The sequence below is a fragment of the Engystomops pustulosus genome, chromosome 9, assembly GCF_040894005.1.
Source record: "Engystomops pustulosus chromosome 9, aEngPut4.maternal, whole genome shotgun sequence".
Lineage (NCBI taxonomy): Eukaryota > Metazoa > Chordata > Amphibia > Anura > Leptodactylidae > Engystomops > Engystomops pustulosus.
Genome location: NC_092419.1, coordinates 12,956,307 through 13,028,395, shown reverse-complemented (window position 1 = coordinate 13,028,395; position 72,089 = coordinate 12,956,307).

Below are 72,089 nucleotides of genomic sequence, written 5' to 3'. Positions count from 1 at the left end.
GCCTTAAATAATGCAGAATTCACGAGAGAGGTAATGCTATAATAGCGCGGGTCTCACAAAGATACATTTGGATTGAGAAGTGGAAGAACTCATTGACCATACACAATTGATATTATTGAGGCCCATCTCATTCTCACAGCCAAATGTATGCGCCTCCATTCACATGTAGACCCCCGGGGGCCCCCGTCTGTGCCGCTATGTTCTTCCAAGGTAATGTGTAGTTCATGACTCCTTCAAACCATCTCTAATACTCAGCAGAGAGGTTTTTTTTTTTTTCTTCCCAAATTCTTTACATCCAAATTGGATAGACTCATTTGCCGTAATGTCGGAGCCACTGAAAATAGCCATGTGCCCGGGGGGGCTCCTGCTCTATTCTCCTCTCAAACAATCCCAATCTCTCCGGTCTTTCATGTCTGACCAATCAGTCAGATTCCATTATGTCGTGTTCTCGTTCCGTGTGCAGGACATGCCACAGTAAGACTGAGCCGAACAATCATCACCCTACCTCAAGGGCAGATTCAATGTGTCTCCGGCCCCCTCCCTGGTGTAACACAGAAACATTTAGACATGTTACACAAGAAACGGCCTTCTCATCGATGTCAATCACCGACCCGACGTGAAGAAATGTAGAACAGTTATTGGAATTAATGTAAGACGTAAACACTTGCCAGAGGTAGACGCCGGAGAAGGAAGGGACAAGGTTTTCCTTCACATGAGGTTAGTGCAGACACTCTTCACTTCCACGTCTGTGTGTCGGTGAATGGAAAGGAACCTATCGACCCCTGGTCGTGTGAAAGCGATATTTATGGTCTTGTCGGTGAAGAATTTTGCAAACTAATCATGTGTTTTTGGAGAGGCCGCAAAGTCAGACGCACCCTCTCTTGTCCTGTTTGACAGGGGGAGCAGGGCACTGTCCGTCATGGTAGGTGTTGGGGTGGTGACTTAAGGTTTGAGAGGGTGAAATGGACAACTAAGACCCTCAAAGATTTGGATCCCCATTGTCACAAAGCCCCTATAGGAGCAGAGTACAACCATCATCCATTCACATCTGGCACTGATATATATCTTTGAAGACCAATAGAAGTGAATTGAACCATCGTCAAGCTGGTCCATTCATATGTAGAACTCGGGAACACTTGTTGACCACTGACTAGACATAAACTCATAACCATGACCTCTGGTGACCTCTCTAGATGCTTTACTTTACTCCAAGACTGCAATGATCAGCTGTAAGGTTTCTGTAATGAAGTTTTATTGATAATCCTTGGTCCCATTCCAGCAAAAAAATTTGAAAATCCAATTGTCACTCGGAAAAAAAAAATTTTGTCCGAGCTACAATTATTAAATATACAGTTCCGACTTACATACAAATTCAACTTAAGTACAAACCCAAGGAATCTATCTTTTGCGTAACCCGGGGACTGCCTTTATATAATTTGCTTTTATGACAGAGGCCTATGGGTCAATGAGAAAGTTGGCGCCAAATGGTGGCAAAAGTTGGTGGAAAACATGAATAGTTGGAAGTATCAGACCCAGAACTGACCATCCTGGGATCAGGTATCAGTAATTTTATGGATGCTCCAAAAAGATTGATGATTTATAATATAATACCTCCTATTCCATATAGAAGAAGGGTCAAGGGCATCAGCCAAGGGCACAATCAGAACTTGAAGATGAAGCTCAAGGACTTGCAATACCATGGTAAGAAAAGCAGACGTCATCAGGAGGACCATCACTAGACAACAAGGACCAATACTCAGTTTTGTTCTACGAAACATAGAAGTTGTGGGCTCGTTACCCCCCCACATCACGTCAATGCCAATCCCGTTGATCTACTTACCACAAATTACCCAAGGACTTTTCTAACTCGACTTCTTATTTTCATGTCCCTTTTCCCCTGTAAAACTGCTCTTACATATCAAAGGTCCCCATAGTACTCATTGTCTCATTAACTCCAGCGAGGAGAGATGTCCTCATCATGTCTCTATGTATTAATGTCTTGGAGGAATCATCGGCGCTCGCTCTCTCCACTCCAGCCATAATTAGAGAAGTTCTTTGTGGGGGGGAAAAAAAAAAAAGGACAGAAATAAAAAATGAACAATGTTTGAAAACTCTAATTAAAAGCAAAAGTTTCAGAGATGTAAAAAAACATAGAAGGAAAATGGAAATCCAGGACAGGAGCAGGATTTTTTTTTTAATTTTTTGTCTATGATGTCATTTCATACATGAATAGGGGAGGCTCTACGGTTAAAGAGGACCCCCCCCCCCCCAAATAAGTTCTGTACCATGTTCTTATGACCCAACTTCTTTGAGAATGAGCCATATAGTTATCCTGTTCTATGGCAAAGTAGAATTATGGGATTTCGCCAGTCACAACTAAGGAAAATTTTTAGGACCTACTCTACCCAAAACTCACCCATTGGTGCTACAGAGATCCACTTCCTCCATGAAGACTACATGAAATGGTCCCTGGAAGCATGTTCTCCCTCTTCCCTATAGGAACGTTCTTAGACACTTCTTGAGATTCTTAAGATCCTCTGATCCTCTGATCGCCTATGCTGCTGTGATCACAGGATCTTAAGAATTTCGAAAAATCTTCAGACTAATCAATCACTCGCAATTTTCAAAAACATCAACCAACATGGAGATATATGAATGGCAGGTCATGACAAAAATATTTATGTATCACATGTTAATCCTACAGTAGTAGCCAGGACATACTGCAGGTGTTGACACTACATTTGAGCAGTAGATGCCGGGAAAGTATAGCAACTATTACTTGAGCACCCATACAAATAATAGGGGGCACGGACACAATGGGGCAGATTTACTTACCCGGGCCCATTCGCGATCCAGCGGAGCGTTCTCTGCGGTGGATTCAGGTCTTCCGGCGATTCACTAAGCTAGTTCCTCCGATGTCCACCAGGTGTCGCTGCTGCGCTGAAGTTCCCCGAGGCCCGCCGGAATGCCCTGAAGTTCACGATCCTATTCCTGGTGAAGGTAAGCGTGAGTCCCGCGACACTTTATTTTTTTAAAATGCGGCGGTTTTTCCGAATCCATCGGGTTTTCGTTCGGCCACGTCCCCAATTTCCGTCGTGTGCATGCCAGCGCCAATGCGCCACAATCCGATCGCGTGCGCCAAAATCCCGGGGCAATAAAGGGAAAATCGGCGCAAATCGGAAATATTCGGGTAACACATCGGGAAAACACGAATCGGGCCCTTAGTAAAGGACCCCCAATGAGGCACTTTTACTTACCCATCCTGCGCGATCCCCAAAAGTGCATTGTCCAGCGATTCACTAAGATAGTGCGCCCGATATCATGCATGTGTCGCTACCCCGTTCACCATCTTCTTCCCGGTGCATGTAAGTGCATTGTCTTGCGACACAAATTGAATCTAAAATCCCGCGCTCAGTCGGAACGTCCAACGGCCCGCCCCCCGATTTCTGTCACATGAAAGCAGCGCAGCTGCGCCACAATCCGATCACGTGCCACAAAATCCCTAGTTAAATACCTGTCACAGCGGCACAAATCCCGAAAATTTAGAAAATACGACGAAAGTGCTTTCCACGGACCCTTAGTAAATAAGCCCCAAATTACCCCCACTAGATGAAATTGATTGATCCCAAAATCTAATAACACCACAAAAAGGGAAACAATAATCAAATTGTATAAAGCATAAAATAACACTTAATTAAATTAAAATAAATCCAAAAAACACCATACACAGAAAAAAAGTCCACCAATGGTCAAAATAACTAAATATACACAATAAATAGATCACAGTGACCTGTATAGAGGTATTGAAGGGTATGATACCCCTAAAGAAGGCGAAACACGTGTCCCTTGGTCTGTAAATATGTGTCCCTTGTCCTCTGTTATTCTTCTGGGTAATGTACAATACTTGTTTGTAAGCAAATACCTAGACGTGTTCTGAGGACAATACCTTCTACTATTACTTGTCAAACCAAGGGAACCCCAGGTGGCATGGGAGGCCTGATCAAATCCTCTCCAGCCAACCAGTAAACTAATCGGAGCTAAATTTTGTGATGAACCATCCAGCGGGACATTACACAACCTCGGACCTGTATTATACTGTAAAGATCAGAGTGAAGTAGCCATGAAATGCTGACACCTTGGGTGCGTTGAGTTGACTGATTACCTATATACTACTGTGCTACCAGCAGGGAGAGAGAGTAAAGGGCTACAATAATTTTAGAGTCTCATGTGTAGTGAGAGTCACTATACTTTCATGTATTTTACCTCACCCCAAACTTCCTGGCAGGGTCGGATTAAAGGAGGGGCTCATGGGGATCAAGCCCCAGGGCCCCCACCACTTTCTCTTTTTAAGGGGCCCCCACCACTTTCCGACAGTCAGCAACTCAGCTCAGCTGAGTCGCTGACTGTCTCTGTGTGCAATGCGCAGCGGCCCGTGGCCACCCGCAACACACATAGGGGTCTAGGATGACAGCTGTGTCAGTGAGACACAGCTGCCTTCGCTGGGGGAGATCGCTGAGATCGCCATTTTCTACAGGGGACTGGCGGCTAAAGTTTACAGGGGGCTGGTGGCTGTATACTACAGGGGTCTGGCAGGCTGTATACTACAGGGGTCTGGCAGGCTACATACTACAGGGGGCTGGCAGGCTATATACTACAGGGGGGTGGCAGGCTATATACCTCCAAAAACATTGTTGGAAGGGCCCCCACCAGTTTGCGCCCAGGGGCCCCCACCACCCTTTATCCGGCCCTGCTTCCTGGACCCTAAAAAACTTAAAACAGGGGTTCATCTCACAACCTGAGCTCTACTCCATAACTCCAGTGATTCTCCTCAGTGCGGAAACTATTTTTTCGGATATTTGTACAGCCAGGAAAGTGCTCAAGTTCCAGACTTTTCATTTAGAGAGGTCTGTGCCGAGTCAAGTCCCAAATTTGCATTAAGAATTGCAGTGCGCCATCGCCCTCATCATGCGCTGACGGGTGAAGAGGAGGATAATGATGCATCTTCCAGCGCCGGCATCTTACTCTTTTTTTTGTGCCGATGTGTTTTTTTCCAGATGAGGTATTTCATTATCCAATGAGTTTATCTCGGAGAGGGCACGATGCCGCACATTCTGTCAGACACAAGTGTACGTAACGGAGCGGGCAGAGAGACAAGCTTGATTAAATCGCCATGCCCATCTACGTGCACCGGCACTTACGCCCCTGATCTTAATTAGACCATTTCCTTCTGAATTTTTAGTATTCCTACTATGCACATAACACAAAAGCTGCAAGTACTTGCCACCATTTCCAGAACCTCGTTGAGGAAAACATAAAAATGTCTGCAGAGAAAAAACAAATATTCTCGGCCAACTGAACAAAATGGCCGCCTGCTTCATTACGATGGGAGGTCAGGGATGTGATGTGGTGCATTAGTACCCAAGACAATAATTTGAGCCGGTCCTGGAACATATTAATAATCTGGCAAAGTCCGAGAAGCTTTCACTGGAGGATACGAGGCTAGAAATAGTACATCATGATGCTTCAACCTTCTCTGGAGCAGCGAGAATCAATGGACCCCAGGAGGAACGGTGAGATGAAGCCAAGTAAAAACAGCGGGACTGTCTGAAGGAACTGGAGGCGGATAAGAGTTCATTGACACGACTATATTACAGCTTCACACAGGCTGGAAATTGTACGGAGCTGGGATATGGCACCCATAGATTTCTATAGGGGACTTCTCCATGCCTCCGATGTTGTATGGAGGCCTACAGAGGATTTCTCCATCACATTTCATATGAATCATGTACAAACAAATTACACCGAGCTCTCTCATACTCTGATTAGGATTCCAGGGGCTGTTTATTATAATGTGTTATCCCACCACCCACATAAAACACACTGCGGGAGAGTTTCCAATTCTGGTTGGGAGCGATGGAGGTCCTCCATCTAGATGGCAACTCTATAAGTCACTCAGTTCTTGACCGTGTCAGACCAGTGAACCAGAGGATGTGCTGGGGCTCCAACCATATGTTAGACCACATAGATACCGAACAAGACAACCTGGAGGGTCAACCCCTGAGAATAACTTTATCTGGTGGTCCCAAAGAACCTTAGTCGGGCACTGATTAGGGATGGTCTATCCATGTATCTTGATGATTAGGTGTCGTGGGGATAGACCTTCCAAGAATCTTTGGGTTCCATAAAATTGCTTGTTGAGTGAGACAGACATAAAGAGAACAAAAACAGTAAATTCTTTGAGGGGAGGCAACCAACTAGATAGTTACTGAGTTTTACGTGAGCTTCATGGTTATAGTGACACATGTAAAGTAGCTTTGAGGTTTTAGAGTTTCTCAATAAGGTAACAACAAACAGGAACTGAACGCAGTCCTTGCATTGACTCTTGAAGGACACAGACGTTCTGTAGAACTTAACTTCAGTGGGCTGTTGCCCTTAGACTGCTTGGATAAAGACGGTGGATCTTCTGTGGACAGTTGTGACCACCAGTGGAGGCATGCCCTTGATGATGACCACTCGACAGGATGGCTCCAATAAAATTGCCAAAATCTTCATTATTGGAAGAGACAACATCTGTTCTTTGGGTGACACAACCATGACGCACGTCACGTTGACCACCCGCCCCCTTATCCTCCATTCCGACATACAAATTGCCATTGATAGACCTTCACATATTATGACGACTCCAATCTCACAGCTAATCAGTCTCACTCATTGACGATAATCTCCTCAAATTCTGACATTTAGGAGTAAAAATTGCATCCTGGGAAATCTTTTTATTCCATTTGTACATTTCAGTAGATACAATCGACAGGATTTCATTAGGATACATGCTCCGGATGATTGTAGGATATCTACAAAGCTTCCAACATCTTGGTGTCCATGTACTTCTGAAGCATATGGTGAACATCCCAGGCTTTGACGATCACTTATCACTTCGCTGCTTGCCTAGCGGTAAAGACGTTGCCTGAAGCTTCAGGTAATCTAAAAATCACATTTTTAAATAAAAAAAATATTTTACGCATTCACTGATACTTGCAAAAGTCTTTGTACCCTGTGAATGCTGTAATGGGCACATTGAGGTAGAGGGTTTGAGGTTTCGTATCGGAAGTATAGAAGCTATGGATGGATGAATGTATTCAGAAACATGATAACAGGAATACGCACCCTCTCCGATCCCCCCATTATGATTGTTGAGACAATTATACGTTTTTCGCTGGTCCAGCTGCTTAGCCAATTGAATGATCACAGTGGTGTCTCAGGCACTTCCTGCTCACACTTCCTGTTGCTGACACACTTCCTGTTCCTGTGCACACTTCCTGTTCCTGTGCACACTTCCTGTTGCTGACACACTTCCTGTTCCTGTGCACACTTCCTGTTGCTGACACACTTCCAGTTCCTGTGCACACTTCCTGTTGCTAACACACTTCCTGTTCCTGTGCACACTTCCTGTTGCTGACACACTTCCTGTTCCTGTGCACACTTCCTGTTGCTAACACACTTCCAGTTCCTGTGCACACTTCCTGTTGCTAACACACTTCTTGTGTGTCAGGAATAACACAGGGAAACTTTCTCGTAGGAGCACTAAGATCTGGCGGGGGATTGATGGGAGAAGCCGGCCTTTCAAGAAACCCGGAAGTGGCCAGTGCCAATCAGCGGCGCGTTGGCACTTTAGATCTGCGAGTTCCGGTGGGCGCGCGTCCTAGGTAGCGGGGACGCGAGTGCTGGCCAGCCTGGATGGGAGCAGGAACGCACAGAGGTGAGTGAGCTCGGGGGGGCGGGGCGCCGCCAAGGAGAGGGGCATGGGTGTCCCTGCAATCCGATAAGTGGATCGCAGGGACACCCGTGACAATCTCATTTATTACCTATGCAGTATGTGCCACCACTGGACCCTACCATTGATATGACCCTTCTTATCGTCTCTGAGTTTGATGACCCCATCAGTCTTGGTCTTGGGTGGTCTCTTAGTCTTGGTGCATAAAACGGCAGTAGTGAGTCTTGATATTTTGAGGTCTGTTCCCTCGATGATGTGATATCATTAGAGTAAGGACTCTTATATCATGTACATGATATGTCGCCTCCCCAGGGGGTAGGGTTGTTCCATGTGGTAGAAGTAGTTGCAGTTTGTTGTACAAATACATTTACTCTTCCACTCCACTTCAAATAACTTTGTTTCCTTTGTTTTCTACTGACATCAACACCATTAACACAGAGCTAAGCAAACAGCGCGGCGGCTTACACACACCGCCGAGGAGACGCAACAGAATAATATAAAAACTTAATGAACTGGAGAAGAAAATACATTTTCTACAAGGAGATATAGAAACTTCACCTGAAGACTGAAGATTTCTCCCTGAGTGATTCCGCTTGTCTACAGCGAAAGCGCAAGATCCAAATGAGCTGTAAACTTTTGTTGCTCAGGAGTCTGGGCCGACCCTGATGGATGAGGCTTTCTAAAAATGAACATAGTGGTACAAAGCCGAGAAAAAAAATGCATCTACTTTGGATAAAGACCAAAAAAATATATATTGTTTTAACCCCATCAGAACCAAGTTTTTTCATTTTTTTTGCATTTCTGTTTTTCACTCCTTCCACAAGGCAGATTTACTTACCTGGTCCTGTCGCGATCCCGCGGTGCATTGTCCGACGAGGATTCGGCTCTGCCGCGATTCACTAAGATCGTGCGCCCGAGTTCCTGCATCCGTCGCTTCTGCACCGAGTTCCGCCGGAGTTCACCTTCTTCTTCCCGGTGCATGTGAGTGCTTGATCTTGCAACACATTTCTAAATATTAAATCCCGCGGATTGTCCGAATCCGTCGGGTTGTCTAATGGCTACGCCCGCGATTTCTGTTGCGTGCAAGCCGGCGCCGATGCGCCAAAATCCGATTGCGTGTGCCAAAATCCCGGGGCAATTCGGTGCAAAACGGAAATCGTAGGGAAACATGACGAAAATGCGCTCCGCTGACCCTTAGTAAATGAGCCCCTATATGTTGGTTTGTTATATAGGAGATGCATTTTACTTTCTACTGGCCCCATTTAGTATTCTGTGCCATGTACTGGGAAGCTGGAAAAAAATTCTAAAGGTGGTAGAAATGGCAAATATACACAGGTATGGAAATGACACCTCTCCGTTATTCTTTGGATCAGTACAATCACAGTGATTACAAATGTATATAGTTTAGTTAAAGAGGACCAGTCACCGCTAAAAACTACAGCATAAGCCACATTTGCGTTGCAGATCACGTCAGAGTTTGATCAGGGGGCGATCAGGGTTTGGTCAGTGAAAAACTGACATTTTTCATCAGAGTTCAATCAGTTTTCGGAGTTTGTTCAGTGTCTCAGTTTTTTACGCTCGTTTTCAATGCAATATCAATGCGTTTTTCACGCACAGATAATGCGCATGAAAAGGACTCAGGACTGAGCTCTATCTTTTCTATGGCAATTGATGTGTGAAAAACGCATTGCACTTGCATTGGACTTGCCTGTGTCTCAGAGTGCGATGCGTTTTCGATGCATCTCCATAGACTTGTACGGTGCGTTTTTCACGCCCGTGACTTGCAAAAGTAGAGCATGCCGAGATTTACACGCGTTTAAAAAAACGTGCGTGTGTGCGTGAAAAAAATGTAAGTCTGCAAAAGCCCATTGATTACAATGGGTCAGAGTGCGATGCAAGTCAAAATCACGCGCTGAACACACCCCTAGATAAACGCAAGTGTAGAAGGGGCCTTACACTACTAGCAATATCGGAAACCTCTGATAACGCTAACAGACACTGCTGCGCTGTACAATAGAAAACGCCTGGCTACGTCTAAGCGGTCGGGTGTATTCATGAGGGGGTGGTCCGAGGTGTTGTTTTGCCCCCGGACCACCCCGCCCACTCCATAGGCCGACGGTGACTGCCCTATCCCGCCCCCTCATGAATACGCCCAACCGCTTACAGCACGGTCCAGCGTTTTCTATTGTACCGCGCTGCAGTGTTTGTAAGCGGTATCGGAGGTTTCGGATAACGCTAGCAGTGTAACACTGCGGCATCTGTTGTAGCACTAGGAGCTGCTTACTTTTGTAACACCTCCTAGGGCTATTTTTCGAGTTGACAGGTCTCAATACCTTTAAAGAAATTCAAAAACCTTGTATTAATAAGAAAAAAATTGCCTTGTGTCACTTTATTCTGAAAGCCGCAACGTTTTCATACTTCACTGTACGGAGCTGTGTGAGAAATCATTGTTTGCGGGATGACATGACATTTTCATACTTCACTGTACGGAGCTGTGTGAGAAATCATTGTTTGTGGGATGACATGACGTTTTCATACTTCACTGTACGGAGCTGTGTGAGAAATCATTGTTTGCGGGATGACATGACATTTTCATACTTCACTGTACGGAGCTGTGTGAGAAATCATTGTTTGCGGGATGACATGACATTTTCATACTTCACTGTACGGAGCTGTGTGAGAAATCATTGTTTGTGGGATGACATGACGTTTTCATACTTCACTGTACGGAGCTGTGTGAGAAATCATTGTTTGCGGGATGACATGACATTTTCATACTTCACTGTACGGAGCTGTGTGAGAAATCATTGTTTGCGGGATGACATGACATTTTCATTGATGTAATTTTGAAAACTCTAGGTCCTTTCAATCACTTGGCACAATGGCAAAAAAAGTGGTGATTCGGACATTTCAGCGCTATTTTTCCGTTACAGAGTTCATTGCTGGGAATAATAGTTTTTTTATATTTTAATAGAACGGACATTTAGGGACGCACCGCTACCTAATATGGTTAGAATTTTACTTATTTTTATACAATTTGTCATGCTTTGTGCTGCGCTGCGTAATATGTAGGCGCTATATAGATAAATAATTATTATTATTATATGTTTTCTAGGGAAAACATATAATTTTCTTTACTATTATTTGAGCCCCCCCCCAGGCTGCTTGGATCCTTGGGGGGTCTGACCACTAATACAATACACAGTAATATAGAATCGCTAATGACAGCTTTAATAGGCTCCCAGCTGTCATTGCATTGTTGGCGCCCTCCAATGATGTCTCCTAGAGCAGGGCCAGCACTTGGGATTTTGGGGCCCCTGACAGGAAGATTTTTGTGCCCCCCTGCTGGTTGTCCATTCGTACATTGATAAATAACATTATACACAATATTTTTTTTGGCCAAAACATTTTTGAGCCAGGACCCTACTCTACTGCACGTGCCCACTCAGTATATAGATAGCCCCAGCACATGTCCACTCAGTATATAGATAGCCCCTGCACATGTCCCCTCAGTATATAGATAGCCCCAGCACATGCTCACTCAGTATATAGATAGCCCCAGCACATGCTCACTCAGTATATAGATAGCCCCTGCACGTGTCCCCTCAGTATATAGATAGCCCCAGCACATGTCCACTCAGTATATAGATAGCCCCTGCACATGTCCCCTCAGTATATAGATAGCCCCAGCACATGCTCACTCAGTATATAGATAGCCCCAGCACATGCTCACTCAGTATATAGATAGCCCCTGCACGTGTCCCCTCAGTATATAGATAGCCCCTGCACGTGTCCCCTCAGTATAAAGATAGCCCCTGCACGTGTCCCCTCAGTGTATAGATAGCCCCTGCACGTGTCCCCTCAGTGTATAGATAGCCCCTGCACGTGTCCCCTCAGTGTATAGATAGCCCCTGCACGTGTCCCCTCAGTATAAAGATAGCCCCTGCACGTGTCCCCTCAGTATAAAGATAGCCCCTGCACGTGTCCCCTCAGTATATAGATAGCCCCAGCACATGTCCACTCAGTATATAGATAGCCCCTGCACATGTCCCCTCAGTATATAGATAGCCCCAGCACATGCTCACTCAGTATATAGATAGCCCCAGCACATGCTCACTCAGTATATAGATAGCCCCTGCACGTGTCCCCTCAGTATATAGATAGCCCCTGCACGTGTCCCCTCAGTATAAAGATAGCCCCTGCACGTGTCCCCTCAGTGTATAGATAGCCCCTGCACGTGTCCCCTCAGTGTATAGATAGCCCCTGCACGTGTCCCCTCAGTGTATAGATAGCCCCTGCACGTGTCCCCTCAGTATAAAGATAGCCCCTGCACGTGTCCCCTCAGTATAAAGATAGCCCCTGCACGTGTCCCCTCAGTATATAGATAGCCCCAGCACGTGTCCACTCAGTATATAGATAGCCCCAGCACGTGTCCCCTCAGTATAAAGATAGCCCCTGCACGTGTCCCCTCAGTATATAGATAGCCCCTGCACGTGTCCCCTCAGTATATAGATAGCCCCAGCACGTGTCCCCTCAGTATATAGATAGCCCCTGCACGTGTCCCCTCAGTATATAGATAGCCCCTGCACGTGTCCCCTCAGTATATAGATAGCCCCTGCACGTGTCCCCTCAGTATATAGATAGCCCAACCAGTCCACAGTCTGCCCCCCACTTCACAGCAGATGCCCCCCTTTAATGAAATGTCCATCCTAGATGCTCCCCTTTAATGAAATCTCCTGCCAGATGCCCCCTTTTTACTGACTTAGCGGCTTCTCCTCCTCGGCCCTGCGGCTCTGTCTTCTCCCTGGCCTGCAGCTCCATCTTCTGCTCTTCTGGCCCGGGCACATCACTATGACGTGACAGTGTTGAGGCAGTGGGACGTCATAGTGTAAGGGCCCACGCGGCGCATACTATATGATGTCACGTGACCATAACACTGCCACGTTATACTGATGCGCCCGGGCCGGAAGAGCAGAAGATGGAGCTGCAGGCCACGGAGAAGAAGCCAGTAGATGAGTACTTTTTTTTTTCTCCTCCTTTTGATAGGGAAATGGGGGGACCTTGAACACAGCGCCCTGAAGTATGCCTGTTAAGTGTCCTGCTCCTAACAGGTGGACTACTGTGGTTTGTGCCAGCACCGACCGTGGCAGTTCCCAGCAGGTGTAATACAGCTGACACCCGCAGCATATGCAGAGGACTCTGTCCGTGAACCCCCTCCATACTCCCCTTCATGACCACATGATAAACACTTACCCATAGATCCAGGCACCATGACTGTGTGATCTTCTTACATTTGTTATTCATGACTTCCTTCCTTCTAATAACAACTTTTAAAATTATGCTTTACAGACAGTTACATTATCTCCTCCTCCCTCAACACTTGTACAGTAAGTGGTCCTGTATTCTCAGTGCTAAGAAAGAAGGAGGAGACTGTGTAACCGTCTGTAAAGCCAGAGGTGCTAGGGTAGCCTCTTTGACTCATTAGCATAATTGTCTAAGTTGATTTTAGAAGGAAGGAGGCCATGGATAACAAATATAATAACATTATCACGGTGCCTGGATCTATGACTAAGTGTCCCTGGTTTATCATGATGGATTTTGATGGTAGATTTCCTTTAAATTAAGTAGCAACAATGTAACACAATCAACAACATACAGCAAATAGTTTCATTATTTAACAGATACAGTCAAAATGTAGAAGTAGCAGGAGATAAAGTACAACTCTTCTAATTTCATAGAGGATGGTAAGTCGTTTCTTTTCCCCAGTTCTCCCAGTCCATTGCTTGTAGAAAATAAAATTTGTATCACAAAAAACAAGCCCCCAAACTAAACAAAAAAAACCATATAACTTTTGGGAAACGGGGGAAGGGGTAAATAATGGAAAAATAAAAACGGGAAAGGTAAACAACAGGGAGATAATTGGGGGTGAAGAAGGAGGAAAGAAAAAAAAACTAGAATCAAAGACGACGTCAAGCGTGAGTCACCGAGATTAATCGTTTGTTTTGTCGCTGAATGTGTCTGATTAGTTCTGTGTCCTCTCGTCTGCACTACGGGAGGACAACGCTGAGTGTCTGTGTACTACTCAATAAGCCGAGTCCTCCACTGGTTTCCATCTCTTGTATGGAATGACAATAACAAGGAGTTTTCCCCTTTTGTGTAGATCTGGTCTGTGACTGCTACATGTTCTCTCTATGAGGATATTGTTATTATTTCTTATGCGTTTTCATCTCTTTACACATGGGTGGGATTCTTCATGTCGTGACTTCTCAGTTGCTATGTGGTTGTTAGTAGGTGGTCACGTTTAGGTGACACTCACTCGTCTGGAGTGCCACATTTGGACACGGTGTGGTCTTCATTCTATATGAACAGAAAGAGGGTCGAAACACAATGTGGATTTTCAAATTTTCCCCTCAACTCAAGTTTCCCATTGATCGTTGCGATGGATTACAGTCAAGCATGTCGTAGGGAAATGTAGGACTTGCAAGTCCAGGAGTCTTGGGTTTGGCTTGGAGCTCATTGAATGTGCAGAAACTTGTGGTACCTTAGGTGGGTCTGTAGGACACAGGTGAAGGAACCACCATTAGGCAGTAAAATGTAGTGATGACTTCTCCTTAACAGCTCACCACCTCACATGAACTTGTCTGTCTCTCTGTATAAAGCTCTGTACCCCTCCTTTCCATCCAATCAACTAGGAGTCTCCAGGACCTCAGAAGTCTCAGGACCTCTAGGGACCTCGTTGGCCCCTGACTTGTGATGCCTTCTACTTAACTGACCACCACCTCACCGGAACTTATGTGGCCTCAACTTTCCACCCAATCAACTACAACAGAAGAAGTCTCATGGCTTCTTTGACCACTTTATGATGTCTGCCACACTCTACTTCCAGTATAATGCATGTGCAATGTAACCGACATCATAAAGTGGTCAAAGAAGCCACGAGACTTCTTCTGTTGTAGTTGATTGGGTGGAAAGTTGCGGCCACATAAGTTCCGGTGAGGTGGTGGTCAGTTAAGTAGAAGGCATCACAAGTCAGGGGCCAACAGGGCCAAGAATGGTAAACCACAGGTAAAAAGCAGGCTTTGTCTGGCCTACAGGTGAACAGGTGAATCCTCAGTTGAGCCTATCAGGTAAGAGTGACTGGTAGGTACGTGGCATTGTAGGCTTATTGTACTTCATTCAGATGTTCATCTTACAGATTTCTACCATCCTATGTATTCAGATGATATTACCAGGGGCGTAACTTCAGGGGTAGCAGACATAGCGACTGCTATGGGGCCCACAGTGTCAGGGGGCCCGGCCTCCCGACCTGACACATGGAGGATGTGCACCATTATATAGGTATATATGTATATAATGGGGCAGATTTACTTACCCGGTCCTGTCACGATCCAGCGGCGCGTTCTCTGTGGAGGATTCGGGTCTTCCGGCGATTCACTAAGGTAGTGCGCCCGATGCCCACTAGGTGTCGCTGCTGCGCTGAAGCCCGTCGGAGTTCACTGGAGTTCACGATCCGTTGCTGGGTGCAGGTAAGCGCGTGTCAAGCGACACTTTTAAAAAAAAAAAATAAGGCAGTTTTTCCGAATCCGTCGGGTTTTCCAATGGCCACGCCCCCGATTTCCGTTGCGTGCATTCCGGCGCCGATGTGCCGCAAAACGGTAATATTCTGGTAACCCAACGGAAAAACACGATTGTCTGTGTAATGAAAAGTTATAAAAATATTATGAAAATATTTTCTTCATCAATTCTAAATGTTTTCTAAGATCTCTGCTTGATGTCATTCTATAGGAATCTTCATTGTTTACTTCCTTTTGATAATGGGGATGTGATCTCATACAGGTGCACAGCAAGATATAACATGCAGTGTAGTCAAAGCTGTGTGATGCTAATGAGCCGTGCACCTGTGTGACATCACATGACCAGGGATATAACGAGCCGTGCACCTGTGTGACATCACATGACCAGGGATATAACGAGCCGTGCACTTGTGTGACATCACATGACCAGGGATATAATGAGCCGTGCACTTGTGTGACATCACATGACCAGGGATATAACGAGCCGTGCACTTGTGTGACATCACATGACCAGGGATATAACGAGCCGTGCACCTGTGTGACATCACATGACCAGGGATATAATGAGCCGTGCACCTGTGTGACATCACATGACCAGGGATATAACGAGCCGTGCACTTGTGTGACATCACATGACCAGGGATATAATGAGCCGTGCACCTGTGCGACATCACATGACCAGGGATATAGTGAGCCGTGCACTTGTGTGACATCACATGACCAGGGATATAACGAGCCGTGCACCTGTGTGACATCACATGACCAGGGATATAACAAGCTGTGCACCTGTGTGATATCACATGACACGGGATATAATGAGCCGTGCACCTGTGTGACATCACATGACCAGGGATATAATGAGCCGTGCACCTGTGTGACATCACATGACCAGGGATATAACGAGCCGTGCACTTGTGTGACATCACATGACCAGGGATATAACGAGCCGTGCACCTGTGCGACATCACATGACCAGGGATATAATGAGCCGTGCACTTGTGTGACATCACATGACCAGGGATATAACGAGCCGTGCACCTGTGTGACATCACATGACCAGGGATATAACGAGCCGTGCACCTGTGCGACATCACATGACCAGGGATATAACGAGCCGTGCACCTGTGCGACATCACATGACCAGGGATATAATGAGCCGTGCACCTGTGTGACATCACATGACCAGGGATATAACGAGCCGTGCACTTGTGTGACATCACATGACCAGGGATATAACGAGCCGTGCACCTGTGCGACATCACATGACCAGGGATATAATGAGCCGTGCACTTGTGTGACATCACATGACCAGGGATATAACGAGCCGTGCACCTGTGTGACATCACATGACCAGGGATATAATGAGCTGTGCACTTGTGTGACATCACATGACCAGGGATATAACGAGCCGTGCACCTGTGTGACATCACATGACCAGGGATATAACGAGCTGTGCACCTGTGTGACATCACATGACCAGGGATATAACGAGCTGTGCACCTGTGTGACATCACATGATCAGGGATATAGCAAGCTGTGCACCTGTGTGACATCACATGATCAGGGATATAGCAAGCTGTGCACCTGTGTGACATCACATGATCAGGGATATAACGAGCTGTGCACCTGTGTGACATCACATGACCATTACGTTTATCCACAGGAAGTAAACGTTGAAGCTTTCTATAGAATGACAGCAAGCAGAGATCTGCAAAACAGTGAAGAATTTATACAGGAAGTATATTGGAAAATTGAATAACTTTTCAAAGCACAAACAATATTAATTATTTACTGTGATTAAAGTGGTCCGGGGGACCTAAACCTCCAAAGGTTGGTACGAAACTGAACTTTACGGTTCGGGTCCGCTCAACACCACTAAGCAGCCATGTTTTTGTAGTCCTGTTGGACCCCTTTGAGTCCTGACTGATAAATTCATGATTAGTCTGTGATTATACATTTTTGCAGGGAAATTCTGAGCGATGATTCACTATTCTCCAGCAGCAGCCGCAGCAGCCGCAGCAGCACGACCGATCCCTCCACATCACACAGACGCGTCTGAAGTCATTGTACTATTTGTTCTGTTTTTGCTTCATACTTAACCAAACCGCTGGTCGTGACGGCGCCGTACAATGGCCGCCGGGATATTTATAGTCTTAGGGTCGGGCTCCACAATTAGTAGACCACATGGAGTGTGGGAAGAGACCTTGTCATAGAGAACCCACAATCACATTGTGATGATTAAGACTGATTTATAGACTCAAACATGACAAAATAATATAACAGTCACATGTAGAGGAGCCAAGAATAGCAGCAACCAGGTCTGAGCATCAAATTCTAGTTCTGGGGTCCGGCAAGCAGATTTCGAGTTCTTGGCAGATTTCAGGTTCACTACGAGGCACACTACGGGGAGCAACATATAGGGGGTTATTTACTAAAGGCCCGAATCGCGTTTTACCGTCGGGTTACGCAAATTTTTTCATTTCGCACCGATTTTCCCTGTATTGCCCCGGAATTTCGGTGCACGCGATTGGATTGTGGCGCATCGGCACCGGCATACACGTGCCGGAAATCGGGGGGCGTGGCCGTGAAAAAACCCGACGGATTCAGAAAAACCGCTGCATTTAAAAAAAAAAAAGTGTCGCTCGACACGTGCTTTCCTTCATCCAGGACGGCTCGGTGAACTCCAGTGCGTTCCGATTCTCTTCAGCGCAGCAGCGACACCTGGTGGACGTCGGAGGAACTGCCTTAGTGCATCCCGGCTGGACCCGAATCCACCGCAGAGAACGCGCCGCTGGATCATACTTATTTTTTTGCATTCTTGGGCCCTTTGCACACGAACATTTTAACACAGCGGTGTATTCCATCGTTTCAGAACTGATAGCACATGGGCCACAATCACTTTAATGGGGAATACAGTCAATCATTTCAATGGCCGTATTTCACACCGCATTGCACCATGGAAAAAAAGCATGCTCTATCTGTCGCTGTACGTGAGGCCTGACTACATGGTTCCCTATGGAGAGGAGAAGGGGGAGGGGCGCTCACCTGTGACTTTATGTGGAAATTTATCCCATCTGTAACAAAATGTTTCAAGATCACATAATTTACAAACTTGTTTCCGCTTTCCTGTTGCCAATCTTTTAAAATGATTTTTCCGGTCCAATGGACCTGGTGCCTTTACACTGCCTTACAGCATAGTCAATACAGGGTGCTGCATGTCATCACATAGCGGCTGACATCATAGTCTGCGCGCCAGTGAGTTCTAAGTTTATTTTTTACATACTGGGGCTCATTTACTAAGGGTCCAAACGCAGCACTTTCGTCGGGTTTCCCGAATATTTCCGATTGGCGCTGAATTCTCCCCCGGGATTTTGCCGCACGCGATCGGATTGTGTCGCATCGGCGCCGGCTTTCGCGCGACAGAAATCGAGGGGCGTGGCGACGGATTCGGAAAAACCACAGAATTTAAAAAAGAATTTGTGTCCCAAGATCAAGCACTTACATGGAACGGGGACGAAGAAGGTGAACTCCGACGGACCTTTGGCGCAGCAGCGACACCTGCTGGATATCGGGCGCACGGACTCGGCAGAACCCGAATCAGTGTAGGACAACGCGCCGCGGGATCGCGACATGACCGGGTATCTTTAGTCCAAGATTCGGGGAAAAAAATTTGAATAATGTGAAGATTATAGGGTAGTAAATGCAGGCATCACTGGGCGACATTGGTGACAGTCACATCACTGAGCGCTTCCCCCCTCCTCCACCACCCATGCAGCTTGGAATGACACGCAGCTTCTCCGGGGAGGGGGCCCTTCTTCTTCGTGCTGCGAGGACATATTTCAGACCATGACCAGATTGTTTATTGCACGGGAGAAGATGGCAGCGTGTCAGTCACCTGGAGAGGGACAATCTGCTCTGCCCTTAGGATTTGCAGCTTCTAGTAATGTATTCAGTAATTGCTTTATTATATTGCTGCAAATCAGGAGCAAGATAAACGGATTGATTAACCTGTTACAGTGTGAAACGCCTGAGCGCCGAGCTAAATTACCCAATTTAGATTAAATTTGAGGCTTTCCAGTTTCTCTGATCGCACTTAACTCGTTCAGTGGGTTACAATTAGCGGGGAGCAAAATCTTCTGAAATTCTCTTCTCGGCTGATTCCTCTCCCCCGTGGGCGCCATGAATAACCCTGGAGACGCACCTGACACCTGCTATTTGCTAATCCATTTTGCTTTTGATTTGCAAAAAACATGTCATCAACTAATTCTGCATCGGTTGTAGTATCTGGCAGTAGATGATCATGGAAGTCCAATGATGATTGGTACCGTATGGACCCCACAGGACGGAAATATGAGGAATAAAAATGGGGCATAATTCTCTGTTTACAACTCAAAACTGTCTTAATTTGCACCAAAGAAAGGCCCGAAATATATTGCACTGGTTTTAGATGCTTTTATGATGAATGGGTGTGGCCTAAAGGAAAGGAGGTGTGGCCTCATAGGAAAACGGGCATGTGCCGAAAATAAAAATCTGACTGGTAAGGAGCCAGGAGGCATGAAATTACACAGCACCTGGATCAGGTCGAGAGAAAAAAAATGAGGGCAGGTGTAGGGCAGATCTCAGGGATTTAACCCCTGCCTGCTTCTCAGCCTCATACTGCCAGAACAATACATGACAGTAGGTAATAAGCAGGGGCGTAACTAGGAGAGACAGATGCCTATAGCAAACTTTTGAATGGGGCCGCGCACTTAAAAAAATACAAATTTTTATATTCACACATGTGAGTTACATGCACTTATATATACACACATTTATATTCTTATATATCTACACCATATATACACACATACAGCATAAACATACATAAAGTATATCCACAACACATATACTGAACATACACCATATACACATCACATATGCACAAATGTATAGACCATATACACACAGCATACATACAGCATAAGCAAATATAAAGTATATACACATCATATACACATACACCATATACGTATCACATATGCACACACATATAGACCATATGTACACCATATATACACATACAGCATAAACATACATAAAGTATATACACATACACCATATACGTATCACATATGCACACACATATAGACCATATGTACACCATATATACACATACAGCATAAACATACATAAAGTATATACACATATAAATACACTATATACACATCACATATGCACAAACGTATAGACCATATACACACATACAGAATAAGCAAACATAAAGTATATACACATTATATACACAACACTATATACATATCACATATGCACACACATATAGACCATATATACACCATATATCCACATACAGCATAAACATACATAAAGTATATACACAAATATACACATCACATATGCACACATACATATAGACCATATACACACAGCATACATACATATACATACAGAAAATACACACATACATACAATACCATATACCAGACTTACACCCAATACCCCAAATGTCAAGGCCCCCTGACACAGTGGGCCCAACAGTGGCTGCTATTGCTGCTACTCCTGTAGTTACACCCTTGGTAATAAGATTAAGAAAACTGGAAGTCACCAATACACGTAACTACCAAATACAAGAAAAAAGGGAAGAACTCTGGGAGTCCCTGGCAAGGGTGTATCTAGGAAAAAGGAAGACAGGAGTGATACTGCACCACTAAGGTGGCTTGGAGCTGTCTACAGTAACGTGTGATTAACGTGTGGAAGATTGGGACCACCAAGCTTCGAGCTTCCAAGTACATCATACAGTTACATTGCTTCTCCTGTATCTCAGGGGTTTGATATACCATGGGAAACCAGAAGACCACTATTACCGTCAGCCGGTGCATTCATGGTTCCAGGAGGTAACACAACGCACACTGTTCAAACGTGTGGATAGTTGGGATGGTTGAAAGATGAGATAATGGTGATAATGGCATAAAAAACAAATGATGGCATGAGGAACCAACAGAAGAACTGAACATGACTCAAGATGTCCCTAAATTGTGCCAAATATCCATCCCAATGAGATATTCTATCCATGAGAAACCACAACGGGAGATATTTAGAGACTCTCCAGTGTAAAGCAGTGATGGCAAACCTTTTATAGACCAAGTGCCCAAACTACAACCCATACCCAACTGTTTATCATGCGTGACAAGACCTAGGCTGCCTGGGAGTGCAAGTAGATATCTTGAGTCCTCTTTGGTGATGGACTGGGTGCCCATAGAGAGGGCTCTGAGTGCCACGTCCGGCACCTGTGCCACAGGTTCGCCACCACTACCCTGTAGACTGCACAACACAGATCACCGATAACACAAACAACAAGGGTGCCCTAGGATCCAGTAGTGAAAATGAACATAAATCAGTCAAGTTCCAGATTCCTACAGGGAAACGGGACAAAAAATAGAAGAACAAAGCACAAATAACTAGACCAGCACTGAGGTTGGTTCATGTCTATTATGACCTACAGGAACTTTGTAGGCTGATACCTCTTTGGAGGGGTTGTCTTTGTCATTCAATAACTAGGGAGTGCCTGTTGGAGACTTGTCCTTGGAACTTATTCAGATGGATCTCATTTAGAGCATTAGGTCTTAGAGATATTACCTGCTGTAGGACATATTGGGGCAGATTTACTTACCCGGCCCATTCGCGATCCAGCTGCGCGTTCTCTGCCCTGGATTCGGGTCCGGCCGGGATTTATTGAGGTAGTTCCTCCGCCGTCCACCAGGTGGCGCTTCTGCGCTGAAGAGCTTCGTAACGCACTGGAATACACCGAGCCGGGCTGAGTGAAGGTAAGTGCAATTTTCGCAACACTTTTTATTTTAATGCGGCGGTTTTTCCGAATTCATCGATTTTTTGTTCGGCCACGCCCCCCGATTTCCATCACGTGCATGCCGGCGCCGATTCGCCACAATCCGATCGCGTGCGCCAAAATCCCGGGGCAATTCAGGGGAAATCGGCGCAAATCGGAAATATTCGGGTAACACATCGGGAAAATGACCCGCAGTGTCTGGGGGGACTAGTAACAATCTGTATCAAAGATTTCCTTTGAAGGGCAAGTTCTCGTCTTCAGAAACCTCTCTGTAGGACTTGTACCCATCTCGGAAGCTATTGATAGCCCATTGTCCTTGCTCCGAGCTGGCCCTCTTAAGACAAAGTGACAGCTCTGCATCTATTAAATATGTAACTATACTAAGGCTTCCTGGTACTTACTGACAGCCTAATGTCTCCGTGTTGTGACAAAGGTTGCCGAATCTTACAATGAGGAATTACCGCTCCCCCGAGCCACTTTTCTTCTGACTGTCGGGCTCAGATGAAGCAGGCGAAGAGAAATAGAAGTGTTGGAACAGACTGTGCACTAATCCTGTTACAACAAGCGGAGAGGGAGGAAAATCTGAATTAGCAGACGCTGTATTAAGGAAAGCCATGATATAAAATGCTATTCCCTAATATAATGTCATGGACGGACTATGGAGGATATCCAAATCTTCATCATTTTCTTGGTGGAGTCACTGGTCGCGTTCTTTTACATGTGGCAAAGATTCGATTTCCTGCCCAAGGCTCTTGTCTAAATACAATGAGAAGGTTTGTTAGGTCAGACATCCGGAGTAACACAGCAGATGTGGAGCCACTAATCAATCAACCACTAATTGATTGACTTGGGGCTACTCCTGAGGATACTATCAAAGTGGCTTCATGGTGCTCACTAGAGATGAGTGAGCACTAAAATGCTCGGGTACTCGTTATTCGAGACGAACTTTTCCCGATGCTCGAGTGCTCGTCTCGAATAACGAGCCCCATTGAAGTCAATGGGAGACTCGAGCATTTTTCAAGGGGACCAAGGCTCTGCACAGGGTAGCTTGGCCAAACACCTGGGAACCTCAGAAAAGGATGGAAACACCACGGAAATGGACAGGAAACAGCAGGGGCAGCATGCATGGATGCCTCTGAGGCTGCTTAAATGCACCATTATGCCAAAATTATGGGCAACAGCATGGCCATGACAGAGTGACAGAATGAAGCTAGATAGCATCTAAAACATCCAATAATTGACCCTGACACTATAGGGGACGGCATGCAGAGGCAGCGGCAGCAGCGGAAGGCTAGAGAGTGGCATGGCGACATACCCTAAATGGACTCAGGCTTCAAACCAATGGGTGGCAGAGAGGAACCAAAGGAGGTGAGCAAGAAGCGCTCAAATAATATTGGTACATGATAAAAGTTTGCCAGTATATTTTGTGGATTACACAGCAGGGTGGCGACAAAGTTAACATGGAAGCCATGAAAACAACCCAAAATTCTGCCTGACACAGCTCGTTTGATAAGGGGACCATGTATGGAGGCAGTGAACTTGTAGTAGATTAAAGGTGCTGCAGTTAAAACTATGTTAGTTGGATCTTGGCATGGAGCTGGCGCTCCGCTGCCAGGCGAGCTTTCGCCAATCCAAGCCCCTGTCTCTAGGCTACTCCCCAAACAGCACTTCTAAGAACCTTTTGTATAAGATCAAGTGTAGTAGCGTTCTTAGAAGTTTAGGATATGGCGGGTGAGGGGAATGTAAACAGATGCGCAAGAAGCGCTGAAATAATATTGGTAAATGATAAAAGTTTGCCAGTATATTTTGTGGATAACACAGCAGGGTGGCGACAAAGTTAACAAGTTTGATGTGGAATGCCCTGTAATAGCTCTTGGGCGGTGTGCCTTTTATCGGCTAGGCTCAGCAGTTTGAGCACCGCCTGCTGTCGCTTAGCGACGGCACTGCTGCTGTGCCTAGAGCTACCGACTGATGGCGCCATGGCCACGGATGGTAATTCGGAGGAGGAGGAGGTGGAGGAGGTATAGTAGGCCTTTGAGACCTGGACCGAGGTAGGCCCCGCAATCCTCTGCGTCGGCAGTATATGACCAGCCCCAGGGTCAGACTCGGTCCCAGCCTGCACCAAGTTAAGTGTAGTAGCGTTCTTATAAGTTTGGGATATGGCGGGTGAGGGGAATGTAAACAGATGCGCAAGAAGCGCTGAAATAATATTGGTAAATGATAAAAGTTTGCCAGTATATTTTGTGGATAACACAGCAGGGTGGCGACAAAGTTAACAACTTTGATGTGGAATCCATGAAAACAACCCAAATTTCGGCCTGACACACCTCGTTTGATAAGGGGACGATGTATGGAGGCAGCTATATGGACGACTTTTGGAGGTAGCAATGGAGACAACGTGTGGAGGCTGCTATGGAGACAATTTAATTTGGATATTGCCTGTATGTGGCAGTCCAAAAAAGTTTTCAAACCAGAGGAGCAGGTAGGTGGCCCTCCAGAAAAATGAAATAGATTGAGTGCCTGTATGTGGCAGTCCAAAAAAGTTTTCAAACCAGAGGAGCAGGTAGGTGGCCCTCCAGAAAAATGAAATAGATTGAGTGCCTGTATGTGGCAGTCCAAAAAAGTTTTCAAACCAGAGGAGCAGGTAGGTGGCCCTCCAGAAAAATGAAATAGATTGAGTGCCTGTATGTGGCAGTCAAAAAAGTTTGCGTCAGCCTGTCAGCGCTGTCAGTCGACAGGCGTGTACGCTTATCGGTGATGATGCCACCAGCTGCACTGAAAACCCGCTCGGACAACACGCTAGCGGCAGGGCAGGCAAGAACCTCCAAGGCGTACAGCGCCAGTTCGTGCCACATGTCCAGCTTTGAAACCCAGTAGTTGTAGGGAGCTGTGTGATCATTTAGGACGATGGTATGGTCAGCTACGTACTCCCTCACCATCTTTCTGTAAAGATCAGCCCTACTCTGCCGAGATTGGGGACAGGTGACAGTGTCTTGCTGGGGTGACATAAAGCTGGCAAAAGCCTTGTAAAGCGTACCCTTGCCAGTGCTGGACAAGCTGCCAGCTCGCCTACTCTCCCTCGCTACTTGTCCCGCAGAAGTACGCACTCTGCCGCTAGCGCTGTCAGAAGGGAAATACTGTTTCAGCTTGTGCACCAGGGCCTGCTGGTATTCATGCATTCTCACACTCCTTTCCTCTCCAGGGATGAGAGTGGAAAGATTTTGCTTGTACCGTGGGTCCAGGAGAGTGAACACCCAGTAATCGGTGCTGGAATAAATTCTTTGAACGCGAGGGTCACGGGATAGGCAGCCTAGCATGAAATCTGCCATATGCGCCAGAGTACCAACGCGTAAGAATTCACTCCCCTCACTGGCCTGACTGTCCATTTCCTCCTCCTCCAACTCCTCCAACTCCTCTTCTTCTGCCCATACACGCTCAACAGTGTAGGACTCAACAATGGTCCCCTCTTGTGTCTCGCCAACATTCTCCTCCTCTTCCTCCTCATCCTCCTCCACCTCCTCCGATATGCGCTGAGAAACAGACCTAAGGGTGCTTTGGCTATCAACAAGGGAATCTTCTTCCCCCGTCTTCATGCTGATCAGAGATTTTTTCAACAGGCCAAGCAGCGGGATGGTGAGGCTGATGATGGCGGCATCGCCACTGACCATCTGTGTTGACTCCTCAAAGTTACTCAGCACCTGACAGATATCAGACATCCACGTCCACTCCTCATTGTAGACTTGAGGAAGCTGACTGACCTGACTACCAGTTCTGGTGGAAGTTGACATCTGGCAGTCTACAATCGCTCGGCGCTGCTGGTAAACTCTGGATAACATGGTCAGTGTTGAATTCCACCTCGTGGGCACGTCGCACAACAGTCGGTGAGCGGGCAGTTGGAGGCGGCGCTGCGCTGCCCTGAGAGTGGCAGCATCTGTGCTGGACTTCCTGAAATGCGCACAGATGCGGCGCACCTTCGTGAGCAAATCAGACAGATTGGGGTATGTCTTGAGGAAACGCTGAACTATCAGATTTAACACATGGGCCAGGCATGGCACATGTGTCAGTCTGCCGAGTTGCAGAGCCGCCACCAGGTTACGGCCGTTGTCACACACAACCATGCCTGGCTTCAGGTTCAGCGGTGCCAGCCACAGATCAGTCTGCGCCGTGATGCCCTGTAATAGTTCTTGGGCGGTGTGCCTTTTATCGCCTAGGCTCAGCAGTTTGAGCACCGCCTGCTGTCGCTTAGCGACGGCACTGCTGCTGTGCCTAGAGCTACCGACTGATGGCGCCATGTCCACGGATGGTAGTTCAGAGGAGGAGGTGGAGGAGGGGTGGGAGGAGGAGGAGGCATAGTAGGCCTCAAACACCTGGACCGAGGTAGGCCCCGCAATCCTCGGCGTCGGCAGTATATGACCAGCCGCAGGGTCAGACTCGGTCCCAGCCTCCACCAAGTTAACCCAATGTGCCGTCAGCGATATATAGTGGCCCTGCCCGGCAGCACTTGTCCACGTGTCCGTGGTCAGGTGGACCTTGTCAGAAACGGCGTTGGTCAGGGCATGGATGATGTTGTCTGACACGTGCTGGTGCAGGGCTGGGACGGCACATCGGGAAAAGTAGTGGCGGCTGGGGACCGAATACCGAGGGGCGGCCGCCGCCATGAGGTTGCGAAAGGCCTCGGTCTCTACTAGCCTATAGGGCAGCATCTCCAGGCTGAGCAATCTGGAGATGTGGACATTAAGGGCTTGGGCGTGCGGGTGGGTTGCACTATATTTACGTTTCCGCTCCAGCGTCTGGGGTATGGAGAGCTGAACGCTGGTGGATGCTGTGGAGGATCGTGGAGGCGACGATGGGGTTTTTGTGCCAGGGTCCTGGGCAGGGGGCTGACTATCAGCTGAAACAGGGGAAGGAGCAGTGGTGTGCACGGCCGGAGGTGAACGGGCTTGGTGCCACTGAGTGGGGTGTTTAGCATTCATATGCCTGCGCATACTGGTGGTAGTTAAGCTAGTAGTGGTGGAACCCCTGCTGATCCTGGTTTGGCAAAGGTTGCACACCACAGTCCGTCGGTCATCCGGTGTTTCCTTAAAGAACCTCCAGACTTCTGAAAATCTAGCCCTCGCCGCGGGAGCCCTCGCCACGGGAGCTTCACTACGTGACACATTTGGCGCTGATGCACCTGCTCTGGCCCTGCCTCTCCGTCTGGCCCCACCACTGCCTCTTCCAACCTGTTCTGGTCAAGGACTCTCCTCCGTCTCAGAAGCACTGTGTTCACCCGGCCTCTCAACCCAGCTTGGGTCTGTCACCTCATCATCCTCCGATCCCTCAGTCTGCTCCCCCCTCGGACTTCCTGCCCTGACAACAACTTCACCACTGTCTGACAACCGTGTCTCCTCATCGTCGGACACCTCTTTACACACTTCTTCCACTACGTCAAGAAGGTCATCATCACCCACAGACTGCGACTGGTGGAAAACCTGGGCATCGGAAAATTGCTCAGCAGCAACCGGACAAGTGGTTTGTGACTGTGGGAAGGGTCCAGAAAACAGTTCCTCAGAGTATGCCGGTTCAAATGCCAAATTTTCCTGGGAGGGGGCAGACTGGGGGGGAGGAGGCTGAGGTGCAGGAGCTGGAGGAGTGCCGATTTCGGTGACATGGGTGGACTGCGTGGAAGACTGACTGGTGGACAAATTGCTCGAAGCATTGTCGGCAATCCACGACATCACCTGTTCGCACTGTTCTGGCCTCAACAGTGCTCTACCACGAGTCCCAGTAACTTCAGACATGAACCTAGGGAGTGTAGCTCTGCGGCGTTCCCCTGCTCCCTCATCAGCAGGTGGTGTCTCACCCCGCCCAGGACCACGGCCTCTGACCCCTGCAGTAGTTGGACGCCCTCGTACTCTACCCCTAGCCCTTGGGTTAAACATTTTGAAAATGAAAGTTATAACTTTAATTTTTTTTTAACTTTTTTTTGTGTTTTTTTGTGTTTTTTTTTTTTTTTTGTGTTTTTTAGTTTTTAAAACCAAACGATGCTATCCTATTGCTATGGCTATTTTCTAGCCAAGTATGAAAGCACACTGCTATGCCAGATGAGATGACGCTGAGTTATGAAAAAATAAACGTAAAATAAAAAGTAAATGGCAGACTGTGCCTAATTGAAATCAAACCCCTAATAAATTTTCCCACTTTGGTGTTTGAGGTGGATATGTGTGTCACTAAGAGCTAAACACAACGGTAGCAAGTCCCCCTGCTAATTCCTCACAATATGGTACTAGCTGCACTACTAGTGCCAGCAAGCCCAGCCACAAGCAAACAAAAAAAAAAAAGTATAACGTTATTGTAGCCCTAAGAAGGGCTGTTGGGTTGTTGTAGAATCACTCCTGCCTAACAGTAAGCTAATAGAACACCCTAACGCTTTCCCTGACCAGCAGCAGCTCTCTCCCTAGCGGCATCCAGACACAGAATGATCCGAGCAGCGCAGGCAGGGGCTAGTCTATCCCAGGGTCACCTGATCAGGCCAGCCAACCACTGCTATCGACGTGTAAGGGTACCACGTCATGCTGGGTGGAGTGCAGAGTCTCCTGGCTTGTGATTGGCTCTGTTTCTGGCCGCCAAAAAGCAAAATGGTGGGAACTGCCATTTTCTCGAGCGGGCGAAGTATTCGTCCGAGCAACGAGCAGTTACGAGTACGCTAATGCTCGAACGAGCATCAAGCTCGGACGAGTATGTTCGCTCATCTCTAGTGCTCACCCCTGTTCAAGCTCTCCCTGCCTCTGATCACCTCGTCCCATATGATTGACATCATGCACCGGGCTCCAGGAGATCTGATCAGTGATGTATCTGGATGTAGGATCATCAATTACAGTGAAGATGGCTTTCAAAGGCAGGAAAAGCTTGACTTCAGTACTAACTCTCCGCCTCCTTGACTTCATAATTCCAATTTACATCTTGCTTCAAAGTTCATTTGATGTGTGCCCCCACAACAGGCAATGAATGAAAGAAACATGATATAGAAGATGATATAGAAGCTCAACTCCTTGAGAACATACTGGTAGTGGTTTATTAGGCCAATTTCTGATGACAGGTTCCCTTTAAATGAAATCATCTTTAGTTTTGAACCTACAAAGCTGCAGACACTGTTAGGCAGCCGTCCTGGATACCTTGTGTGTGTGGCTAGTAGCAGCAGGACTGTGAAAAATGCATTTATATTCCAGGATCATAGCTGGACTTGAAGAACTGTGGTGTACTGATGTGTTCTTAAAGTCCAGATACAATCCTGGAGTATAAAGCCATGTTAAATCAGGTCAGGAGTTGGGTTTATTTTATAGACTTTTACAAAAACCTTTGCAGGGCACAAGAAGTCTAGAAGCACTAAGAAGGCATCTGCCCATGGGTGCCTTATGTAACTTAGGCAGGCGAAGAATTTGAAATTGGGCCCCACATGACGGGTGGTCTACCGTGGCTCATCAGATGTTCAAGCTGGATGCTAGCATAGATCTCTCTTGTTAAAGTATATATACCATATATACTCGAGTATAAGCCTAGTTTTTAAGCACAAAAAAAATGTGCTGAAAGCCCAAACTCGGCTTATACACGAGTAAATAAATATATGTTTTACCAGGTTTTTGTGGTAAAATTAGGGGCCTCGGCTTATACTTGGGTCGGCTTATACTCGAGTATATACAATGTTTATGTTTTAGAGTGTTTATATTTCACATGATGATATTTTGACTTTTTTTTTTTTACGCCAATTTTGGTTGACTCATAAATACGCATGAATGTGCACAAATCCAGGACAAATACCACCTGGTACATACTACAAGCAACTCCACTGTTCATAAATCATCACAATTACCCCTAATAATTTATGAAAAATGATTTATTTTGTCAATTGTGTGTTGGGTTGATGGAATGGCTCCGGATAATGTCAGCGGCAGGCGGACATGTTTGCCGTAGGTGCACAATCACACGATGCCTAATGACAGGCCTATTAACATGGCCGGGATATGTGTATAATACCAGGGAATATCACGTCAAGTCCTGAGCGCTGACTGTGAGGCATGATTGTCATGGCCGTGCCGTGTATGGAAAGTGACAAGATGAGAGGAGGGTGAATATTGTGCCTGATTACACAATGTGTTTACTGTCCCCAGCAATTAGGGGACATTCTGTGTGGCTGATGGGTCCTCTCCCGTGGCCAGACATTACCTATAATGAGATGTGCCCCAGAGTTATCTGTGGCTCACAATGACAGGCGGCCATTAAGGGAAAAAGAATTGCGTAAAAATGTATTTTTTTTTCTCCTTTTTAGATCAATGATAAAGCATGAAAGTAAACAACAAAAAAACTAGCAACCCCTATAGCTTTTCTTATAATCTTTGACCATTTGATGTTTTTACTGGGTAAATGCAAAAATTTGAGCAGATCGAACAGAATGTCAACACAGCCATTTTGTTGTCAATTTTTACGACATTAATTCACCATGACAATCAAGATGGCTGCACTTCCTGTTATCAATTCACTGTGACTACCAAGATGGCTGCATTTCCTGTTATATTTACCAACCCCAAACTGCTGCTCTGACAGCTGATTTGCCTGTACGCCTAGAGGAAAGGAAGTTCTACCATCACCATAGACAGGGGGCATCCTCTACACCTAGAGGAGAGGAGGTTCTACCATCACCATAGACAGGGGGCATCCTCTACACCTAGAGGAGAGGAGGTTCTACCATCACCATAGACAGGGGGCATCCTCTACACCTAGAGGAGAGGAGGTTCTACCATCACCATAGACAGGGGGCATCCTCTACACCTAGAGGAAAGGAAGTTCTACCATCACCATAGACAGGGGGCATCCTCTACACCTAGAGGAGAGGAGGTTCTACCATCACCATAGACAGGGGGCATCCTCTACACCTAGAGGAGAGGTGGTTCTACCATCACCATAGACAGGGGGCATCCTCTACGCCTAGAGGAGAGGAGGTTCTACCATCACCATAGACAGGGGGCATCCTCTACACCTAGAGGAGAGAAGGTTCTACCATGACCATAGACAGGAGGCATCCTCTACACCTAGAGGAGAGGAGGTTCTACCATCACCATAGACAGGGGGCATCCTCTACACCTAGAGGAGCAGAGGTTCTACCATCACCATAGACAGGGGGCATCCTCTACACCTAGAGGAGAGGTGGTTCTACCATCACCATAGACAGGGAGCATCCTCTACACCTAGAGGAGAGGAGGTTCTTCCATCACCATAGACAGGGGGCATCCTCTACACCTAGAGGAGGTTCTACCATCACCATAGACAGGGGGCATCCTCTACACCTAGAGGAGAGGAGGCTCTACCATCACCATAGACAGGAGACATCCTCTACACCTAGAGGAGAGGCGATTCTACCATCACCATAGACAGGGGGCATCCTCTACACCTAGAGGAGAGGAAGTTCTACCATCACCATAGACAGGGGGCATCCTCTACACCTAGAGGAGAGGAGGCTCTACCATCACCATAGACAGGGGGCATCCTCTACACCTAGAGAAGAGGCGATTCTACCATCACCATAGACAGGGGGCATCCTCTACACCTAGAGGAGAGGAGGTTCTACCATCACCATAGACAGGGGGCATCCTTTACACCTAGAGGAGAGGTGATTCTACCATCACCATAGACAGGGGGCATCCTCTACACCAAGAGGAGAGGTGGTTCTACCATCACCATAGACAGGGGGCATCCTCTACACCTAGAGGAGAGGAGGTTCTACCATCACCATAGACAGGGGACATTCTCTACACCTAGAGGAGAGGAGGCTCTACCATCACCATAGACAGGAGACATCCTCTACACCTAGAGGAGAGGAGGTTCTACCATCACCATAGACAGGGGGCATCCTCTACACCAAGAGGAGAGGTGGTTCTACCATCACCATAGACAGGGGGCATCCTCTACACCTAGAGAAGAGGCGGTTCTACCATCACCATAGACAGGGGGCATCCTCTACACCTGGAGGAGAGGAGGTTCTACCATCACCATAGACTGGGGGCATCCTCTACACCTAGAGGAGAGGAGGTTCTACCATCACCATAGACAGGGGGCATTCTCTACACCTAGAGGAGAGGAGGCTCTACCATCACCATAGACTGGGGGCATCCTCTACACCTAGAGGAGAGGAGGTTCTACCATCACCATAGACAGGGGGCATCCTCTACACCTTGAGGAGAGGAGGTTCTACCATCACCATAGACAGGGGGCATCCTCTACACTTAGAGGAGAGGTGGTTCTACCATCACCATAGACAGGGGGCATCCTCTACACCTTGATGAGAGGAGGTTCTACCATCACCATAGACAGGGGGCATCCTCTACACCTAGAGGAGAGGAGGTTCTACCATCACCATAGACAGGGGACATTCTCTACACCTAGAGGAGAGGTGGTTCTACCATCACCATAGACAGGGAGCATCCTCTACACCTAGAGGAGAGGAGGTTCTTCCATCACCATAGACAGGGGGCATCCTCTACACCTAGAGGAGAGGAGGTTCTACCATCACCATAGACAGGGGGCATCCTCTACACCTAGAGGAAAGGAAGTTCTACCATCACCATAGACAGGGGGCATCCTCTACACCTAGAGGAGAGGAGGTTCTACCATCACCATAGACAGGGGGCATCCTCTACACCTAGAGGAGAGGTGGTTCTACCATCACCATAGACAGGGGGCATCCTCTTCGCCTAGAGGAGAGGAGGTTCTACCATCACCATAGACAGGGGGCATCCTCTACACCTAGAGGAGAGAAGGTTCTACCATGACCATAGACAGGAGGCATCCTCTACACCTAGAGGAGAGGAGGTTCTACCATCACCATAGACAGGGGGCATCCTCTACACCTAGAGGAGCAGAGGTTCTACCATCACCATAGACAGGGGGCATCCTCTACACCTAGAGGAGAGGTGGTTCTACCATCACCATAGACAGGGAGCATCCTCTACACCTAGAGGAGAGGAGGTTCTTCCATCACCATAGACAGGGGGCATCCTCTACACCTAGAGGAGGTTCTACCATCACCATAGACAGGGGGCATCCTCTACACCTAGAGGAGAGGAGGCTCTACCATCACCATAGACAGGAGACATCCTCTACACCTAGAGGAGAGGCGATTCTACCATCACCATAGACAGGGGGCATCCTCTACACCTAGAGGAGAGGAAGTTCTACCATCACCATAGACAGGGGGCATCCTCTACACCTAGAGGAGAGGAGGCTCTACCATCACCATAGACAGGGGGCATCCTCTACACCTAGAGAAGAGGCGATTCTACCATCACCATAGACAGGGGGCATCCTCTACACCTAGAGGAGAGGAGGTTCTACCATCACCATAGACAGGGGGCATCCTTTACACCTAGAGGAGAGGTGATTCTACCATCACCATAGACAGGGGGCATCCTCTACACCAAGAGGAGAGGTGGTTCTACCATCACCATAGACAGGGGGCATCCTCTACACCTAGAGGAGAGGAGGTTCTACCATCACCATAGACAGGGGACATTCTCTACACCTAGAGGAGAGGAGGCTCTACCATCACCATAGACAGGAGACATCCTCTACACCTAGAGGAGAGGAGGTTCTACCATCACCATAGACAGGGGGCATCCTCTACACCAAGAGGAGAGGTGGTTCTACCATCACCATAGACAGGGGGCATCCTCTACACCTAGAGAAGAGGCGGTTCTACCATCACCATAGACAGGGGGCATCCTCTACACCTAGAGGAGAGGAGGTTCTACCATCACCATAGACTGGGGGCATCCTCTACACCTAGAGGAGAGGAGGTTCTACCATCACCATAGACAGGGGGCATCCTCTACACCTAGAGGAGAGGAGGTTCTACCATCACCATAGACAGGGGACATTCTCTACACCTAGAGGAGAGGAGGCTCTACCATCACCATAGACTGGGGGCATCCTCTACACCTAGAGGAGAGGAGGTTCTACCATCACCATAGACAGGGGGCATCCTCTACACCTTGAGGAGAGGAGGTTCTACCATCACCATAGACAGGGGGCATCCTCTACACCTAAAGGAGAGGTGGTTCTACCATCACCATAGACAGGGGGCATCCTCTACACCTTGATGAGAGGAGGTTCTACCATCACCATAGACAGGGGGCATCCTCTACACCTAGAGGAGAGGAGGTTCTACCATCACCATAGACAGGGGACATTCTCTACACCTAGAGGAGAGGTGGTTCTACCATCACCATAGACAGGGAGCATCCTCTACACCTAGAGGAGAGGAGGTTCTTCCATCACCATAGACAGGGGGCATCCTCTACACCTAGAGGAGGTTCTACCATCACCATAGACAGGGGGCATCCTCTACACCTAGAGGAGAGGAGGCTCTACCATCACCATAGACAGGAGACATCCTCTACACCTAGAGGAGAGGCGATTCTACCATCACCATAGACAGGGGGGATCCTCTACACCTAGAGGAGAGGAAGTTCTACCATCACCATAGACAGGGGGCATCCTCTACACCTAGAGGAGAGGTGGTTCTACCATCACCATAACAGGGGGCATCCTCTACGCCTAGAGGAGAGGAGGTTCTACCATCACCATAGACAGGGGGCATCCTCTACACCTAGAGGAGAGAAGGTTCTACCATGACCATAGACAGGGGGCATCCTCTACACCTACAGGAGCAGAGGTTCTACCATCACCATAGACAGGGGGCATCCTCTACACCTAGAGGAGAGGTGGTTCTACCATCACCATAGACAGGGAGCATCCTCTACACCTAGAGGAGAGGAGGTTCTTCCATCACCATAGACAGGGGGCATCCTCTACACCTAGAGGAGGTTCTACCATCACCATAGACAGGGGGCATCCTCTACACCTAGAGGAGAGGAGGCTCTACCATCACCATAGACAGGAGACATCCTCTACACCTAGAGGAGAGGCGATTCTACCATCACCATAGACAGGGGGCATCCTCTACACCTAGAGGAGAGGAAGTTCTACCATCACCATAGACAGGGGGCATCCTCTACACCTAGAGGAGAGGAGGCTCTACCATCACCATAGACAGGGGGCATCCTCTACACCTAGAGAAGAGGCGATTCTACCATCACCATAGACAGGGGGCATCCTCTACACCTAGAGGAGAGGAGGTTCTACCATCACCATAGACAGGGGGCATCCTTTACACCTAGAGGAGAGGTGATTCTACCATCACCATAGACAGGGGGCATCCTCTACACCAAGAGGAGAGGTGGTTCTACCATCACCATAGACAGGGGGCATCCTCTACACCTAGAGGAGAGGAGGTTCTACCATCACCATAGACAGGGGACATTCTCTACACCTAGAGGAGAGGAGGCTCTACCATCACCATAGACAGGAGACATCCTCTACACCTAGAGGAGAGGAGGTTCTACCATCACCATAGACAGGGGGCATCCTCTACACCAAGAGGAGAGGTGGTTCTACCATCACCATAGACAGGGGGCATCCTCTACACCTAGAGAAGAGGCGGTTCTACCATCAACATAGACAGGGGGCATCCTCTACACCTAGAGGAGAGGAGGTTCTACCATCACCATAGACTGGGGGCATCCTCTACACCTAGAGGAGAGGAGGTTCTACCATCACCATAGACAGGGGGCATCCTCTACACCTAGAGGAGAGGAGGTTCTACCATCACCATAGACAGGGGACATTCTCTACACCTAGAGGAGAGGAGGCTCTACCATCACCATAGACTGGGGGCATCCTCTACACCTAGAGGAGAGGAGGTTCTACCATCACCATAGACAGGGGGCATCCTCTACACCTTGAGGAGAGGAGGTTCTATCATCACCATAGACAGGGGGCATCCTCTACACCTAGAGGAGAGGTGGTTCTACCATCACCATAGACAGGGGGCATCCTCTACACCTTGATGAGAGGAGGTTCTACCATCACCATAGACAGGGGGCATCCTCTACACCTAGAGGAGAGGAGGTTCTACCATCACCATAGACAGGGGACATTCTCTACACCTAGAGGAGAGGTGGTTCTACCATCACCATAGACAGGGAGCATCCTCTACACCTAGAGGAGAGGAGGTTCTTCCATCACCATAGACAGGGGGCATCCTCTACACCTAGAGGAGGTTCTACCATCACCATAGACAGGGGGCATCCTCTACACCTAGAGGAGAGGAGGCTCTACCATCACCATAGACAGGAGACATCCTCTACACCTAGAGGAGAGGCGATTCTACCATCACCATAGACAGGGGGCATCCTCTACACCTAGAGGAGAGGAGGTTCTACCATCACCATAGACTGGGGGCATCCTCTACACCTAGAGAAGAGGCGATTCTACCATCACCATAGACAGGGGGCATCCTCTACACCTAGAGGAGAGGAGGTTCTACCATCACCATAGACAGGGGGCATCCATTACACCTAGAGGAGAGGTGATTCTACCATCACCATAGACAGGGGGCATCCTCTACACCAAGAGGAGAGGTGGTTCTACCATCACCATAGACAGGGGGCATCCTCTACACCAAGAGGAGAGGTGGTTCTACCATCACCATAGACAGGGGGCATCCTCTACACCTAGAGGAGAGGAGGTTCTACCATCACCATAGACAGGGGACATTCTCTACACCTAGAGGAGAGGAGGCTCTACCATCACCATAGACAGGAGACATCCTCTACACCTAGAGGAGAGGAGGTTCTACCATCACCATAGACAGGGGGCATCCTCTACACCAAGAGGAGAGGTGGTTCTACCATCACCATAGACAGGGGGCATCCTCTACACCTAGAGAAGAGGCGGTTCTACCATCAACATAGACAGGGGGCATCCTCTACACCTAGAGGAGAGGAGGTTCTACCATCACCATAGACTGGGGGCATCCTCTACACCTAGAGGAGAGGAGGTTCTACCATCACCATAGACAGGGGGCATCCTCTACACCTAGAGGAGAGGAGGTTCTACCATCACCATAGACAGGGGACATTCTCTACACCTAGAGGAGAGGAGGCTCTACCATCACCATAGACTGGGGGCATCCTCTACACCTAGAGGAGAGGAGGTTCTACCATCACCATAGACAGGGGGCATCCTCTACACCTTGAGGAGAGGAGGTTCTATCATCACCATAGACAGGGGGCATCCTCTACACCTAGAGGAGAGGTGGTTCTACCATCACCATAGACAGGGGGCATCCTCTACACCTTGATGAGAGGAGGTTCTACCATCACCATAGACAGGGGGCATCCTCTACACCTAGAGGAGAGGAGGTTCTACCATCACCATAGACAGGGGACATTCTCTACACCTAGAGGAGAGGTGGTTCTACCATCACCATAGACAGGGAGCATCCTCTACACCTAGAGGAGAGGAGGTTCTTCCATCACCATAGACAGGGGGCATCCTCTACACCTAGAGGAGGTTCTACCATCACCATAGACAGGGGGCATCCTCTACACCTAGAGGAGAGGAGGCTCTACCATCACCATAGACAGGAGACATCCTCTACACCTAGAGGAGAGGCGATTCTACCATCACCATAGACAGGGGGCATCCTCTACACCTAGAGGAGAGGAGGTTCTACCATCACCATAGACTGGGGGCATCCTCTACACCTAGAGAAGAGGCGATTCTACCATCACCATAGACAGGGGGCATCCTCTACACCTAGAGGAGAGGAGGTTCTACCATCACCATAGACAGGGGGCATCCATTACACCTAGAGGAGAGGTGATTCTACCATCACCATAGACAGGGGGCATCCTCTACACCAAGAGGAGAGGTGGTTCTACCATCACCATAGACAGGGGGCATCCTCTACACCTAGAGGAGAGGAGGTTCTACCATCACCATAGACAGGGGACATTCTCTACACCTAGAGGAGAGGAGGCTCTACCATCACCATAGACAGGAGACATCCTCTACACCTAGAGGAGAGGAGGTTCTACCATCACCATAGACAGGGGGCATCCTCTACACCAAGAGGAGAGGTGGTTCTACCATCACCATAGACAGGGGGCATCCTCTACACCTAGAGAAGAGGCGGTTCTACCATCACCATAGACAGGGGGCATCCTCTACACCTAGAGGAGAGGAGGTTCTACCATCACCATAGACTGGGGGCATCCTCTACACCTAGAGGAGAGGAGGTTCTACCATCACCATAGACAGGGGGCATCCTCTACACCTAGAGGAGAGGAGGTTCTACCATCACCATAGACAGGGGACATTCTCTACACCTAGAGGAGAGGAGGCTCTACCATCACCATAGACTGGGGGCATCCTCTACACCTAGAGGAGAGGAGGTTCTACCATCACCATAGACAGGGGGCATCCTCTACACCTTGAGGAGAGGAGGTTCTACCATCACCATAGACAGGGGGCATCCTCTACACCTAGAGGAGAGGTGGTTCTACCATCACCATAGACAGGGGGCATCCTCTACACCTTGATGAGAGGAGGTTCTACCATCACCATAGACAGGGGGCATCCTCTACACCTAGAGGAGAGGAGGTTCTACCATCACCATAGACAGGGGACATTCTCTACACCTAGAGGAGAGGAGGCTCTACCATCACCATAGACAGGGGGCATCCTCTACACTTAGAGGAGAGGAGGCTCTACCATCGCCATAGACAGGAGACATCCTCTACACCTAGAGGAGAGGAGGTTCTATCATCACCATAGACAGGGAGCATCCTCTACACCTAGAGGAGAGGAGGTTCTACCATCACCATAGACAGGGGGCATCCTCTACACCTAGAGGAGAGGTGGTTCTACCAGCAGCATAAGCAGGGGGCATCCTCTACACCTAGAGGAGAGGTGGTTCTACCAGCAGCATAAGCAGGGGGCATCCTCTACACCTAGAGGAGAGGAGGTTCTACCATCACCATAGACAGGGGGCATCCTCTGCACCTAGAGGAGAGGAGGTTCTACCCTCACCATAGACAGGGGGCATCCTCTACACCTAGAGGAGAGGAGGTTCTACCATCACCATAGACAGGGGGCATCCTCTACACCTAGAGGAGAGGAGGTTCTACCCTCACCATAGACAGGGGGCATCCTCTACACCTAGAGGAGAGGAGGTTCTACCATCACCATAGACAGGGGACATCCTCTACACCTAGAGGAGAGGAGGTTCTACCATCACCATAGACAGGGGGCATCCTCTACACCTAGAGGAGAGGAGGCTCTACCATCACCATAGACAGGGGGCATCCTCTACACCTAGAGAAGAGGCGATTCTACCATCACCATAGACAGGGGGCATCCTCTACACCTAGAGGAGAGGAGGTTCTACCATCACCATAGACAGGGGGCATCCTTTACACCTAGAGGAGAGGTGATTCTACCATCACCATAGACAGGGGGCATCCTCTACACCAAGAGGAGAGGTGGTTCTACCATCACCATAGACAGGGGGCATCCTCTACACCTAGAGGAGAGGAGGTTCTACCATCACCATAGACAGGGGACATTCTCTACACCTAGAGGAGAGGAGGCTCTACCATCACCATAGACAGGAGACATCCTCTACACCTAGAGGAGAGGAGGTTCTACCATCACCATAGACAGGGGGCATCCTCTACACCAAGAGGAGAGGTGGTTCTACCATCACCATAGACAGGGGGCATCCTCTACACCTAGAGAAGAGGCGGTTCTACCATCACCATAGACAGGGGGCATCCTCTACACCTAGAGGAGAGGAGGTTCTACCATCACCATAGACTGGGGGCATCCTCTACACCTAGAGGAGAGGAGGTTCTACCATCACCATAGACAGGGGGCATCCTCTACACCTAGAGGAGAGGAGGTTCTACCATCACCATAGACAGGGGACATTCTCTACACCTAGAGGAGAGGAGGCTCTACCATCACCATAGACTGGGGGCATCCTCTACACCTAGAGGAGAGGAGGTTCTACCATCACCATAGACAGGGGGCATCCTCTACACCTTGAGGAGAGGAGGTTCTACCATCACCATAGACAGGGGGCATCCTCTACACCTAGAGGAGAGGTGGTTCTACCATCACCATAGACAGGGGGCATCCTCTACACCTTGATGAGAGGAGGTTCTACCATCACCATAGACAGGGGGCATCCTCTACACCTAGAGGAGAGGAGGTTCTACCATCACCATAGACAGGGGGCATCCTCTACTCCTAGAGGAGGTTCTACCATCACCATAGACAGGGGGCATCCTCTACACCTAGAGGAGAGGAGGCTCTACCATCACCATAGACAGGAGACATCCTCTACACCTAGAGGAGAGGCGATTCTACCATCACCATAGACAGGGGGGATCCTCTACACCTAGAGGAGAGGAAGTTCTACCATCACCATAGACAGGGGGCATCCTCTACACCTAGAGGAGAGGTGGTTCTACCATCACCATAGACAGGGGGCATCCTCTACGCCTAGAGGAGAGGAGGTTCTACCATCACCATAGACAGGGGGCATCCTCTACACCTAGAGGAGAGAAGGTTCTACCATGACCATAGACAGGGGGCATCCTCTACCCCTACAGGAGCAGAGGTTCTACCATCACCATAGACAGGGGGCATCCTCTACACCTAGAGGAGAGGTGGTTCTACCATCACCATAGACAGGGAGCATCCTCTACACCTAGAGGAGAGGAGGTTCTTCCATCACCATAGACAGGGGGCATCCTCTACACCTAGAGGAGGTTCTACCATCACCATAGACAGGGGGCATCCTCTACACCTAGAGGAGAGGAGGCTCTACCATCACCATAGACAGGAGACATCCTCTACACCTAGAGGAGAGGCGATTCTACCATCACCATAGACAGGGGGCATCCTCTACACCTAGAGGAGAGGAAGTTCTACCATCACCATAGACAGGGGGCATCCTCTACACCTAGAGGAGAGGAGGCTCTACCATCACCATAGACAGGGGGCATCCTCTACACCTAGAGAAGAGGCGATTCTACCATCACCATAGACAGGGGGCATCCTCTACACCTAGAGGAGAGGAGGTTCTACCATCACCATAGACAGGGGGCATCCTTTACACCTAGAGGAGAGGTGATTCTACCATCACCATAGACAGGGGGCATCCTCTACACCAAGAGGAGAGGTGGTTCTACCATCACCATAGACAGGGGGCATCCTCTACACCTAGAGGAGAGGAGGTTCTACCATCACCATAGACAGGGGACATTCTCTACACCTAGAGGAGAGGAGGCTCTACCATCACCATAGACAGGAGACATCCTCTACACCTAGAGGAGAGGAGGTTCTACCATCACCATAGACAGGGGGCATCCTCTACACCAAGAGGAGAGGTGGTTCTACCATCACCATAGACAGGGGGCATCCTCTACACCTAGAGAAGAGGCGGTTCTACCATCACCATAGACAGGGGGCATCCTCTACACCTAGAGGAGAGGAGGTTCTACCATCACCATAGACTGGGGCATCCTCTACACCTAGAGGAGAGGAGGTTCTACCATCACCATAGACAGGGGGCATCCTCTACACCTAGAGGAGAGGAGGTTCTACCATCACCATAGACAGGGGACATTCTCTACACCTAGAGGAGAGGAGGCTCTACCATCACCATAGACTGGGGGCATCCTCTACACCTAGAGGAGAGGAGGTTCTACCATCACCATAGACAGGGGGCATCCTCTACACCTTGAGGAGAGGAGGTTCTACCATCACCATAGACAGGGGGCATCCTCTACACCTAGAGGAGAGGAGGCTCTACCATCACCATAGACAGGAGACATCCTCTACACCTAGAGGAGAGGCGATTCTACCATCACCATAGACAGGGGGCATCCTCTACACCTAGAGGAGAGGAAGTTCTACCATCACCATAGACAGGGGGCATCCTCTACACCTAGAGGAGAGGAGGCTCTACCATCACCATAGACAGGGGGCATCCTCTACACCTAGAGAAGAGGCGATTCTACCATCACCATAGACAGGGGGCATCCTCTACACCTAGAGGAGAGGAGGTTCTACCATCACCATAGACAGGGGGCATCCTTTACACCTAGAGGAGAGGTGATTCTACCATCACCATAGACAGGGGGCATCCTCTACACCAAGAGGAGAGGTGGTTCTACCATCACCATAGACAGGGGGCATCCTCTACACCTAGAGGAGAGGAGGTTCTACCATCACCATAGACAGGGGACATTCTCTACACCTAGAGGAGAGGAGGCTCTACCATCACCATAGACAGGAGACATCCTCTACACCTAGAGGAGAGGAGGTTCTACCATCACCATAGACAGGGGGCATCCTCTACACCAAGAGGAGAGGTGGTTCTACCATCACCATAGACAGGGGGCATCCTCTACACCTAGAGAAGAGGCGGTTCTACCATCACCATAGACAGGGGGCATCCTCTACACCTAGAGGAGAGGAGGTTCTACCATCACCATAGACTGGGGGCATCCTCTACACCTAGAGGAGAGGAGGTTCTACCATCACCATAGACAGGGGGCATCCTCTACACCTAGAGGAGAGGAGGTTCTACCATCACCATAGACTGGGGGCATCCTCTACACCTAGAGGAGAGGAGGTTCTACCATCACCATAGACAGGGGGCATCCTCTACACCTTGAGGAGAGGAGGTTCTACCATCACCATAGACAGGGGGCATCCTCTACACCTAGAGGAGAGGTGGTTCTACCATCACCATAGACAGGGGGCATCCTCTACACCTTGATGAGAGGAGGTTCTACCATCACCATAGACAGGGGGCATCCTCTACACCTAGAGGAGAGGAGGTTCTACCATCACCATAGACAGGGGACATTCTCTACACCTAGAGGAGAGGAGGCTCTACCATCACCATAGACAGGGGGCATCCTCTACACTTAGATGAGAGGAGGCTCTACCATCGCCATAGACAGGAGACATCCTCTACACCTAGAGGAGAGGAGGTTCTATCATCACCATAGACAGGGAGCATCCTCTACACCTAGAGGAGAGGAGGTTCTACCATCACCATAGACAGGGGGCATCCTCTACACCTAGAGGAGAGGTGGTTCTACCAGCAGCATAAGCAGGGGGCATCCTCTACACCTAGAGGAGAGGTGGTTCTACCAGCAGCATAAGCAGGGGGCATCCTCTACACCTAGAGGAGAGGAGGTTCTACCATCACCATAGACAGGGGGCATCCTCTGCACCTAGAGGAGAGGAGGTTCTACCCTCACCATAGACAGGGGGCATCCTCTACACCTAGAGGAGAGGAGGTTCTACCATCACCATAGACAGGGGACATCCTCTACACCTAGAGGAGAGGAGGTTCTACCATCACCATAGACAGGGGACATCCTCTACACCTAGAGGAGAGGAGGCTCTACCATCACCATAGACAGGGGGCATCCTCTACACTTAGAGGAGAGGAGGCTCTACCATCGCCATAGACAGGAGACATCCTCTACACCTAGAGGAGAGGAGGTTCTATCATCACCATAGACAGGGAGCATCCTCTACACCTAGAGGAGAGGAGGTTCTACCATCACCATAGACAGGGGGCATCCTCTACACCTAGAGGAGAGGTGGTTCTACCAGCAGCATAAGCAGGGGGCATCCTCTACACCTAGAGGAGAGGAGGTTCTACCATCACCATAGACAGGGGGCATCCTCTGCACCTAGAGGAGAGGAGGTTCTACCATCACCATAGACAGGGGGCATCCTCTACACCTAGAGGAGAGGAGGTTCTACCATCACCATAGACAGGGGACATTCTCTACACCTAGAGGAGAGGAGGCTCTACCATCACCATAGACAGGGGCACCCTCTACACCTAGAGGAGAGGAGGCTCTACCATCACCATAGACAGGGGGCATCCTCTACACCTAGAAGAGAGGAGGCTCTACCATCACCATAGACAGGGGGCATCCTCTACACCTAGAGGAGAGGAGGTTCTACCATCACCATAGACAGGGGGCATCTTCTACACCTAGAGGAGAGGTGGTTCTACCATCACCATAGACAGGGACATCCTCTACACCTAGAGGAGAGGAGGTTCTACCATCACCATAGACAGGGACATCCTCTACACCTAGAGGAGAGGAGGTTCTATCATCACCATAGACAGGGGACATCCTCTACACCTAGAGGAGAGGAGGTTCTACCATCACCATAGACAGAGGGCATCTTATACACCTAGAGGAGAGGAGGTTCTACCATCACCATAGACAGGGGGCATCCTCTACACCTAGAAGAGAGGAGGTTCTACCATCACCATAGACAGGGGGCATCCTCTACACCTAGAGGAGAGGAGGTTCTACCATCACCATAGACAGGGGCCATCCTCTACACCTAGAGGAGAGAAGGTTCTACCATCACCATAGACAAAGGTTCTTTACTGTAAGAGCAGTGAGACTGTGGAACTCTCTGCCGCAGGAGGTTGTTATGGCGGACTCTATGTAAATGTTCAAGAGATGTTCTTCTTGGTCCACAGGATGGCACTTGTGATATAAGAAGAAGTGACATGGTCTGTAGAGGCCACTGAATCGCTGAAAGAGGTCTTGTAATCCTGGTCAAGATGTCAAAACTGAAGACTGAAAACCAGGTCATGAAGTGAGAACTGGGACCACAATACGTTCAATATACTTTCTTGTTTGGGCAACCTTGCCCCGGCATCAATGGGGTTATCTTTGTTCCTGGAGCTCTTGGACTCTACAGATCATACTTGGTGCGCTGTAGCAGCAGAGACATAGTCAATGACATTTGGGTCCTTTCTTTTGGGCGACGCTCCCTTTTCTTCCTTTGTAGCTGCTGTCTAGACGTGGAGATAACGAGGCATTACTTTTCTGTCTCTCAGATCAACAATCTGCACTTTACATTACGTTACACATCCAAGCTCATTTCCGCACAATCACAGCTGCAATCTGGAAATTAGAGATCTTCCTGAGAATTACACAGCGCAATTACCTGCTCGGGAACATTATGGGCTTGGAAATACATCTGAACAATTCGAGGTCCTTGTGGAGTAAATAGGAAGATAATATAACAATGCTGGGTCTGTATGCGGCCAACAATGAGCAGTGCGCCGAGCTCACATCTCCCTAATTAAAATGTAAGCAGACTACCGGAGCCGATGCCATGAGTCGCCATGATTTCATAGCTTTTACCACTCTCACTTTCCAATACAACAATTCATTTATAAGCATGAAACAAAGGAGAACCAAAGTACCAATGGGTGCCCACTTGTCCAACCGTCGAGGACTAAAGATCTTTGAATTTTCTTACATACCGCAGGTTGCCATTTTTCTTCTGTAGATCTGAATTCCGTTTTGCTTCTCTCTATAGGATGGAAGAATTTTGCTGTTAAATCTGTGGCCAAATCCATGGTGGAAACTTATGTACTACGTGAGGGTTTCCTGCAGAGTTTCGGTTGGGTTTGGCCAAGGATTTGGTGTGCAGAGGGTACCCAGGGGATGAATAAAGTTGAGGTCTCTTTGTGTGCTATGTGCCTCATGAGAGACGTAAATTCAGGGCGTGCAGTTTCATTTGGGCCCAGGAGTCCTTACATTGAAATCCCTAATTTGAACCATAGGAAAGTTGTATAATATCCCACAGGACGGGTCATCACTACATTTAGCTCCAGTTATCTTCCTGGTCATTTGGAGAAGGTTTGGCCAGCCCTCCCATGCCACCTTTAAACTTCCTTTACCTTTAAAGGAATATTCCCACAAAGACAATATTCTTATATATACTCAGGATAACAAAATAACACATTCTCTATTTCACTGTTATTAAAAAATATACAGAATTTCACAGATATAATTCCAACCTGTCTCTATCAGTCCTGCTTCACACAATTTCAGTTTCCAACTCTGGATCTTTCGACTTTAGGGTTGGCAGCCATCTTGTCTAATGCTGCAGAGATTGGCTGCTCCCTGATCTTCGACTCGAGCCCCGACCCTTTCAGTCCAGGAAGAGCTCACACACACACTGGGGCTCATTTACTAAGGGCCCGTTGGACGCATTTTCGTCGGGTTTCCCGCTGATTTCCGTTTTGCGCCGTATTGCCCCGGGATTGGGGGGGGGCAACCCGACGTATTCAGACAAACCGCCGATATTTATGTTATCTTTCTTAAAGAATCCCAAGCTGGTGATTGGTTGGTAACTCAACATGTTTTAGAATAAACTCTTCATGAATCTATAAATAGGAGCTCATTCCAAGCTTCTGAGTCTTTCTGCATTTTCTTCCTTGAGATTCCTTCAGAGAGATACATCTTTGCACCCAGATTGCTGCAGAAGCAGCAGAGCCAAACTGGCTTCTACTGCCAGCCTTCTGACTGTCACGGGTGCTACCACGATCCCTGTCTCGGATCACGGTCGCACCCGTGTTCCTACAACTTCCGCTTCCACGGACTCACCTGTCCCGGCTTCTTGTCTCCATTGGACTGCCTTGTAGGGGGCACGCGCTGGTTGCAGAAAATTTAAAGGGCAAGCACACTACTTACACTTTATAATCCGGCACCTTCCTTCCTGCCTTGCCGGATCATTGAGCCTTACAGCCTGAGAGAAAGCTTCCTTGCGATTATTCCTGCATTCCTGTATACTCCTGTGTGTTCCTGCGTCTTCCTGCGTTCCTGTGTACCCCTGTGTGTTCCTGCTCCCGAGTTCCTCCATGTTGCTGTGCTACCCACGTTCCTCTGTGTTGCTGTATTGTGTGCCCATTCCCTTCTGCTTGGACCTCCCGTCGCTGAACTCGGATTTGGACTTGACCTTGCACCTCTGCCGCCTGCCCTGACCTTGAGTCTGGACCTGACCTCGAGACTGTCTTCCGCTAAGGTACCTCGATCTCGGCTGCCACCGCGGGCTAGTCGCACCTGTGGAAAGACCTGGTGGTATCCTGCCGCAGCAAGTCCAACCCACTTTGTGGCGGGCTCTGGTGAAAACCAGGTTCCAAATAGACTCTGGTCCCAGGTGTCGGCTAGTACCATCTACTGCGGTGGTCCAGAGGATCCACTGATCCGCACCCTGACACTGACTACTGGATCAAGGCTAAGGTACTCCTAAATTCTTACTCCACAACGGCCAATCTACCGCTTTGTGTGTGTGCCTGCAGGAAGAACAATCATCAGCTTGTTACCTGCTGCCATGTGGACTTTGTCTGCCAAGAGACCGTGCGTTATTTCAAGATTTCTGCTGCCCAGTGTGATCCCTGGCTTAACCCTAGCACCATGGGCATCCCCTTCACCGTCTACCTGGGGTCCCTTGCCACACACACACAGTGGGAGTGCCCCAGGGGAATCCCTTATCTACACTGCGGCTCTTCTGGTTTCTCCCTGATGGCCCTGATGGGTATGGACGTGGCCTGCTCCTGTAGACCTAGCCACCATGACATAACCTGGTGCTAGGCCACACTACAGTCATCCACTCCGGTCCCTGGGAATCCAGCGGCCCCCACACTGTGGTCAGACCCTGGTGGGGAAAAGTTGCACCTACAGCATCTGGGCGCAAATTCAAACATATTAAACAGGTCAGTGTGAAGTATCCTGCACTCCCTTTCTACCGTTTTCAATATATCCACAGGCTATAAGATGCAATGAAGCGTGCCAGATTATTTCCTATACAAGTTTCAAAATGACTTAGTAAAAAAAATTCTCATGAATCTTTTCCTACAAATGGAGCCAAGTGCAGTCTAGAGGCGCGGTATAATATACAATGGCAGCGTGCATGACAGCCGACCCTCTGAACTAGTTTCCCTAATGGAAAGGAGAAGACTCCGAAGCTCATGTCACAAGCGCCAATGTCACTTCCTAATAATGTAACTAATAGGTGCGTAAAGATGCATCACAATCCCGGATCATATCACCCCATCATCTTCTTACTAGAAGGTCCTCTAGCTCTGCTATATAGATTCATACAGACTGTTCACCTATAATTTTTAGCTGGTGACTATGCAGTACCTCTGCCAACGTATAGGCAAGGGGGTAGTTGCGAATAGCGCCCACTACCTGTCAGGATCCATCCGGTGAGCCTGTGCAACTGACCCAGAGAATAATGCAGGGAGCTCTCAGGTAATCTGCAACTGTAGCCTCTGCCAGGCACGGCAATAGTTCAATGGGTGTAAGATGTTATCCAATGATGTGGCTGTATTGTAAACTGGAGTGTGATTGGAGAGGTGCTACCACCTGACCAGGGGGAGTATAAAACCCCAGTGCAGTGGGAGCACATGGTCTGAGTGAACAGAGAGACAGTGCACAGTACACCTTTAGTGCTGACATAGAAACCAATCCCAGGAACTGAGTCAGGAGACTCTAATCCAGAGCTGCAGCTTCCACAGTTTGGACAAAGCTCCATCTCCATTATCCCAGCCTGCATCTACTATCAGGCTGGTGCACCATTCCTGCGGACCACTCTCCATGATCACTTCAGTAACCAGAATCCAATGTTAATTGTGTTTGGCCGTTGCCTACTGTTTGGAATTCAATAAAGAACTGTGAGTTATTTTGCGCAACGTTGCCTCTGTCTGATCCCTGGATACGGCTGTCACCACCACGGGCTTCCCCATCCATTACCCAGGGACTTATCTTACAGACACTCAGGGGTTTCCCCAGGGAGAACCAGTACATCAGCCTCTTTCTCATCTAATTTCTTGCACACACCACCTGCTGGAGACCTGCCAGGCTGTAGGACAGCCCTCCGGTCCCCATACAAAGCACCGTGACATCAGCGTAGCCTAGGCCACAACCGCCAGCCACTCTGGTATTCGTCTGCCTCCAGGCCCCAAGGAAAGGCTAGGCCCCGGTGGGGGATGTTGCAACTGGTTTCTAATAACCACTACTATAATTATTTTAAATATGCATCTGGGCCTCAGCATTCTGAATCATTCCAGTAGTTTATAACAGTTTATTTCACATTACCTGGCTCCCTGCCAGCAACATGTGGTGAGACCTGGGGAGGAGCAGGCCCTCAGGGCCTCTGCGCCTCGTCATGTATTCGTGTCTTACTTTCTTCCTCTCCTCCTCACCATCTCCCTCCCCTGCCTCAAGCTGCGACTATAGAGAAGAGGAGACTGACACAGGAACACACAGGCTGCAGCTTCCCAACCCCAGGACTCACCTCACACTGCTGGCAAGGAGCCAGGTAATGTGAAATAAACTTATTTAAAGTACTGAAATGATTCAGACTGCTGATAAAGGCATTTTTAAATCAGCATAGCATATGATAATGGATCCTGTCACCAGCTCAAAAATCACATTCCTGGTGACAGCTTGTACCTAACATGAGATTATGGTTTCTTTCGATATTGTCTTATAATTGGAACCCTCCATAAGTCTACACATTCCAGAAGCATCCATGTAACCATTGTCAGACTGGTCCACCAGAGTATCAGAGGATCCTCCGGTGGACCCATGCCCTAAACTAATACAGTTCCCCAGAGATGCAGTAGAAGACAACTTCATTTGGAGGGTGTTAGGGTCTATATCCCTAGTAGGGTTATTTCCTTGGCTCAGTCTAACACTGCATGTAACCTTGGGCAAGGTCACTGTGACTATCGTACTTTGCTCAGTGGAGTCCTGATTCTTCCATACTGCATGTCCCTCAGCTGAACCAGACTTTATTCGAACCCTGGGAGATAAGTGTCGGGCCGTCACATCTGGCGCCACGAAATGTACAGGATAAATCAATCCGGCTAAAAACCTTGTACGAGCCTCCGACTGCAATCGATGGCCAGAGCTACCGAATATGCAAAACTCTTTCCAGGACTTCTGATGACTTCTACTCCGAGGTTCAGCCTCGTACATACAAGTTGGACATTGAAGGACAATTTGCCAGACGGAGGCCTCCCCTGCCTGGCTGGAGCGGCTGCATCCTGGCATCCCGGGGAATGAGAAACAGAATTAAAAACCCAGAGACGGGACATAAAAATGCAAATATTGAGACCCGCAGAGAGTGATCACCGCTGAACTGAATGTTAAAAGGCTCGTTCCCTCCAAATCGTAACGTATTACCTGTCACAACAGGCGCCGCCGCGCCACAGATTAACATGCAATTACAGGCACATTGTCAATTCTGGAATCCGGCAGATGAACTGTTCCCTGTAGACAAAACCCGAGGCACCTGGGGGGACGTTCTGCGCGGCCCCTCCAGCACCTCCACGTCAGGCGACATCCAAGGAGCTCACAAAGGATTAGGGGGCGGCACAGTACGAGAATATATTAGGTAAGTAACAGGCTGAGTGTGGAGATATCAGTATTGTATTGTCTTCCGCTCCAGCTTTTGACCTGTGATCTGTGACCTCTTCTACCTATTCCTTGTATTTTATAGCAGCAGTCATTGGGGCTCATTTACTAAGGGTCCGAACGCCACACTTTCGACGGGTTCCACGAATATTTCCGATTTGCGCCGAATTGCCCCGGGATTTTGGTGCACGCGACCGGATTGTGGCGGCGTGGGGAGGCATGGCCGTCGGAAAAACCCGACGGATTCGGAAAAAACGTGGAATTAAAAAAATAAATTGTGTCGCAAGATCAGCACTCACATACACCTGGACGAAGAAGGTGAACACCGGCGGACCTTGGCGCAGCAGCGACACCTGGTGGATATCGGGCGCACGGACCTTAGTGAATCCAGGCAAGCTCCGAATTAACGTCGGACAACGCGCCGCGGGATCGCGAATGGACCGGGTAAGTAAATGAGCCCCATTGACTTACCCTGTAAGACCCAGTTTTAACTTTTACCATGTAGCCATTTTTTTTTCATCCCAGCCCCACAGAAAGGGTTACTAGATATTTCCATCAATGTAGACGTATTTGGGCTTATTTTTTGTGGGATGAGTTCTACTTTACTAATGGTTTCTTTGGGATTTTGAATCTTTTTTTAATTTAATTTCAACCTACCCTTTAGAAAAGTCATCAAGATCAGATTAGTGAGTAGGACATCCAAGCCAATCATCTGTTCCTGGATATCTCTGGCACATTAAAGGAAATCTTCCATCAAAGTCCATCATGATAAAGATGAGGGACACCTACTCATAGATCCTGGCACCGGGACTGTGGTATATTCTTATATTTGATATCCATGGCCTCCTTCCTTCTAAAATTAACTTTTAAAATTAGGCTAATGAGCCAGAAGGGCTATGGGGGTGTTATCAGAGTCCATAAGTGCTGCAGATTCATAGGCTGTTACAATGAGCAACAGCAGGTCTCATCTACCCCTCCATTTCCTGCTGCTGCTAGATTAGACAGGCAGAGGAAGGAGGGAGAGATTCGGAGGTTGGGTGAGACATTTTCTGCACATTGTAACATCCTGTGAAGCTGCAACACTCATGGGCTCTGGTAATGCCCCCCGAGAGCCCTTCAGGCTTATTATAACTTAACTTTAGAAAGAAGGAGACCATGGATAACAAATATAAGAAGATACCACAGTCCCGGTGCCTGGATCTATGAGTATTGTCCCTGGTTTATCAGGATGGATTCTGATGGGAGATTTCCTTGAACTATACTGTGGAAGCAGCCATTATTATCCACTGTGTGGCCTCGTGTATATCCACTGATCTATTTTCAATGGAATATAACAATATAGAAAAACTATCTTTGAAAACTCTTTGAATGCCACTATTTTAATGTGCATATAATGTAATGAAAAACTTTTTTCTTTTTCTGTTAAACCAATTCTGCAATACTTTGAATATAGTTTTTTTTTGGGGTGGGGGTGGGGGTGGGAGGGATTTGCTTTCATGATGTTCACTTGCATTATAGATGATATAATCTGATCAGTATGATTAGATGGTTTTTTAAAATTTATTTTGCATAAATCGTTTTATGTAGTGATATTGAGAAAGTATGGGGACTTGTTTTTTGCTAGAGGAACTCAGGAACTTAGTAGGTTCTATTGTGAGTAATATAAAACTTTAAAAAATATATATTTTTAGCATGTAGGGAGGTAGGATTAACGAAAATAACGATAGTTTTATTATTTAACATTTTATTTTTTGCATTATGTGTTAAAGACAATGGATAATTTTATAGTTTCGTTGTTATATTTAAGTTTCTAATCAGGGACGGATTAAGACCACCATAGATCCTGGGCTGTATGGATATCATTAAGACCCTACAAGTCTGGAGTCACTTCTTAAATCTGGTACTAGAATCAGCTTCTTGGGGAATGGAGGATGTTTCCCTTCTGCTGCTTTCAATCTGAGGTTTAGAGACCTTTGGAGGTCCTTAAAATGCTCTTGTGAACATGTGTACTGAGAGCAGGTCCCTCTCAGTATAAAATTTGGTGGGTGATTTGACCTAGAAGGCTTAGGCCACGGGCTACAACCCCTACAAACTGCATTATAATCCACTACTGATGCCATGATATGAAATTAATCTTTTTTTTTAACATACGATCCACCACTAGGGGGAGCTCAGAGCATATGATTTGATACAACTCACATTTTAGATCATCTGTATGCAGCGAGCAAACTCTAATTTGGTTGCAGGAAGTTAGAATGGAATATCTGAATAGGTTTACACTATAATGGGAATGAGGGATAGTGAGACCTGTATACAGAAACCAGAGCCCTACATCCCTGATACACGTGTGTGCCGCGTATACAGAAACCAGAGCTCTACATCCCTGATACACCTGTGTGCCGCAGCTTCACTCATTTCTATTGGATTTCCAGATGAGATGAGCTATAGCACAAGTTGTGGGCCAGGTCCTCTTATCCAACCGCTCTGTCTAAACTCACCAATTGATGATTAGGCAAAACTTCTCAAAGATCCCCCCTTCCAAATCCTACAGAACGACTTCCCAAAGTCGTAAATACCTTCGGATTGATGATGGGATGTCATGGAAGCTTCTGTAAGTGTAATGTATAACCATACCTGTGTGTGGTTTGTTAGTAGCAGTTTAATGAATGTACAAATGCATTTGTATTCCAAGATTGTAGCTGGACTTAGAGCTCTAGGGCAGAGACTCACAGTGCTGTGTTCTTAGTTCTCTTCTTCAAACCATACCTTTGAACCTTTCCACTGCTGTAATGTCCAATGAGAAGCCTGCAGTGCAGAGGGCCATGCTGTGTTCAGTGATGAGATCTCACGCACCAGTGCACCACAGTGCTCTAAATCCAGCTACAAACCTGGAATATAAATTCATATTTCACAGTCCTGCTGCTACTAACCACACACATAAGGATATGATTACACAGATCTCCAGGGACAGTTCCTAACACCATCTTTAACTATGTATGGTCAAAGTTGCTTGTAGACTTTTAACCCCTCGGCCCTAGGGTCTAAAAAATAGTGAAAATAAAAAAATATAAAATAACCTAAAAGTTCAAATAACCCCCTTCCCCTAGAACTGATATAAAAATTAATAAACTTTAAAAAATCATAAACAAGTTTTGCAGGGCCCCAAAAGTCGTGATCTAACAATACATAATCACAGCCATGAAGCCCCCAAATCACCAATTTTTTTGTTATTTTGCAACAACAAAATGTTAATAAAAAGTGATCAACCTTCCGTACATTCCCAAAAATTGTATCAATGTAAAAGTCATCTTGTCCTAAAAAAAAATGACACCTTCCCCAGCTCCATGCGCCAAAGTATGCAAATCTTTTTTTTTTTTTACAAGGTTTTAATTTTTAAAAACCTATGAAAACCCCAAATAAAGCCTATACAGGTAGTCCTCGGGTTACGTACAAGATAGGTTCTGTACGTTTGTTCTTAAGTTGAGTATGTTTGTATGTAAGTCAGAACTGTATATTTTATCATTGTAACCCCAGCCAGAATTTTTTTTGGTCTCTGTGACAACTGGATTTTAAAAATGTTGGAACCGGAATTAACAAGAAAGTTTAATTACAGACACCTGTGATAATTATTATAGCTGCCTATTGTAGCCTAATGATAAAGTACAGTAACTTACCAACATCCAGAGGTCCGTTTGTAACTAGGGGGTCGTCTGTAAGTAGGGGACCGCCTGTATATATACTGTACATGTGGTATACCCGTAATCGCACTGACCCAGAGTATAAAGGGGAGATGTCATTTGGAGCGCACAGTCAAAACCATAAATGGTGTAAAAGTGCTTATTTCATCAAGATTTTGGGATTGCTGGGATTTTTTTCCTGCTTCCAAGTACACGGCATGGAAAATGAAATACAGCCAATAGGAACTACAATCTGTTACACTGAAAACAAGACCTCGTAAAGCTTCTTAACGAAAAAATAATGTTGTGGATTTTTAAAATCAAGGGAACAAAAATTGGAAATGCAGAAACGGAAAATCGTCGGGAAGGAAGGGATTAAATCATCTGGATGTAACAATGAATACATTCCATGCTGTTCAAATCTGTAATCCCTGAGCTCCCCCCTAGAGGTCGCTACCGCAACAGTACTCCGAATCTGCTATAGTGGGGGAAGGGAAGTTATCAGATTTCTGGATAACATGAATAAAAGTTGTCACTTTCTGATCAGAGAGAGCAGAACATCTGAACTTTTCTATCACTAACTATTAAAGGGGTTGGCCACTCTTTTACATAAATTACCCATGTGCTTTTATAGCCTTAATATTAATCCCTGAATGGTCATCAAGTGATTCAGCATTCCTGCTACTTACTTTAGAGCTGTCTGCAGACTCTCTGTGATTCTTTGTTTACATGCCTGAGCTCTGATGAATAGGAGGAGCTGCAGCAGCAGAGAGTTATGACTCATCATGCTCTCCCCTTTCCCTGTGTCAGGGTATCAGTGAGGACAGACTGTGAGAGAAAGAGGCACAGTGGGTGACGCCATTAGGACGAGAGTGAATGAATATCAGGTCCCACCAAACACTTTAGGCCCTTTCCGCAGGATACGGCCTAACTTGCTGATTGGTGGGGGTCCCAGTGATGAGACCTCACAGATCAAGAGAACAAGGGGTCCGATGGGGTCCCAAGTACCTTTATGTGCCTCGTTCTGCAATCTCCATCAGCTCCATACAGATGAATGGAGCGGAAAGGACATGCCATCTGCTCCATTCATCTCTGGGAGTGACAAGGGGTCCGATGGAGGTACCCGGGACCCCATTGGACCACCCTTACTGGTGATCTGTTGGGGTCTCATCATCACTGAGACCCTAATAATAAAAAGATCCAGCTGTTTAGATATGAATGAATCATCCAAGATTAGATTTTTCTAATCTTTTTCCCTAGCTGATAGAACTGAAAGCTCCTCTGTGGGCCCCTCACCGTCAGGGGCCCTGGAGCCACTTCTCCCCCCTGTTATGTCTCTGGGTTTGAACCAATGTTGATCCAATTCTCTTGATTGGTTAACTTTTTACAACCCATTTTTGCCATTTTTAAAGATTTTAAAGATTTGTTTTAAACAAATCAGAAAAGATTTGATTCAGAGCCTGAAAATTGTCAGATCCGCACCGATTCTACAATCCAACACATAAGCTTTGCTCATCTCTGCTGGCATAGACAGAATTCGGCAGTGACATAGGGGCCAACAATCCCAAATACCAGTATAGGCAGTCCCCGGGTTACGTACATGATAGGGTCCGTAGGTTTGTTCTTAAGTTGAATTTGTATGTAAGTCGGAACTGTATATTTTATAATTGTAGATCCAGACAAAAAATTTTTTTTTGCCCCAGTGACAATTGGAGTTTCCAAATTTTTTTTACTGTAATGGGACCAAGGATTATCAATAAATCTTCATTACAGACACCTTACAGCTGATCATTGCAGCCTGGGACTATAGTAACATCCAGAGAGGTCACAGGGGGCAGAGGGGTCCGTCTGTAACTAGGGGTCGTCTGTAAGTCTGGTGGCCTGTACCTGTAAAGCAAATTACAGTGAACATACTCACCTCCGCTCCTCCTCACCTTGATGGACAGGTCTGTGCATGCACCTTTGTCTTTACCTCCTTTGAAAGCTTCAGTCTTTTCCTCTTCTTACCAGAATTGAGCCAGAACTTGTCCAGCTAAAATTATTAATTACCAATCATACGGCTTCAAAATGTCCCACCGTTACCTGTCGGCTGCCCTAACCCTGGTGGACTTGTGGTGGCACTTAGGAAGGTGCACTGTCATGATGGCGCCACTATAGGTGGCTGCCTGTGCATCCGCTCCGGCTTTTACCCCTATCCCTGCCCTGCAGCTCCAACCTGGCCTCTCACCCAACTCCCTCCAAGGGGATCATCATCAGCAGGGGCTCCATGTCACACAACTGGGTGCTACAGAGCACCGGAACCTGGCAGCCACGAGCACCGGTAGCAGCGTCATCGGAGCATCTGAAATGTAAGTGATCACAACCAGCGCCTTACCGCAAGTCAGGAGGAGGCTGCACCACGGCTCCGGTAGCAGCCACAAACAGGCAGCGTAAGTGTCGGTACCCGGCAAAAGTGGAGCTACGGGCAATGTCTCTTCTGCCAAACCAACAACAGCAGCAGAACACCGCTGTATCACCACAACACCATTAGCAATATGTACATAGGGACACTATGTACAAAAGAATTACCCCCAGGGGATCAATAAAGTACAATCGTATTGTATCGTATCGTACCATGCTGCCCCCTGCATGTACAAAGCTTCCTCTCTCACTGATCTAGGCCATCCTCATGGCGTCTCCCACTGTATCTTTCTTCTCATTGTCCATCATATTCTCCTGCCACAGCTCCTCCTATTCATCGGAGCTCAGACATGTAAACAAAGATCCAATGGGAGCACACAACACAAAAGTACCATATTTTTAGAACTATAAGGCACACCGGAATATAAGGCACACCATCAATAAATGCTTGCTAAAATGTCTAGGCTCATATACAAGATTATAGGGTGCACCTGATTGTAAGGATGAATGACCAGCAGGGGGCAGACCTGAGCACAGTACAAGGCAGGTGTTTTCTGTAAGTACGGTTCATATATAAGGTGCACCGGATTATAAGGTGCATCTTTGATTTCTGAGAAAAATCTAAGGATTTTTTGTGCATCCATCTTAAAATTATGCTAATGCACTAGAAGAGCTCTTTGAGCCATTAACAGAGCCCTTCCGTGCTGCAGCTTCACAGCCTGTTACACTGTCTTACCCTCCCCCCTGCTCCTTCAATGCTCACACAGTGGGAGGGGGAAGTGCTCCTGCATAGTGTAACAACCTGTGATGCTGCAACATACAGAGGAGCTCTGGTAACTCGTCCAGAAATCCACAGGCTTATCAGCATAATTTTAAAAGTTGATTTTAGAAGGAAGGATAACAAGAAGATACCACAGTCCCGATGCCTGGATCTATGCAGCTTCACAGATTGTTACACTATGGGGCAGATTTACTTACCTGGTCCAGTCGCGACCCAGCGGCGCGTTCTCCGGCGCTGATTCAGGTTCTGCCGGGATTCACTAAGGTCGTGCGCCCGATATCCACTAGGTGTCGCTGCTGCACTGAAGTCCGCCGGAGTTCTTCTCCTACGTCTCGGTGTATGGGAGTGCTATTTTTGCGACACTTTTTTTTTTTTAAATTCCGCAGTTTTTCCGAATCTGTTGGGTTTTCCGATGGACACGCCCCCCATTTCTGTCATGTGAAAGCCGGCGCCGATGCGCCACAATCCAATCACGTGCGCCAATATCCCGGGGCAATTCGGCGCAAATCAGAAAAAATCGGGAAACCTGGCTGAAAAACGCAATTCGGACCTTTAGTAAATGTGCCCCACTGTCCCCTTTGTCCCCCACCCTGTGGGAGAGGGGGGGGGAGCTCCTGCACAGTATAGTGGCCTGTGAAGCTGCAGCATGGAGTGTTTCCGGTAACCCCTAAAAGTAGGTCTCATTATCAGTCTATGTCTATAGGGCATACAGTCCTATGTAAATGTCAATCCTGAAAGTCGCAGTCACGGCTCCACATTAGACGCAGTTATTTAGGGTCTGGCGCTGGGGAGCGTGGGCCGCACTTCACACGAGATTGATGAATATGCCTCCGCATAATAATCAGCTGCTAATTCCCTCTCGCTGCCGGTCTGACGGACCCCTCTCCGCATACGTCTCGTGCCAAACGCCTCCATTTCCGAGTTTTCCCGCTCGTCTTTCCTTCCCCTGTAATGTTTCCATTCCGTGTGCACAGTCATCAATAATTGATTGGATCTCTCCCGCGTCTCTTCTTGGATTCTCTATCATGTGTCCGGGGGGTGGGGAGGGGCGCGTCGATTTATAAAACGAGACAGGGAAACCGTTTTACGGACAGATCCATCTGATGTAATTACCTCTTCTTCTTCTGTTATATTTGGGTTTAATGCCTGCGCCATGAATCGTTCCTTTCCTATTTGGAGGTTCGGATGAAATCACCTAATTTACTCCACATCAAAGTCAGCCACGGAAATACATTGGAAAAATCTGCAACAAGTTGCCATAGAAACGCAAATTCTAAAATAATTCAATATGATTCCCAATTTCTGAGCTCCGGGGGCTGCGAAGTTCTGATGTCATTATACTTCATGGCTTGTGTAAATGTGCAAAGATTTGTTATGCGGCAACAGAAGGAAGATAAAAGTAAATGAATGTCTGCGGCTATCGCTCCGCCGGAGCTGGAGGAATAGATCCATATGACACGTTCCCGTATCTGCCTTGTATCAGGACCAGCCGGATACGAAGATTCATGGGCGTCGTACAAACATCTCAAGAACGGGTGTAATTGCCCCTTCTGGCCACTAGTGGGGGCCGATGAGCCACCTTTCTATAACGTCCAAGCAAGATGGTGGCTCTCGAAATCTTATCGGCCATAGATGGGACTCGCCATTACCCGAATATATCAGTCATCATCTTATAGGAAATCCACAATCAAAATCCATCCTGATAAACCAAGGACACTTACTCATACTCATAGATCCAGACACCGGGACTTTGATAGTCTTCTTATATGTGTTATCCATGTCCTCCTTCCTTCTAAAACCAACTTTTAAAGTTATGCTAATGAGCCTGAAGTGCTCTGGGAGGGGGTAGGGGTGTTACCAGATCCCCTCTGTGCTGCAGCATCACAGGCTGTTACACTGTGCAGGAAAACTTCCCCCATCCCATTTTGAGGGAGCAGGGAGGAAGTTGAGATCTATGAGTAATTGACCCTGGTTTATCATGATGGATTTTGATGGGCCACGCGTGTATCCACTGATCTATTTTTAATATAAAACTATGGAAAAACTATCTTTATCTTGAAAACTCTTTGAATGCCTCTAGTTTTAAAGGACATCTACCACCAGGATGAAGGATTGTAAACCAAGAACACTGACATACTGGTGTGTGCTCCTTCTCACAGGATCTGCTCTTCTTTAAGCCTCCTATACCCTTGTTTTTAACAAAAAAGGTTTTAAAATTAAGCAAGTGAGACAGAGGGGCTCCAGGCTCCATTAACATCTATGGAGCCTGGAGCCCCTCTGTCTCATTTGCATAATTTTAAAAGGCTTTAAACCCCCCCCCCCCAAAAAAAAAACAGGACATCAGAAGCTAAACGAAGAGCAGATCCTACAGAGGGGGGACACACCAGTATGTCAGCGTGCTTGGTTTACAGTCCTTCATCCTAATGGTAGATTTACTATAAAGAGTTACTGACTTTGCAAACGTTGACAGTTCAGGTGAATATAAGAAAGTTTGTAATGACCCGCCAAAACAATCTCTCTCTGTAATGTCTGCTCAATGTCTGAGCAAAACCACTCGGTTCAAGGATTAAACAAGATATGTTTCTGCATCAGTGTGGCTACAGCATTCTCACGGTATGTTTAGTTCACAATGCATAAAAACAAATGGTAAATTTCCTTTATTGAAGGAGCAGAATCACATGTTTTCTCCGTGTACTGTGTACAGTAGACAAAAGAGTGCTTAAATCACATCAGTACTGTTCAGCACTTCTGTATAATGTCCTTCATGCTGCTTCTGAGTGAGATCTAGGAGACAGAATCACATGTTTTCTTCATTTGCTGTGTAAACAAGACACCATAGCAGCTAATATGCAGTTTCAAGTTACACTGCAGTGCTTAATCCATATCAGTACTGTTCAGCACTTCTCTATAATGTCCTTCATGCTGCTTCTGAGTGAGATCTGGGAGGCAGAATCACATTTATTTTCTCTTCATTTGCTGTGTAAACAAGACACCATAGCAGCTAATATTCAGTTTCAAGTTACACTGCAGTGCTTAATTCATATCAGTACTGTTCAGCACTTCTCTATAATGTCCTTCATGCTGCTTCTGAGTGAGATCTAGGAGGCAGAATCACATGTTTTCTTCATTTGCTGTGTAAAGAAGACCCCATAGCAGCTAAGTTTCAAGTCACATCCCAGTAGTTAATTCACATCTGTACTGTTCAGCACTTCTATATAATGTCCTTTATGCTGCTTCTAAGTGAGCTAGGAGGCAGCTGTTTACTTCATATATTGTGAATAGGAGACAACGTCGCAGCAAGTCTCCAGCGATTAGTTTTGGTAAGGGCCAGGGGTCACGTTTCCACTTTGGTGATTGGCTAAAACAGTGATCACACGACCCCCAGTACTTTTGCCTTGGCCATAGCTGGTTATCAATCTTCCCAATCTCCTAGTCTCCCAGAAGTCCCTGTAAAAATTCAAGTAATTCAATGTCCACATTGGTATAGTTTTTAGGGACTAAATAATCTAAACAACAATTAACTTCTTATTCATTGGTTGCTGACCCCAAGTATCCCTAATATAAGCTTTACCCCAGCTTCTTGACACTGTGCAGCTCAGACCCGAATTAGTTGTTGTTGTTTCCAGATTCTGATGCTTTGTGGTCTCTAATCAGAACAGATGTTACAGGGGCGCTCCGAAACCCACATGTGATTCATTATTAACCAGCCCGCGTTACGGCCAGGACAAGAAACGAGGTCACGTTCCTATAAAGAATGATTCCAGGCTTATTCTCCATTAACGTTTTTACTAATTGTAGATTCATGCACTGACTTATATAAAATACTTGATGGTCCGGAGAAGAGGCTGCTTTATACAAGTATATCCTCGCAGGGTGCGGGAGGGGGGAACTGCACTCCAACGCCGCAACAGCAGAAACAGTATTAAGAAGATGCAATTTGTAATCTGCTCCGCGGGAACCCGGGCCCTGACTGTAGATTGGATAATTAGGGAACACAGACAAGTCGGACTTGTGAAAAATCTAATTGCACTTAAGGCAGGAAAAAAGCCTGGAGCGTCCGATAGATGTCGACATTGATGGCCTGCATGGGCCCTCTACATTTTTAATGCGCTTGTACAAATTGCATGTTCACAAGGAACATGACAAATGAAATCCATTTACATAGGAGATATACAAAGCATCGGGCTGTGTTCTCTCCGCTGCATAATGAAGTATACCGCTCTCTGTCTTCTCCCGGACTTGACGTCTTCCTTTGACAATTCAAGGGAAAACTGATGGAATTTTTTGTTAAAGGGCAACTCATTTGTAAGACTCCAGAGATGAGATGTTATGGTTCCTCCCGTAGGATGCCTAAACAGTTACTCAACGAAAAAACAAGTCCTAAAGTGCTTTATTTAACCCATGCTTAGTCTCCAGGATGTTTATAGAAACCTTAGAAAAGTTGTATCTAGTCCCAATTTGGACTAGGGTCAGGGAGTAAGAGTCTTTGCCATTTAAGGTCACCTTGCAGGCGGGTGGAGACTTATATCCATTGATGCTCCACTAGGGGATTCTGGGAAATATGCAAATACGTTTTCCAGGATGGGACAAGGAAAATCACGCCTCTTTTGGAATGCAGACCCCCTTATTCAAACTTGATTTTCTGGAAGCCTAATGACATGATTTGGGATTCAAGCCAAAGCAATTTATCTATTTCAGAAGGAACAGATTCCCAAATGAAGACAACAATGTTTCAACGGGGTTGTGTCTCTTCAGTACAGTGTAGGAAACTGGTTTAGCTGAATGAAAGACTGTTAACCAGGGTCAGGGAGTAAGAGTTGTCCTTACAGAGACTTTGCCAAATAAGGGCACCTTGCAGGCATGAAAAGACTTATTGCTATTGATGCCCCACTAGGGGATTCTGGGAAATATGCAAATATTTCGCTAGAATTATTTCGCTGACTCGTAAGGCAGTCCACCTTACCATCGAGCATGGCTTTCAGGAAGCCTAATGCCATGACATTTCAGGTGCTACAAGAAAAGTTATGTCTTATGCAGCAGACTGCTGCCTGAGGCAAACTATTCAAAAGCCCCCCCCCCCCTTAACCTCACCAACAAAGTAAATAATTTAATATGGGTGTTTTTAAGCAGCTTGTCCATCCAGTGTTTCTCAACCTCGCTGACATCAGACGCTAGTGAGTGCAAGGGCAGACTCCCGGAGGTGCACAGTGATTGGCTGCAGTACTGATGCTGCCCCACCTTTCTGAAGTTGCTGTCGCCCTGAGGTGAGCGGCTCAACCACATGGCAGAGGTGCACTCCTGGTTTTATATCCTGCCTGTTAGTGTGATGCAGTATAGTCTTTCCTGCTCTGCTTAGGTTTTCACTTTCAAACCATCCTACTTCTGCTGTTACTCAAGATTTCAGTGCTTGGAACAAAAGAGAAGAGCCGCAGGGCCATGACACCAGGAACCTGCCCATCCTTCATTTCCCTGAAACAATCTGCTGTTCTGAGTATAAGCCGACCCGAATATAAGCTGAATGGGAAAAAATGGGAAAACCTATTGACTCAAGTATAAGCCTTGGGTGTGAAATGCATTGGTCACAGCCTCCCCCCAGTATATAGCCTGCAAGCTGGCCCATCCCTCAGTATATAGCTAGCCAACCCTCTGCCCCCCCCCAAGTATATAGTTAACTAGCCTCCTCTTGAGGTATATAGCCAGCCAGCTCTATGTCCTCCAGTATATAGCCCCCCCCTTGGCCCCAGTATATAGCCAGCCAGACCCCTGTCTCCCCTAGAATATAGCTAACCTGGGCCATGCCTCCTCCAGTATATAGCTAGCCAGGTCCCTGCCTCCCCCAGTATTTAGCTATCCAGCACCTGCCTCCCCCAGTATATAGCTCGCCCAGACCCTGCCTCCCCCTGTATATAGCTAGCCAGGCAGCTGCCTCCCCCAGTATAAAGCCCGTAGCCCATTGCCCCCAGTATATAGGCCCCAGTATAAAGCCAGCCAGTCCCCAGTATAAAGCCAGCCAGTCACCAAGTATATAGCCCGCAAGCCCACTGCCCCCTGTATGTAGACTGTCAGATCCCTGCCTGCTCCCACTATATAGCCAGCCAGCCCCCAGTCCCCCAGGATATAGCTAGCCAAGCCACTGCCCCCATTAAATAGCCAATCAGCCCCTTGCCCTCAGTACAGTCAGTCCCGGGTTACATACAAGATAGGGTCCAGAGGTTTGTTCTTAAGTTGAATTTGTATGTAAGTCGAAACTGTATATTTTATAATTGAAGTTTTAGACAAATGTTTTTCTTTTGCCCCAGTGACAATTGGAGTTTCACAATTATTTGCTGTAATTGGACCAAGGATTATCCATAAACCTTCATTACAGACACCTTACAGCTGATCATTGCAGCCTGGGACTATAGTAACATCCAGAGAGGTCACCAGAGATCACAGTGGGCAGAGGGGTCCGTCTGTAACTATGGGTTGTCTGTAAGTCGGGTGTTCTTAAGTAGGGGACCGCCTGTATACCCAGCACATAAAAAGCTAAACTTAGTACTCACCTTTTCAATGCCCCCCGCAGGTCTTCTTCTTGATTCCTGTGCACCTGGAAGCAACGGGTCAGTACATGCCGGCGGTGCAGATTATGATGGCAACAAGCGGCTGACATCATCGTCTGTGTGCCGGTAGCGTGTGTGGACACGTTTCTGCCAGGTGCACAGAAATTAAGAAGAGGACCTGCAGGGGGCGTTGAAAAGGTGAGTAGTACATTTTTATATATATAACTGGAAGGGGCTTTTTCAGTACAAAAATTGTGCTTAAAAAATAGGCTTATACTTGAGTATATACAGTATACAGATTAACCTTCCTATAGAATGACATAATACAAACCATTTTCAGGACCACGGCATGCAGTCGCTGAATTGAAATCTTTATTTTTCGCTTCCAATAAATGGAAATTTGCCCATCACCAGGCACCAAACATACAGATGCAGGACACATTCGCCTCTGCTACGCTGCAAAGCTTTTCAAATATTTTGGGGAGGGGGCAGCAGCCAAATTAGTTGTGTCGCCTAAACTACTAGAACAAGTGACACCTCGGTATAATGTGACAGAAGAGGAGGAATCAAGGACAATTACTGCTGATTTTTGGAAAAAAATATTCTTTATTCAACGTTCCATCGCCATAATGAGGATGCGGCTCTGGGCCGTCCACATATCATAATGAAGGTAGAAGGAAGGGGACGAACATATTCCATTAGTTATTATCCATCCCCTCAGGACCCTCACACGTCGTATCTAACCACCCAGATAATTTCTTCCACAGCCGAGGCGAGTGCCCATTTAAGAGCTGCCCGTGAAGGTCACCCTACGGAAATGCAATTATTCCTCATGTGTTTATCATCTGTACACGGTGTCCTGCCCAAGGCACAAGTCTCCCCTGCCCCGGACTGAGATGATTCCAGGTTCTCTCATAGGTCTCTACTGGGTGGAAAGATTGGGGACAGGAGTCTGAGTTTAATGGTGCACTAAGCAGTATCTGTACAATGTACTGGGTGCACTGAGTGGTCTCTGTACTATGAAGGTGCTGGGTGCACTAAGCAGTATCTGTACAATGTACTGGGTGCACTGAGTAGTCTCTGTACTATGAAGGTGCTGGGTGCACTGAGTAGCCTCTGTACTATGAAGGTGCTGGGTGCACTGAGTAGCCTCTGTACTATGAAGGTGCTGGGTGCACTGAGTAGCCTCTGTACTATGAAGGTGCTGGGTGTGCTGAGTAGCCTCTGTGCTATGAAGGTGCTGGGTGCACTGAGTAGCCTCTGTCCTATGAAGGTGCTGGGTGCACTGAGTAACCTCTGTATTATGAAGGTGCTGGGTGCACTGAGTAACCTCTGTATTATGAAGGTGCTGGATACACTCAGTAACTATAATGGCTACTGTGGGTTGAATCATTACTCTATTTGCTATAGTGGGGTCCTAGTGACTATATTGGCTACTGTGGGGGAAAAATTTCAATATTGGCTACTGTAAGGAACCCTGTGGCTATATTGGCTACTGTGGGGTATACGAGTGATTTCTGGATGGAAGAGAGCAGTATCTTAACTGTATTTTAATCTTATTACCTTTGTGTTAAGAAGATGGTGGAGATAAAGATGTGAGGAACCAACATTTTTTTTGTTACTAAATCTACAGAGATGAGTTGTGGTTGGAAGAAGCTGACACAGTGATCTGATAGAAAAAGGAAATGAAAGAGACTCCTCCATTCAAAGACTTTTTAGATTTACAGTAAGTGCTGGTATTACCATCGGGTTCAGAATTCTGCAGCATCTCCTCCGTCTTATGATTCTGTCATCTTCTCCTGTGAGGGGGAGCTACATGTAGACAATCTTATACCATACCAGACTTTTTATCCAGCATCAGATACTGTTATAAATTTGGTGCAGTATAAGGCTATCCGTCTAATTCTAGTTGGTTTTGGTCATGAATCTATGTAGTTATTTTGATGCCGGTCCTTTAGTTATCTAGTAATCATGAAGCCGGTGCTCTTAATATTTAGTGGAAGAAGCTACAAAGAATGTCTCATTTTCTGGAGGACCTGTCCCATCCAGTCAATTTACTTATCTGAATGGACCTGGTGTGGGAAAACTTTAATTTTAGTTCCAGGTTCCTCAACAGGTTACAGTTGATCACTGGGGGTCAAAGAATATAAACCAAAAAAAAATAATTAAATAGCACTATTAGATCTTACCTTGCCCCGAAATGACTGAGAAATACAAATTTCTTTTCTTAAATCAACTTTAATACAAAACTGAATAGGTATTGTAGTAATGCTTCTTAACCTTCTTTAATATTTCATGGGCTGCCACAAATAACACAAATATCAGCCAATACATAATAAGTCCCGCCCACAGGGAGCCAACAGTGACCGAGAAGATGCCAATCACCTGACTGTATTGTGTTGTTCAATTACCTTGTTTAGGATTTAAAGGAAATCTACCACCAGGATGAAGGATTGTAAACCCGACACACTGACATACCGATGTGTGCCTCACCTGGAAGGATCTGCTCTTCTTTACGGTTCCTATGCCCTTGTTTTTAAGACATAAACGCTTTCAAAATTGTGCAAATGAGTCTAAAGGGCTCCAGGCTCCATTATCCCCTATGGCTCATTTGCATAATTTTAAAAGCCGTTACAGGCGGTCCTGTACTTAAGAACACCTGACTTACAGACGACCCCTAGTTACAAACGGACCTCTGGATTTTGGTAATTTACTGTACTTTAGCCCTAGGATGCAATAAACAGCTGTAACAGTTATCACAGGTGTGAAGATTTATTGTTATTTCTGGTTCTTATGACAACCCAACATTTTTAAAATCCAATTGTCACAGAGACCAAAAAAAATTCTGTCTGGGCTTACAATTATAAACTATACAGTTCCGACTTACATACAAATTTAACTTAAGAACAAACCTACAGAACCTATTTTGTACGTAACCTGGGGACTGCCTGTATTTATAAAAACCAGGGCATAAGAAGCTAAAAGAAGAGCAGATCCTGCCAGAGGGGGCACACACCAGTATGTCAGTGTGCTGGGTTTACAATCATTGATCTTGGTGGTAGATGTCCTTTAAGCACAGGAAAAGACCAGTCATTACCCTGACCTTATGACACTGAGATGACTCTGTTAAAGTGACTTAGTCTACACAGTAAAGCTAGCAACAGAAAACATTGCTTTATTATACCTGCTGTGAATAATGCAGTATTTCTTTCTTTATACATTAAAATTCACTTGAAAATTTTTAAACAATAGATGTCCTTTAAGCACAGGAAAAGTGAATTCATTACCCTGACCTTATGACAATGAGATGACTCTGTCAATGCGTCTTAGTCTACACAGTAAAGCAAACAACAGAAAACATTGCCTTATTATACCTGATGTGAATAATGCAGTATTTTCTTCATTGTGCATTAAAATTCACTTGAAAATAAAATTATTAAAACATTTTTACAATAAAAACCTAATTTTTTAATAAAATTTTACTTTTAGATTTAGATTTTCTTTAAAATGATGCAAAGATCTTCTCTTAGAACAGAAGTACAAGAAGAATCTATAGCGGCTGCTTGGCTTTCAGCCCCATCCCTGTCCTCCAAGCCGTACATTTAGATAGAGAATAATGCGCTATTGATACTTAATTGCAGACATTGAGAAGTTCGGAGGATTCCGGAGTCGCGCGGTGGCTTGATTAAGGGCCCATCAGAGACCCCGGCGTTGGAAATTAACTAATTCTACATTGATGCAGCCCGATGTGGTGACTTCAGGAATGGATATGAGAGCGAGCGGTGGGGGGGGGGGGGGAGGGGTACGCTCCAAGCTACACAGATCAGGGACACCGTTTTATTTTTTTTTGCAATATCAGCAACTGGAATAGGTCAGAGACTGCAGCAGTTCCTCGTGGCCCGTTGCTGTTGTTATTCACTGCAGATCCAGCCCCATCTTCATTCAGTGCGTGTGACATCGATGATGCTCGGGTTTTCGGCTGAGATCACCAGATGATCTCCCTTCTTTGGCAAGGTGACGCTTTTTCTGGACAAATTACAATTTTCTGCCTGGAAAAGTGGAAGTCGGGTTTCACCTCATTATTTGTGTCTTGGCTTAGGTGTGGATTACCGCCTGCCTATTTTGCGAAGCCTTTAATATCTCATTCCCTGCGTGTCTTTGAAGAATGATCTGAGCATGAAATAGAATTATTATATTTTTCGCGACTGAAGCCGCCGATAAGTCGACTTATTAAGATTCCGGCTTTGTTTTAGAACAGTTTGATCGTCGGGGCGTATTGTGCGCGCTGTCTCGTCCAGCAGAATGGAGCGCTGACACGTAGCAATTCGGCATGAGCGAGGATTGACACTTATCTGATGACACAGCTCGGTTGTAACCGAGCTCAAGCGGTGGCGTGCGCCATACGGTAATACTCCGACATGAAACGTGCGCTTCTACATACTATTCCAGAGTCTCGATCAAGGTTTCGTTCACCTTATACCTTCCCCCGTCATTTACTTCCTTAATGTGTATCACAAAGCCACGGAGAGTGATATTAAAGGGCGGGAAGGGCAATTTCCATTAAAAATGATGACTTTCAGATGGAGGTGCTCTCTAAAAGCCTAAATTCTAAGTAAAACCCCATGATCAAAAGCACAACAACAAGTTCAGATATGGAAAAAACCAACTCCAGCAATGTCAGGGGTTCTTTAGTAGAATTGGGTGGTGAGGAATGAGCCATGGGCTTTGTGAGAGCACCGGAGCCCATGACCACCATTGGCACCTTGTGACTGCAGTTGGAGGTGACAATAGTTAAAGAGAAGAAGACCCTTCTACATTTGTTTATACCTACGACCCCACACTCAAGTGTGGGATCAATGAAGAAGAAGGTAATACTCGCTGACCAGGACATCTAGTACAGTTCAAAAAGTTGGCTAATGGATAAGGCATAACAAGCTCAATGGAAGGATGTAATGGGTCAATCACATGTCCTGTAATTCCTTTCTTTATAGGACTGCACTCAACTATCTCTAGCAGTCCCATAGACCAACATCCCACTCCATTCAGTCAGGTGAATGATCTCGGGGCTTCCAACTGGTTTGACCTTGACTGATCAGAAAATCAATCACGATCCTGTGAATAGGAGAGTAAGGGACAACTTCTCTAGTCCCTCACCTATATATATATATAAGTCCATGTAAGCAGGTATTTCCAGGGCAGTGAGGACATGGAGGGAAATATGAACTTCAATTTCCATAAGAAAATATGGCTTTCAGATGGAGCTGTCCTCTCCGAAACCCTAAATTCTAAGGAAAAACGCATAATGAAAAACACAAGTTTGGATATGGAAAATAATTCAACTTCAGCAATGCCAGGAGTCATGATTTTGTAGGATCAGGTTTGAGACAACAGGAAAACAATACGAGGATTGAATCATGGGCTTTATGAGATCGCTGGTAGACATGGCCATCATAGGCACCGTACCATCACAGTTCAGGGTAATGATGGTTAAAGAGAAGAAGTCCCCTCCGTTTGGTAATACTTGAGAAAAATTCAAAAACTTGACTAGGTTTTTTTCATTGATCACGACCAAGGTGAGTACTGGGAGGTCACATGATGATGAGGGCTGTAAGATATTTTTGGTTCCATTGCATATAAAGGTAAACAAGACGAAGGTGTCTCCTCCTATAAGTGCAACAAGGCAACTGAGAACCCTCATTATCGGGAGTTTACTCCGTGAAGTATTTTTTGGTTTCATGGTATATACTGGTGTCTACCAGACTTGTGAGTACCTGGAGATAAAGTCCACAATAAGATACTTCTGGTTCCATAGTATTTACCAGTAATGAACATGACGTCTTCTCTAAATGCCACCACAAGGGTTACTTTTTCTACTACTTACTTCATAATAAAAAACCATAAGATGTTGCCTTCTTTTATATGTGCCACCAGACAAAAGTGGACTGGACCATGGCTTGGCAAAGAATCTACCATACTTTTTGGTTTAACGGTATATACCCATAAACATGGCCATGATGTCTACTTAGTACAACTAGAAAGGGGAGTACCATGAAACAACTTGGTGAAGAGGCTACTGTAATATATTCGTGGATCCATGGTAAATACAGGTAACCATGATAATTGTGTCTCCTCCAGGTGCCACCAGACATGTAAGAATCAGGAGATATCTTACTGAAGAGTCTACCAATATATACTTTTCCATTCCATTGTATATACTGGTAAACATGATGGTTGTGTCTCCTCTAGTTGCCACCAGACATGTAAGAATCAGGAGATATCTTACTGAAGAGTCTAAGATAATATACTTTTCCATTCCATTGTATATGCTGGTAAACATGATGGTCGTGACTCCTCCAGGTGCCACCAGGCATTTAAGAATTAGGTGATGACTTGATGAAAAGTCTACCATGATATACTTTCCCAATCCATGGTATATATTAGTAAACATGATGGTTGTGTCTCCTCTAGGTGCCACCAGAAATGTAAGAATAAGGAGATGACTTTATGAAGAGTCTACCAATATATACTTTTCCATTCCATAGTGTTTACAGGTGAACATGATGATTGTGTCTCCTCTAGGTGCCACCAGACATGTAAGAAACAGGAGATATCTTAATGAAGCGTCTACCATGACATACTTTTCCATTCCATTCCAAACTGGTAAACATGATGGTCGTGTCTCCTCTAGGTGCCACCAGACACCTAAGAATCAGGAGATATCTTAATGAAGATGCCTACCATGACACACTTTTCCATTCCTTTGTATATACTGGTAAACATGATGGTCGTGACTCCTCTAGGTGCCACCAGGCATTTAAGAATTAGGTGATGACTTGATGAAAAGTCTACTATGATATACTTTCCCAATCCATTGTTTATACTAGTAAACATGATGGTTGTGTCTCCTCTAGGTGCCACCAGAAATGTAAGAATAAGGAGATGACTTTATGAAGAGTCTACCAATATATACTTTTCCATTCCATAGTGTTTACAGGTAACCATGATGGTTGTGTCTCCTCTAGGTGCCACCGGACACGTAAGAATCAGGAGATATCTTAATGAAGCGTCTACCATGACATACTTTTCCATTCCAAACTGGTAAACATGATGGTCGTGACTCCTCTAGGTGCCACCAGGCTTGTAAGAATTAGGAGATGACTTGATGAAAAGCCTACCATGATATTCTTTCCCAATCCATGGTATACATTAGTAAACATGATGATTGTGTCTCCTCTAGGTGCCACCAGACACGTAAGAATCAGGAGATATCTTAATGAAGCGTCTACCATGACATACTTTTCCATTCCATTCCAAACTGGTAAACATGATGATTGTGTCTCCTCTAGGTGCCACCAGACAACTAAGAATCAGGAGATATCTTAATGAAGATGTCTACCATAATATACTTTTCCATTCCATTGTATATACTGGTAAATATGATGGTTGTGTCTCCTCTAGGTGCCACCAAGCATGTAAGAATTAGGTGAGGACTTCATGAAAAGTCTACTATGATATACTTTCCCAATCCATGGTACATACTAGTAAACATGATGGTTGTGTCTCCTCTAGGTGCCACCAGAAATGTAAGAATTAGGAGATATCTTAATGAAGAGTCTACCATGACATACTTTTCCATTCCATTGTATATACTGGTAACCATGATGTCTCCTCTAGGTACCACCCGACATGTAAGACTCAGGAGATGACTTCAACAAGAGTCTACCATAAGATACTTTTTCCAGACCAGGATATATACTGCACGATGGGGTCTTTCCCTTATATGCCACCTATAGTTTTATAAATCTGTACATTACATTGGATCCATAGTCTGAACAATTCATAAAACAGCTAAAATCTCCAAGATTCCGATCCATTTCATGTGTTTTTTTCTTTGACCACTTAAATGTGAGTTCCATAAATGGTATTTTCCTGGAGATAGGATAGTGGCGCACTGAGGGGAAAGATAAACTACTGCTCTTTCTCAGATTTGCTCAATCCCCAGTGTTAGGCACTTATTCCATTTCGAGCACTGATAAGGATTTGTACAAATAATCTGTAATAGATATAGACCGGGCTGCGCCTGTTTGACAAGAAGAGGATTTATAGCCGTGGTTTTAGCAGAGCCAATGTATGAGGTCAGTACTGTAAACCCGGAGAGGTCTCAGGGTAGGGAGGGGGCATCTCTTTGGAAGCAGAGATACTCGTAAAGACTTTTATTAAAAATTTAAGAAAAATCAAAATACGACACAAAATAAAAATATGGATTCACAGATTTGAGGGAGAAAAGGT